The sequence below is a fragment of the Chlorocebus sabaeus genome, chromosome X, assembly GCF_047675955.1.
Source record: "Chlorocebus sabaeus isolate Y175 chromosome X, mChlSab1.0.hap1, whole genome shotgun sequence".
NCBI lineage: Eukaryota > Metazoa > Chordata > Mammalia > Primates > Cercopithecidae > Chlorocebus > Chlorocebus sabaeus.
The window spans coordinates 118,050,054-118,122,142 of record NC_132933.1 but is presented as its reverse complement, the minus strand read 5'-3'; the positions used below and the strand labels follow the sequence as shown (position 1 = coordinate 118,122,142).

At 37.6% G+C, this 72,089-nt stretch overlaps 1 protein-coding gene and 1 long non-coding RNA gene across 2 annotated transcripts; one reads left to right on the top strand and one right to left on the bottom strand.

The window, feature by feature from the left end:
- Positions 1-37,382: 37,382 nt before the first annotated feature.
- TMEM47 (transmembrane protein 47) lies at positions 37,383-67,983 on the bottom strand. Its single transcript, XM_007991391.3, has 3 exons — positions 67,485-67,983; positions 49,869-50,009; positions 37,383-40,784 (listed from the first exon to the last, which is right to left on the bottom strand). Exons 1-3 carry the CDS (start codon positions 67,708-67,710, stop codon positions 40,606-40,608), a joined length of 546 nt encoding a protein of 181 aa, XP_007989582.1. The 5' UTR covers positions 67,711-67,983; the 3' UTR covers positions 37,383-40,605.
- LOC140710897 (uncharacterized) lies at positions 66,409-67,649 on the top strand. The gene is made up of 3 exons (XR_012092050.1): positions 66,409-66,574; positions 66,747-66,944; positions 67,541-67,649. It is a non-coding gene; the product is annotated as an uncharacterized lncRNA (long non-coding RNA).
- Positions 67,984-72,089: the final 4,106 nt, after the last annotated feature.

Sequence of the window (72,089 nt, the reverse complement as noted above, 5' to 3'; positions counted from 1 at the left end):
AGGATGATGCTAGCCTTATAAAATGAGTTGGGCAGGAGTCCCTCCTCCCTCAGTTTTTTGGAATACTTTCAATAAGAATGGTACTGCCTCATCTTTGTACATCTAGGAGAATTTGGCTGTGAATCCATCTGGTCCAGGGCTTTTCTTGATTGGTAGGCTACTTATTGTTGTTTCAATTTTGGAGCTTGTTTTTGTTCGGTTCAGGGATTCAATTTCTTCCTGATTCAGTCTTTGTATATTGCATGTTTTCAAGAATTTATCGATTTCTTCTAGATTTTCTAGTTTGTGTGCATAAAGGTGTTTATAATAGTCTCTGATGGTTATTTATAGTTCGGTGGGGTCAGTGGTGGGGTCAATATCCACTTTGTCATTTCTATTTGTGATTATTTTGACCTTCTATTTTTTCTTCTTTATTAGTCCAGCTAATAGTCTATCTATCTTATTAGTTTTTCAAAACACCAGGTCCTGGCTTTGTTAATTTTTTGAATGGCTTCTCATTTCTCAGTCTCCTTCTGTTCAGCTCTGATTTCAATTGTTTCTTGTCTTCTGTTAGGTATGGGGTTGCTTTTCTTTTGCTTCTCTTGTTCTTTTAGTTGTGATGTTCGGTTGTTAATTTGAGATCTTTCTCACTTTTTGATATGTGCATTTCCCTCTTAACACTGCTTTAGCTGTGTCCCAGAGATTGTCCTATGTTATACCATTGTTCTCAATAGTTTCAAAAAACTTCTTGATTTCTGCCTTAGTTTCATTATTTACCCCCAAAGTCATTCAGGAGCAGGTCATTTAATTTCCATATAATTATATGATTTTGAGTGATTTTCTTAGTCTTGAATTCCATTTTTATTGCACTGTTGTCCTAGAGAGTGATTGCTATGATTTTTCTTTTGCATTTGCTGAGGATTGTTTTATGTCTGACTGTGTGGTTGATTTTAGAGTATGTGCCATGTAGCAATGAAAAGAATGTATATTCTGTTGTTTTTGGCTGGAGAGTTCCATAGATGTCTATCAGGTACATTTGGCCCAGTGTTGAGTTCGGTTCCTGAATACCTTGGTTAATTTTCTGCCTCGATGATCTATCTAATGCTGTCAGTGGAGTGTTGAAGTCTCCCAGTATTATTGTGTGGGAGTCTAAGTCTCTTTGAAGGTCTCTAGGCACTTGCTTTATGAATCTGGGTGCTCCTGTGTTGAGTGAATATATATTTAGAATGGTTAGGTCTTCTTGTCGAATTGAACCTTTTACCATTATGTAATGCCCTTCTTTGTCTTCTTTGATCTGTTTTGGTTTAAAGTCTGCTTTGTATAAAATTAGTATTGCAACTCCTACCTTTTCTCTGTTTTTCCATTTTCTTGGTAGAATTGTCTCCATCTCTTTATTTTGAGCCTACGGGTGTCACTGCATGTGAGATGGGTCTCTTGAAGACAGCATGCCTGTAGGTCTTCCTGTTTATCCACTTTGCTACTCTGTGCTTTTTAAATGAGAGCATTTAGCCCATTTACATTCAAGGTTACTATTGATATTTGTGCATTTGATCATATCATCATGTTGTTAGCTGTTTATTATTCTGACTTGTTTGTATGATTACTTCATAGTGTTACTGGTCTGTGTACTTAAGTGTATTTTTGTAGTGGCTGGTAATAGTCTTTCCTTCTCATATTTACTGCTTTTTTCAGGAGCTCTTTTAAGGTATGTCTGGTGGTCATGAATTCCCCCAACATTTGCATCTCTGAAAAGGATCTTATTTCTCCTTCCCTTATGAAGCTAAGTTTGGCTGGATATGAAATTTCTGGTTGGAATCTTTTCTTTAAGAATGTTGACTATAGGCCCCCAATCTCTTCTGACTTGTATGTTTTCTGCTGAGAGGTCCACTGTTAGTCTCATGGGCTCCCCTTTGAAGGAGACCTGTCCTTTCTCTCTAGCTTCCTTTAACATTTTTTTCTTTCATTTTGACCTTGAAGAATCTGATGATTATGTGTCTTGGGGATGAGATTCTTGTGAAGTATTTTGCAGGGGTTTTCTGCATTTCCTGAATTTGAATGTTGGCCTCTCTGGCTAGATTGGAGAAAATCTCATGGATGATATCCTTAAATATGTTTTCCAAGTTTCTTCCATTTGTCCTATCTCTTTCAAGGGTGCCAATAAGTCATAGATTTGGTCTCTTTACATAATTCCATGTCTCTCATATATATTCTTCATTCATTTTCATTCTTTTTTCTCTATTCTTGTCTAATGATTTTATTTCAGAAAGCCAGTCTTCAAGCTCTGAAATTCTCTCCTCAGCTTGGTATATTCTGCTGTTAATACTTGTGACTGCATTAGGAAATGCATTTAGAGAGTTATTCAGCGCTATCAGGCCAGTTACATTGTTTTCTATATGGATATTTTGTCTGTCAGGCCCTGTATCATTTTATTTTCAGTCCTGTCTTTCATAAATTGGATTGCAATGTTCTCCAGTGCAGAAGCTGTGATGCAGGAGGAACCTGGGGGCTGCACTGCAAACAGGTATGGTCAGGTTGGGGCCCCAGGAGAGGCCAGCTGACAAAGGTGTGCTCAGGTTAGACTAGCCCTGTCTTGTGCAAGACTGTCCTGAAGAGTTCAGCTCTGACAGTTCCCTTAGGGTGAAATTATCCTATGGGTGCAAGTTGAGCTAGGGGAATGTGTATCCCTGGCCATGCTCTACTGGAGACTCTCCTGCACTAAACTCTCCAGGCTCCAAACTGGCTGGAGTTATGCCCCTACCACTTCTCTAAGCAGCTTTCCCTGCCAACTCAAGTTGTGGTGGTCAAGGAGTCTCCTCCTGCTGGGATATCAGAGACCCATGGTGAGAACAGGTTCCTCCTTGCCTGTTCAATTAATTCCTTCCCTGAGAGTCCCTGGAGGCCAGGAATGAGTCCCAGTATACCGTTGCCCCATGCAGTGTTCCCAGCTTCCACCTCACTCAGCCAAGCATCTGCTCTCCATGTGCTCTCAATGCCTTTCCTGTGAAGATCTACTAGGAGTGTGCCAGTGTTCCCAATGTCCCAGTCCCTAGGTGGGAGATGTTCCTCTTGGCTGCATCTAGTCCACCATCTTGGAAAGGGACCCTAATAAATGCTTTATTTGGCAATTTCATTGTTGTGTGAACATCACAGAGTATACTCACACAAACCTATATTGTATTGCCTACTGTATACCTATGATATATGGTATAGCTTATTGTTCCTAAAATATAAACCTATGTAGCATATTACTATACTAAATACTATAGGCAATTGTAACCCAATTGTAAGTATTTGTGTATCTAAACATAGAAAAGGTATAGTAAAAATATGATAGTATAATCTTTTCAGACCACCATCATATATGCTGTTAGTATCTGAAATTTCATTATGTGATGCATGATTATATTTTACTGTAGGACTTTTGATGTATGTAGAAGCTAAATGCATGACAACATAGCACACAATATAAGAAGGAAAGGAGAATTACAATTTTGTTAATGCTTTGAATTTTATACAAAGTTATATAATATTAATTCTAAGTAGATTGTGAAAAGGTAGGGATACAAATTATAATAAAAAGTAATGAAATAAGGATTAATAGGTATGAATAAAAATCCAGCAGAGGATAAAAAATAATAGACTAAAATATTAAAATAACACCAAGAAGCAGTAAATAAGGACAAAAGAAATGAACAATGTATGGGACAAGTAGAAAACAAATAGCTTAGAAGGAAGACAAATAAATCATATCAAAAATGTGTCAATTCAGCCAGGCGCAGTGGCTCACCCCTGTAATTCCATTTTGGGAGGCCAAGGCGAGTGGATCACCTGAGGTCAGAAGTTCGAGACCAGCTTGACCGACGTGGAGAAACCCCATCTCTACTAAAAATACAAAATTAGCCAGGCGTGGTGACGCATGCCCATAACCCCAGCTACTCCGGAAGCTGAGGCAGGAGAATCGCTTGAACCCAGGAGGCAGAGGTTGTTGTGAGCCGAGATCATGCCATTGCACTCCAGCCTGGGCAACAAGAGTGACATTCCATCTCAAAAAATAACAATATTAATAATAATAATAAAAATTTAAAAAGGGTCAATTCACTAGGAAGACATAACAATGCTCAAAGTGAATGAACCAAATAACAGAGTTACGAAACAGATGAAGTGGAAATTGACAGAACTAAAGTAAGAAACACAGAAAGCCATAGTCATTGTTGGTGAGTGCATTACCTGCTTCAGTAACTGATACGAGGTCAGGAGATCAAGACCATCCCGTCTCTACCAAAAATACAAAAAAAATTAGCCAGGCGTGGTGGTGGGCGCCTGTAGTCCCAGCTACTCCGGAGGCTGAGGCAGGAGAATGACATGAACCCGGGAGGCAGAGCTTGCAGTGAGCCGAGATCGTGCCACTGCACTCCAGCCTGGGCAATGGAGCGAGACTCCGGCTCAAAAAACAAACAAACAAAAACAAGTAGACAAAAGATCATAAGGCTGTAAAATCTTTCAAAAACAATGTTAACTTACTCAACCTGATTGACATTTATAGATCACATCAATTGCTGAACACATTGTTTTTCATGTGCACATGGGATTTCCGTCAAGAATGACAATTGCTGGGTAATAAAATATGCATTGATACATTTGAAAAGACTAAACACTTATGGCATATGTTCTTTGAACATAACAAAATAAAGTTGAAAATGGATAATAAGAAAATATTTAGAAAACACCCTAAGCTTTGGAAATTAACCAACTTTTATAAATAACTCATGGGTCAAAGAATGCATCACAAAGGAAACTAAAAAAGACATCAGGTCGGGCGCGGTGGCTCACGCCTGTAATCCCAGCACTTTGGGAGGCCGAGGTGGGCAGATCACGAGGTCAGGAGATGGAGACCATCCTGGCTAACACGGTGAAACCCCGTCTCTACTAAAAATACAAAAAATTAGCCGGGCGTGGTGGTGCGCACCTGTAGTCCCAGCTACTCGGAGGCTGAGAGCTTGCAGTGAGCCGAGATCCGGCCACTGCACTCCAGCCTGGGCGACAAAGCGAGACTCCATCTCAAAAAAAAAAAAAAAAAAATTGAATTCAAATGAAAGCACAGAGTGTCAAAATTTGTGGAATGCTACTAAAGTAATACTTAGAGGAAAATGTATACCTTTGCCTGCATATTGTATAAAATAAATAAGATTTTAAATCAATGATTAAATCACTTTTCCCATTTTAAAGGCTTTACACTACCTAATTTCAATCTTTCTATAACGCTACAGTAATTGAGATGTTGTGGTTTTATAAATGGATATGCAAATACCTCAAAAAAACAGAATATAGCATCCAGAAAAATGTTCACACTTACACAATCAATTTTTAAGAAAGAGCTTAATGCCATCCAAAGAAAAAGGTAAGTTGAACAAATAGGGCTGGAGCAGCTTAATAAACATAGGAAAAAATCAGCCTTGTTCCCTTTTTAACCAGTGCACAAAAATTAATTTGAGATGGATGAAGACCTTAATGTAAAAGCTAAAACTGCAAAAGTTTTTAAAAGAAAACATTACAGAATATTTTAGGGAACACAGAGTCTGCACAGATTTCTTAGAGAGGTCATCACAAAAATTTATTAACCATAAAGAAAAATGATAAATTGGACTTCATCAAAATAAAAGTCTGCTTTTCAATACTCATCTTTATGAAAATAAAAATGCTAACCACAGAGAGAGTGAAAATTTTAGCAACACACATGTCTGATAAAGAACTTGTGTCTAGAATATATAAGTATCTCTCAAAATGACTAATAAAAAATGAACAAAATACTTGAACAAATACTATATAAAAGAATATTTGTGAATAGCCAATCAGTATATGTAAAGATTTGCATGTTATTAGTCATCAAGAAATGGAAACTAAAACTGCAGTGATACAAACACTTCAGAAAACTGGTTGACAATATTTTAAACAGTTAAACACATATCACTCATATTACTCTATGATTCTACTTCTTGGTATTTATTTAAACAAAAAAAATTGATCACACAGACTTGTAAGTGAATGATTGTAGAAGTTTTATTCAAAATAGTCAAAATGGGAAATAATTTTAAAGTCTTTCAGCAAGATGGTACATAAACTGTGATATATTCAGGTAGTGAAATAATATTTAGCAATGAAAATGAACTACTGATACACAAACCAACGTGTATGAATCTCATAGAAATAATGTTGACATTACCTGGTGTAGAATAATCCCACTCCTCTGTATTTGTCATCCCCTAAAGGAGATGTGATAATTTGCAAATCTGGCTGTTTCTAGAGGAAATACACAAAACACTACATTTTTATGATTCTATTTAGATGAAGTTCTAGAACATGCAAATCTAACCGATGGCAATAGAAATCAGAGCAGTGATTTCTTATCTAGGGGAATATGATTAGAAAAAGGAAGCACCAGGGTCTTTTGACCTTATCTTGAGTGGATATAAATTACATGTGTGTATATTATATGTGAATGTTTTTATTACATGTGTGTATATAAAATCTCATGGAATTGTGATACAAGCAGGAGACAGGAAAATACTGGGTAGAATAAGGCAATTCCCTGGCAAAGGCCCCACCCTCAAGCCTGGAAATCCACGGATATAAATGGGAACAGGCATTCCTGTTTTCACACACAAGAGTTGCCTTTTGGCCCACCACATCTCCCTATCCTGTACCAATATAAACCCCAAACTCCAGGCTCCACAAGCAGATGAGCAGATGAGCAAATGCACAGAAGAGCAGAAGAGGAGAGACGAGAAGGGGCGTATGAACATTGAGAGGAGTTCAGCTGAGGATGATCAGAGAGGAGATTGGCCGCTGAGCAGGAAAGAGGAAGATCATCTTTTCACTCCATCCCCCTTCCAGCTCCCCATCCTTCCCACTGAGAGCCACTTCCACCACTCAATAAAACCCCCACATTCACCACTCTTCAAGTCCATGTGTAACCTGATTTTTTCTGAATGTCGGACGAGAACTTGGGATACAGAAATCTGTCACGCTGGCCCACTGCCCTTGCAAAAAGGCAGAGGGTCCACTCAGCTGTTCAACACTTAAGCCGTCTGTGGAAGGTAAAGCTAAAAGAGCCCAGTGTAATACAACCCACTTGGGCTTTAGGAGTCTCAGACATCCACCCCTAGATGCTACAGTTGGGCGAGAGCCCAAAAAAGGGCTCACCCCAGCTCTTGCACCTGTCCCTCTGCATGCTTCCCCTCCTGTAAGGGGTTTGAGTGCCGGACATACAAGCCACACCCCTGTCACATGTCCTGCAAGGAAGGTCAGGGAACTCTCCCATTTCAATTATACACTTACAATCTGTTCATTTCACTGTATGTAAATTTAACCTTAATAATATTTTTAAATTTCAAGTTAATTTGTTGAGAAAATATATGTAGACTGATTAATACAGGGGGACATTTGCCCGACATACAAGAATTCCTTTTCTTTTTTGATCTAGTTTGGTTTACTTGCAAAAATTTTACATGTAGTTTTGAAACCTAAATTAAAATAGCCCTCTGTTCTGTGGCTCTGTTCTTAAAAGTCATTCAGCGTCACTGAAACACATATATTGATTTGACAGTCAATATTAGCTTTTAAGTATAATGGATACATACCATGTAACTTCTATTATTCCTGTATATCTAAGTGATCATTTATGTGTGAGAAGGTTATTTAATTTCTTCTACTCAGGGATTTAAAAAATAGACCAGGAAGATTATTGAATAAATGCTCAAGATGCCTTGTAATCAGCAGTGCTGGATAAAACACAGAAAAAAAAAAAAATCCTTTAACTACATTAGTGGTTTGGATAAAATGAATTCAAACCTACTTTTACATTACTTAGAGTAGAATTATTCCACTCCCATGCATTTGCCATCCCCTAAAGGAGATGTGATTATTTGCAAATGTGACTGTTTTTAGAGGAAATATCAACTATCCACAACTATCTGCAGCACTTAAGTTCAGCAGACCTAAAGACACTGGACCCAAAATATTACTAGGCATGACATCAGAAATTTACCATGACAGGTTGCTGAAAATTTAAAAGGGAATACACTTTTTTTTTTTTGTCCTGACTAGAATGCCAGCATTCATCTGTACTAGCTAATCTCAACGAGAAAAGTTATGGGGGAACTTAGACGTCTGCAGCTTTCAGAAATTGGTTCATCTATCTGTTTCCAGGATAAGTGAATGACTTATCAGTGAATCAGCATGTCTCTGGTGTTTGAAGGTGTATTGCACAGATTAAAACAGGGGTTTATTTATTTCTGGAGCTAGGAAACAAATCCAATTAAACAATTCGAAAAGATTTTTATTTCTGAAAGTTATGAAAAATGTCTTTAATATAAAAATCGAGTGTCTGCATTTTATGAACCACCCTGTACTTAGACTCCAATGTATTTTCAGTACTTGCCTTTTCACATATTAAATGGCTATTAAATGCCCATGTGTTGTAAATTACATTTCAGAAGATATTAGAATAGGAAATAAAAATGAAAAAAAAAAAAGCTGAAGCTACACTTTCTCTTTCCTAACAGAACCTCAATTTTGTTTGGGTATGTACTCCATCTCCAGCTCCACATGGAATGGCTATTTGCTGATGGAATCAAAGTACAGCATTTCTCTTGGCTATTCTTGTCCAGGTAAGTCATGTAATCTAAGTTACACTAATCAGAGTTAATTATATTCATCTTTTGGAGAGAAGTTATTCTGTTTTGTTTCAATGAATAAATAAAAAAGTCAGCACTCCCAGGCCAGGCACTGTGGCTCATGTCTGTAACACCAAGTACTTTGGGAGGCTGAGGCAGGTAGATCATGAGGTCAGGAGTTTGAGACCAGCCTGGCCAACATGGTGAAACCCCATCTCTACTAAAAATACAAAAATTAGCTAATTAGCTGAGTGTGGTGGCATGTGCCTGTAATCCCAGCTACTTGGGAGGCTGAGGCACGAGAATCGCTTGAACCCAGGAGGTGGAGTTTGCAGTGAGCTGAGATTGTACCACTGCACTCCAGCCTGGTGACAGAGCGAGACTCCGTCCCAAAAAAAAAAAAAAAAAAAAAAAAAAAAAGTAAGCACTCCCAGTTGCCATAGGCATGCTCCTGAAAATAAGTTGATATTTAGGAGAGCAAAGTAAAGAGATGCATATTTTATTGAATCATTGAAACACTGGTGTTTCTATGTTTGAAACCTGCCCTACCTCTAATCTTCATGGTATGCAAAGAAATGCATTTCCTTGTGGTTTATGGAATTTGATTCAGTCTTTCTTATCTTTCTAAAAAAATTTTATGTAATTTTATATATTTTAAGTTTATTTATTTATTTATTTTAAAGACAGAGTCATGCCCCATCACCTAGGCTCGGGTGCAGTGGCTCATTCATGGTTCACTATAGCCTCAAACTCTTGGACTCAGGCAATCCTCCTGCCTCAGCCTCCCAAAGTGCTGGGATTACAGGCGTGAGCATCTGCACCTGGCTAGTTTTTCTTATCAAAAATATTCTTCTAAACATCGCGAAAGTACCTCGTTATATATACTTGGGCCTTGCTTCACAGTAAAATATTTTGCTCTTGGTCTGAGTTTTAGGCTAACATACTCATAGTTTATGGATCTTGTCTACATTGCAAGCAATAGAGAAAATTTGAATGTATTTTAGTTCATACAGTGTAATCCAGTTCTGAAGGGGTTACCAAACTATCTTCAAGAATACAGATAGGAGCACAAGTCGACCGGTCAGTGTCACCAAAATTCTCAAAATTATAAAAAAAGTCAGGTGTGAAATAAAGCCTCAGAACCAAAATCTCCCAAACACAGTGTCAAATAATCATGAATTGAACTTAAGAAAATTGGACTAAAGTATAGCAATTTTGGAAGAATACAGATTCAAAAAGAAGTAATTTCTATTTTATCTGCTCTCTGATTATTGAATGATAATAGGTGCCAACGGTCTTGTTGAAGTTTTCTGTTAGAGAATTGTGGTTCAATTTCATTCCAGAGCATGAGATAGTGGTAAAAAAATAGAGAGGAGATTATCCTAAGTGTGAGAAGCAGAAAAAAGATGACCTGTGCTTACGTTCCATTAATACAGAAATCATTTTACAATGCAGGCTTAACTTTCACAAGTTAGGAAAATGAAAATCAATTATTGTTGAGTAGTAAAGGACTTAGACTACCCTGAGATGATCAGAAGAAAAGTAGGTGGGAGAGAAAAAATATCCTGAAAAAAAAAAAAATCCACAATCAGTGACCATTGTGGCAGAATTTCAGGATCATTATAAAAACCATGAGAAATACACCCTGAAAGAAGTTGAAGCTACAGCAAAGCCTTGCTTTATCTGCAAAGCCGGAAGGAGCATGTGTATGTGAGTTAATTGCAGGTCAGAATTATAGAATTAAAAAAAATAAAACCATATCACTGCTTTCTTTTTTAAATCTTTGATTTTAAGTTCAGGGGTACATGTGCAGTTCTGTTAGATAGGTAAACTCATGTCATGGGGTTTCTTGTACTGATTATTTCATCACCCGGGTATTAAGCCAAGTATTCACTGGTTATTTTTTTCTGGTCTTTCGCCTCCTCCCACACCTCCACTCTCCAGTACACCCCAGTGTCTGTTGTTCCCCTCTGTGTGTTCTCATCATTTAGCTCTCACTTAAAAGTAATTTAAGGCCAGGCTTGGTGGCTCACGCCTTTAATCCCAACACTTTGGGAGGTCCAGGTGGGTGGATCACGAGGTCAGGAGTTCGAGATCAGCCTAATCAACATGGTGAAACCCTGTCTCTACTAAAAATACAAAAATTAGCTGGGTGTGGTAGCATGTGCCTGTAATCCCAGCTACTCAGGACGCTGAGGCAGGAGAATCATTTGAATCCAGGAGGCAGAGGTTGCAGTGAGCTGAGATCACACCACTACACTCCAGCCTGGGTGACAGAGCGAGGCTCTGTCTCAAAAAAAAGTAATTCAAAAAAAATAAGAATGAGTTCACAGGTAGATTCCCTTAAAAAATAATTGTGATAAATATAAAATTGGGGTATCTGTTACTCACATGGAATTATCTAAAATGCTCATATGTCCATGAAAACAATCCTATTAGATGAGTTAAATATTGCCATGTAAATATGGCTGCATTTAGAATTATCTTCTATGAAGATAGGAGATGATATGCAAAGAGGTATGTATTTTGCTTGCCAAGTAACTGTTTGGGAAATATTCCCCCTTAATCTCAGTCCCTCTGGAACTTTCATCCCTCACCTTCATGTTCTGTTCAACCAAATAATCTCAAGTTCCTGTCTGTATTGATTGGTTCAGGTTTGTCACATGATCTAAGCCCAACCAACAAGATTAGTCTTTGGGTCTATAACCAAAACTATCCAGAAAGTAGTGTCTCTTGCCTTGGGAGATTACGTGCATTCAGGACCATGCAAACCTGGAACGTTAAGGCTAACTTTGCCATCACGTAGAGAAAAATTCCCTGACATGTATTTGTATCAGAAGCCAACTCTACATCCCAAAGTGTCCATTATATTGTATATCACCACACTTCTTAAGAAATCTTGTTGAATTGTGTTTCTGTCATTTGCCATCCAAAAAGTCCTGACTAATACACTTGGATAATAACCTCCTTATCTAAATATTTACATATACTAAACTAGGAGTGTCCACTTGAACACAAGCTGATGTAAAACCACATCACTCTAAAGAAAAAAAACAATTAATTTAATATCAAACTGTATATAAACAGAAAAGCACATATAATTTCGTGAAAGTCAGGAAAAAAGTCCAAGTGTGAATACAAAAAAGAGAAAAAAAGCAGTTTGACTTTTTAATAAAATTATTCTAAGTAAAAGAATCCATATGATCATTGATTAAAGAGTTTCTAATAGAACTAAAAACTTTCTACATTCTGAAGTTTATAATATGAGAGCACTCAACCTCCACCTAGCTTAACCTTTGATACAGATGCTGAAAAGACTGTTTGATGAATAAATTAATGTATGAATGAATGTGGGTACACACACATATGAATGAAGACAATTGCAGGTTTCATGTGAACACCAGATCTATCCATGACTTTTCTGAGCGTATTACCAGATTGTGCCTGAATGGAATAACATGCTAAAACCTGTTGTTATATATATTGTTCTTTGTTACGCGTAACAAAGCTCAATGTGTTGTCACCTGTCCTCTAATCCCCATTAGCTTGTCTTTTCTAGCAGAATAAAATAGCCAAATTCCAGTGCCTTCACTGACATCTTGAGCTGGATAAAGACTATAAGGTTTTCCAAATAATTTATGTAGATGCACTCTCAAGAAAGTGAAACATAACTCTTTACTCTTTAATGTGGGAACGAGTACAATGGAGAAATCTGGCAAACACTACATCAGCTCAATGATAAATTTTAACATCAACAATTGTATTAGTCAGTATTCTCTAGAGGGACAGACTCTCTCTGTGTGTGTGTGTGTGTGTGTGTGTGTGTATTCTATTATGTATATACATATCCTATTATGTATATATATCCCATTATATACATATATATCCTTTTATGTATATACACACATATATATCCTATTATTTGTATATATCCTATTATGTACATATATATCCTATTGTATACATATATATTCTTTTATGTATATATATACACACACATATATATTCTTTTATGTATATATATACACACACACATATATCCTATGATGTGTGTGTGTGTGTGTGTGTGTATATATGGGAGTTTATTAAGTATTAACTTACCTGATCACAAGGTCCCACAATACGCTGTCTGCAAGCTTGAGGAGCAAGAAGACCCAGTCCAAGTCTCAAAACCAAAGAACTTGGGTCTGATGTTCAAGGGCAGGAAGCATCCAGTATGGGACAAAGATGTAGGCTGGGAGGCTAGGCCAGTCTCACATCTTCACGTTTTTCTGCCTACTTTATATTCACTGGCAGCTTATTAGATGGTGCCCACCAAATTAAGGGTGGGTCTGCTTTCCCCAGCCCACTGACTCAAATGTTAATCTCCTTTGGCAACACTTTCACAGACACACCCAAGATCAATATTTTGCATCCTTCAATCCAATCAAGTTGACACTCAGTATTAACCATCACAACAATGATAAGCCATGGGATTGCATGTGCCATGGATATGATGCAATCACAATGGCACTTGACTTCTGTGATCTTCCTCCTAAAAGCCATAGCACCTGTCTAATCATAAGAAAAACACCAAACTCCATTTGAGTGAAATTCCACGAAATATCTGATCAGTAGTCTTCAAAATTGTCAAGGTCCTTGAAAACAAGTTGTGTATGAGAAATTGTCATAGCCAGGAGAAGCCTAAGGAGACATGACAAGTACATATAATGTGGTGTCCTGAATAAGAAAGATCCTGGAACAGAAAAAGGTCATTAGAAAAAAAAAATACACAAACAAACACAAAACAAAGTAACAAACAAACAAAAACTACGGAAATCTGAATAAAGTCTGGATATTAGTTAATAGGAATATGTCAATATTCATTCACCAATGGTGACAAATATTCTACACTAATGTAAGATATTAACAATAGGGGAAGTTGAGTGTGGGGTGTACTGAAACTCTACTATCTTTGAAATTTATTTGCTAATCTAAACCTATTCTAAAATTAAATTTTTATTTTACAAAAGATGAACATAGTATAAAAAAGAGGGAAGTGAAACGTAGAGGTAATAAATGAAAAGAAATAGAACAAGTGCACTGACACCCCACAAGAATGTTAAGTACAACAAAATGTGTGCTAAGTCATGCTTTTATTTAAAAAATAATTCCTAAGGTTTGCATCTAGTGAGTTTAAATAATACAAATCACACTCCTTTTTTATTACTTAACCTCTAAATCATGTCTTTGTTTATCATCAGCTATTTTCTTAACTTCTTTGGTCACATCTATGTCCCTCTCGTACCTGAATTCTTAAAAACCTTGACAGGCCTACCTAAGGATTCCTCTGTTCTCTTCTGCCTTCCAGTCCTTTTATTTCCACTATTTTATATTGTTTTATTTTAACGCTCTCATAGCACAATGATCTGTCCTCATCCTTTCTGCGTTTAATATTATTTGTCTTCACCTACTGTCTTGTCTCCAATCCAGAAATAACCAACCATGGTCCTGCAGATCAATTCTGTCATAAGATTTGGTCCACATCGTGCTTTATAATGAATAAAATTTAATAGTCAATTTGAAGTAACAGACTACGAATACATGTAGCAACATGGATGAATCTGAAAAACATTATATTGAGCAAAAGAAACCAAAACCAAATTGGATGTGTAATTGCAATTTATATGAAGCTCTAGAACAGGCCAATCTAAGCTGTGGTTCTAGAAATTAAGAGTGGTGACTTCTGGAGGTGGGGCATTGACTGTAATGGGGCAAAAAGGAACATTTGTGGGTACTGGAAATATTTCATAACTCATTTGGGGTAAACGTCACATGGATATATACATTTAATACAATTTATTCAACTGTATATTTAATACCTGTCTGATTTATTTTATGTAAATTATACCTAAAATGTGTAGAAATGATGACTCAAAGATCAAAAGTTAATGAAGGTTGTTTTAAATTAATGTTTAAGTAATTTTTTAAATGACTATCAGCATCTTCAAATCAAAAATATGTTTCCTTTTTATAGAAAATGAGAAGACCTGGAAAAACTGAACCCATATTCCCACATAAGCCTAGCATTTGGGTTATGGCCAAATAAATTCTCACCATCTCAGTTGGACATATACATCACTACTCTGCTATATGTGTCTTGCACTCAACCAGTTTCATTAATGTATGTCATCTCTGCAAGCACTTGGGTCTTTGAGTTCATGACTGGTCATTCCCTTTCATTCATTTAGGGCTTTTTATTTGTTTGATCCTTTGGTCCAAATTCTAGTTGTTACTCCCAGTGTGACTACGTTCCTTATATTTGGGCAAGTGGGGTCATCCTAACATTACACATGCATATCAACAGGATATCCGCAGTCTTATTGAAATGACAGATCCAAAAGTTTAGCTTATACAATAGGCAGTGGACCAAAGAAGAAAAACAATTACCACTGATCCAGAGAGCCTGGAAGTAGACTTTTTTTTTTTTTTTGAAACAGAGTCTCACTCTTTTGCCTAGGCTGGAGTTGGAGTGCAGTGGCATGATCTCGGCTCACTGCAACTTCCACCTTCCAGGTTCAAGCAATTCTCCTGCCTCAGCCTCCCGAGCAGCTTGGACTACAGGCACATGCCACCACACCTGGTTAATTTTTTATATTTTTAGTAGAAGTGGGTTTTCACCATGTTAGCCAGGATGGTCTCGATCTCCTGACCTTATGATCTGCCTGCCTCAGTCTCACAAAGTGCTGGGATTACAGGTGCAAGCCACTGTGCCCAGCTGGAATTAGACACTTTTTTAAAGTCACAAAGATGGAATACAAATAATTAAAAATGCAGAATGCATATGCATAGTGGAGATACTACTTTATGAACAATTAACCTTTCCTGTTTTTTTTTTTCTGGGCTTCAATTTATAAAGGTATCATGTCCTAAAACCTTTATCATTAGAATCTCTGAGTGAATTTCATTCCACAGTGATTTGATTTTTTCCAAAGGTCTTGCAATTAAGCACAGAGGTTGTCAGTAATTTTATTAATGGGATTTCCTCCTAGTTTAAAGCTATTCCAATCTTAAGGCTGCCTGAACACTATATAGATAACAAAAATATTTTAAAAGATTCCTTCATGGAAAAGTGATTAAAATAGTTTAGATCAAAATATACTTCACCTTCCATCAGAGACTAGATATTAGATATATCCATTTAGAAGCAGAATTGTTTGGCTTACAGTCACCTGATGACTGATATATGAAAATCAGGTGTTTGGCTTAGCAAGGGAATTTCACTTGGGAGACTATATTCCTCTAATTTTTATTAAGTATCATATCCAGTGAAAATAGAAACATTGTAATTATGTGATCATCCAGTTTCCTTATAAAAACACTATGTTTCAGACAGTATCAAGAGGACATGATAACCAATCTGCAGGACATAGGAGCATAGCCTACTAGTAGAATGTTTTTAAAACCCATTGTCAACAAAATTTACTAGACATGGCAAAAGAGGGGGATAAAGAAGAAAAGAAACAATCACAACCAAAAAGGTCTGCTGGCAAACACTTTTAGATTGCCATTTGAATAGACATTTTCTTACAATTAGAAAGAAATGAATTTAAGTAAGCACGTCATTTCTTTCCCTGTAGACATCTCCATTGATTCATTTCTCGGGTTTACTAGCCAACAGCATTTCAATTGCATTGTGCACTGTAGCATCTACAGTGCAAAATATGATAATTTGTGTTATGAATGATAAAAGAAAAACTTTGGAAGAATTGAATTTATTTAATTAAATTTATTTATTTGTTTTTGAGACAGAGTCTCACTTTGTCACCTAGGCTCAAGTGCAGTGGCATGATCTTGGCTCACTGCAACCTCCACCTCCCAGGTTCAAGTGATCTTTTTGACTCACCCTCCCAAGTAGCTGGGATTACAGGTGTGTACCACCACGCCCAGCTAGTTTTTGTATTTTTAGTAAAGACCTGGTTTCACCATGTTGGCTAGGCTGGTCTCAAACTCCTGACCTCAGGTGATCTGCCCACCTCAGCCTCCCAAAGTGGTGGGATTACAGGCATGAGCCACTGTGCCCGGCCAACTGAATTAAATTTTAAGGAGTTTAATTGAGCGATGAAAAATTCAGGAATCAAGCAGTCTCCAGAATCACAGCAGATTCCCAGAGATGGCAGCACAGCCACTAGGTGGAAGAAGATGTATAGACAAAAAAAGGGAAATAATGCACAGAAATTGAAAGTGAGATACAGAATAGCTGGATTGGTTACAGCTTGGCATTTGCCTTATTTGAACACAGTTTGAACATCAGCAGTGTATGAATGGTTGAAGTATGGCCACTGGGATTGGCCAAGACTTAGCTATTGTTACAGGTGCATACTCCTAAGTTAAGTTTTTGATCTTGTCTATGTCAATGAAAAGTGTCCAACTCTATGTTGGAAGTAAATGCTTGGTGCCGCAAAGTGAAAATAGCACTCAGGCAAAAGTTTTCTCAGCAAGGCAATTTACTTCTATAGAAGGGTGCATCTTATGATGGAGCAATGGTGAGAGCACACTGGACAAGGGAGGGAAAGGGGATCTTATTCCTAATGCAGTCCCTACTGCTGTATCTTTCCTCTACTGGCTAGGGTTGGACCACACAGTCTAAGCTAATTCCAACTGGCTATTTTAAAGAGAGTGAGGGTATGAGCTGGAGTGACAGAGTGAGTAGTTTGGCAGGAAGGACAGTTACAGAGCAGGTGACTAAGGATTTCTAAGGACAGAGCAGGTGACTAAGGATGACTAAGGGCAGAGTAGGTGATAGGGGCTAGAAGGGAGTTGTTTACTGAAACTAGGGGCAAGGAGGCATAAAGAATGAGGATGTTAAACTTTAAAATGGAGAACAAAGAACAGGGAAGCTGAACATACTAACATATTGGTTCTTTGAAGAGGAACTCAGAACTCATTTTGTTTAAGAATTTTTCCCCTCTAGGATTTCAAAGGGAGTTAACAGGCTAAAACCTTGGAGAGAAATTTTACTGTATCCTACAGTCTAAAATATTTGAAGATATTTATTCTGAGCCAAATAGGAGTGACCACAGCCCATGTCACAGCCCTCAGGAGCTCCTGAGAACATGTGCCCAAAGTGGTCAGGGCGCAGCTTGGTTTTATACATTTTAGAGAAGCATGAGATATCAATTAAACACATTTAAGAAATATATTGGTTTGGTCCAGAAAGGCAGGCCAACTCAAAGCGGGGGCTTCCCATCTGTAGGTAAGCTTAAACATTTTCTGGTTGACAATTGGTTGAGTTTGTCTAAAGACCTGGGATCCATAGAAAGAAAAGGTTCAGGTTAAGATAAGAGATTGTGGAGACAAGGTTCTTCTGAAGTCTTATAGTGGCTGCCCTTGGAGACAATAAATGACAAATGTTTCCTATTCAGATCTTTAAAAGGTGCTAGACTCTTAGTTAATCTCTTTAGGATTGGGAGGGGCTGGAAGAAAAAGATCTAGCTATGTTAATAGAGATTCTTTATAGATGTAAATTTTCCCCTACAAAGGTCAGCTTTTCAGGGCCATTTCAAGATATGGCAAATAAACATGTTTGGGAGGTAAAATATTTTTACTTTCTTCTTTGTCACATAATGTTATGCCAGAGTCAGATTGGAAAGTAAGTCATGATACATAAGGTTCAATAAAACCCATCTGATGAGAATTTATGGTTTGTAGGGCATGACTCTCCAGACCCCTTAGATGGGAATTTGGGCAAGATAAAGAAATCAGAGCTTAGTTCTCCAGTCCTATTAAGCCAGGTTGCAGTTTGTCCACAAGGACTCAAATATAGAGGTATGGAGTCCTTCTCAGGTCATATCTAGTTTGCTTTAACACTAAATTAGGAAGAAAAATACAAATCGAATTAAGCTGCAGTTCTGCCTTTCACAGTAGTAGAAAACAGTAGAACATCAGGTTTGAAATGTGAGATTTGATTTTGGTCAAGTATTCTAAGGCCAAAGAGAAGCAAGTAGCTAACAATGATATAATTTTCTGAGACACATTTGGAAGTTTCAGAAAAGCTATAAAGATTGATTCATCTAGGGGAAATGAAATAGGGTGAGGATGGAAAAAAGAGAGATTTTAATTGTGTATTGGTGTTTACAAATGTTGACCCAGATTTAGAACTTTGAAAAACAGAGTTAAATTATACCAGGCCAATCTCCTGAATGGCTCTGAGCAGTGAGGTACTTGAGAAGTTGCAGAACAATGTTTCCCAAGCATTCATGGTCTTTCCTACCAAACTAGGTCAGTGTTGTTTGGATATGAAGTTTATTTTTTCATAGACATTAAAAATCCTAAAGTAATCTTTAATTTCTCTCTCCATTAAATTGTAACGGAAGAAATAAATTTAAAGTTCTAAATTTCCCAGATTATTATCTAACTTTCTGAATTTGATAGAATACAGTTAAATATATTTTAACTCTAATTTAATGAAAGATCATGATTTGAAACCCCCAAATAATAAGCATCTACTATGCTTTGCGCTTTGCATTAATTATCTGAATTAATCCTTACTATGTCTCCATAAGATTTACTTGTATTATAATTCCCATTTTACAAATGAGGAAATTGAGATTTTAATTTGTTCAAAGTCACTATGCTAGCAAGTGGATGATTCAGGACTCAAATTCTGATCTGTCTTCTAAACATTTTAAAACATATGTTGTAACACAAACTGGGATACTCATAAACCATTTTTTAAAAAATTAAATAAATGATACTGGAACAAATTAGAGTAGAAAATATTAGGCAACAACACAGGTTCGTGAACTTTTCTTTGAGATGTGTGTGTATGTGCACAGTAATGTGCATGAGTTAGAATAAAATCATGTTTCTGGCTGCACCACAGTAAAAAAATTGAAAAATACTGCCATCTACACCTTGAATCAAAATGATCTGTGGCAATTATAATATGCAAAAAAAGAAAAAGAAGATTCAGATTTAGAAGCTGTATGGGCTATTTTTTTATTTTCTCCTTCACTAGATAGATAAGCAGATATCTCTCAGATGGTTCTCTGGATTTTGCAACTCAGAATTTGATCAACAACTCTGTGGTGCTTAAGCATCTACGATATCTCATTTGATGCCAAACAGCACTGTGAGTTAGGGCTCATGCAAACATGAGAGACGAGGACACAACTCAAATACCTTTTTGAAATATCACCCAACTAGTACAGGACAGAAGTAGGAAACAAATATGGATCCAATGATGCCGACCACTTCTCCTCACTCTCCTCACCTGCATATGGGAAATACTCCATCTACACACAACTTTTAAATTTAGAGCAGAAAACAGGATGGTTATGAAGTGTGAGTCCTTACATCACGAGTGTAGATACGTTGCTATGGCTTTTTGTACGAGTACTAAAGGTATTTCCTTCTTTTTTTTTTTTTTTTTTTTTTTGCTTGAGACAAAGTCTTGCTCTATCACCCAGGCTGGAGTGCAGTGGCACGATCTCGGCTCACTGCAACCTCCACCTCCCAGGTTCAAGTGATTCTCCTGCCGCAGCCTTCCGAGTAGCTGGGATTACAAGTGCCCGCCACCATGCCCAGCTCATTTTTGTAGTTTTAGTAGAGACAGGGTTTCCCCATGTTGTCCAGGCTGGTCTCGAACTCCTCACTTCAGGTGATCTGCCCTCCTCGGTCTCCCAAAGTGCTGGGATTACAGGTGTGAGCCACTGTGCCTGGACAGGTATTCCTTCTTGATTTGACAGCATCAGGAAAATAAATCCAAAGAGTCATTCAGTTTAGAGAACAATAAGTAACACAGAGTCTTGCAGTCTGGAAATTACCAGTTTGTCAGGAATGAAGAATCCTTTGATGTTGCTGACCTTTGGGGTAACAGGAAGTGGGAAATTAAATTGGGACTATTTTAAGTAAGATGCTAATTGATAGGCCAGGAAACTTAATTTAGCGACAATATATTTTATGAGGAGGTCCAATAGCTTATTGCTCTTTACAAATCTCTTATTCCAAATTATATAAAATGTTATTTATAATTGGAATAATAAGTTGATTCTGATGGTCACTAATCAATGCACTCAGTAGAGGCCATCTGATAGATAGCAGACAGGACAACTCTAGAAATATTTTGATACATTGTTTAGTGCTAAATATATTATAGGCACATATGTAAAAATAACCTACCTGTAATTTATCTGTTCACCTAGCTCAAACATAATTAGATATACAAATAAGAAATAAACGTGATAAAATACAACCACCACGTTTAGGAAAATACAAGTGAGATAAGAATGAAATACTGTATTTTGAACACTGTTTTTGGGAATGTGTTTCCAATATGTTTCCAACTATTATGGAAAATAGTGTAGAGGTTCCTCAAGAAACTAAAAATAGAATTACCATATGTTACAGCAATTCCATTTCTGGGTGTTTAACTGAAAGATCTGAAATCAGTATGTCAAAGAGATGTCAGTACTCCCATGTTCACTGTAGCACTATCCACAAGAGCCAGGTTATGGAATCAAATTAAGCGTCCATCAGTAGATGAGTGGATAAAGAAAATGTGATGTATATACACCATGGAATACTATTTAGCCCTAAAAAAGAATGAATTCTGTCATTTGCAACAACATGGATGGAATTAGAGAACATTATACTAAATGAAATAAGCTAGGCACGTAAAGACAAATACCACATTTTCTTACTTATATGTGGAATCTAAAGCAATTGAACTCACAGAAGCAGCAAGTACAGTGGTGGTTACCAGAGGTTGGAGGATGGGGAGAATAGGGAGAGTCAAAGAGTACAAAGCTTCAGTTTGGAGGAATAAGCTTGATTTTTTAAAATCAATTTCACAACGTGGTGAATATAGGTAACAATTGAGTTCTGCACATTTTAATATAACTAACAGAGTATGTTTCTAATGTTCCCATCCCAAAAAATGTTATTTAATGTGATGAATATTAATTTGATTCAGGTTTCCTCATTGTATTGAAAGGTTATGACACCAATTTTTTTTTAATTTATTTATTATTATTAAACTTTAAGTTGTAGGGTACATGTGTACAACGTGCAGGTTTGCTACATATGTATACTTGTGCCATGTTGGTGTGCTGCACCCATCAACTCGTCATTTACATCAGGTATAACTCCCAATGCAATCCCTCCCCCCTCCCCCCTCCCCATGATAGGCCCCGGTGAGTGATGTTCCCCTTCCCGAGTCCAAGTGATCTCATTGTTCAGTTCCCGCCTATGAGTGAGAACATGCGGTGTTTGGTTTTCTGTTCTTGTGATAGTTTGCTGAGAATGATGGTTTCCAGCTGCATCCATGTCCCTACAAAGGACACAAACTCATCCTTTTTTATGGCTGCATAGTATTCCATGGTGTATATGTGCCACATTTTCTTAATCCAATCTGTCACTGATGGACATTTGGGTTGATTCCAAGTCTTTGCTATTGTGAATAGTGCTGCAATAAACATATGTGTGCATGTGTATGACACCAATTTTAACCTCATAAATGTGTATGACTATAATTGGACAATATATAATAAAAAAATTTTTTTGAAGAATAAAAAACATATTTAGCCATAACTCACAAATTCTCAAGTGCTTTTGAGATGGCTTTTCTGAAAGTACTAATATAGTATTTAGCTACTACCAGCTTCATTTCCATTTCTAGGAGCAAGTAACCAGGAGATGGAATGCTACAGTGTTATTGTTGGCAAAAGTCCAGGTCTTTCAGTTGTCAGTACTCCCTGGCAATGCATGAGTTTTATGACATTAAAGAGTTAGGAAAGTATGTCTTTGTGTTATACATAAAGTGATGTCACAAAATTATTTACCTATCATGAAGCATCTCAAAATATAGCTGTAATATAAGGTAAGACAACTGGATTTAGAATCAGAAGACTACAGTCAAAAAGTTAAAATGTAGTAGCTGGGTAACGTTGAAAATTACTTAGGCTTCAGTTTCTTTACCTGAAAATGATAGATGATAATTCCTTTTTACAACATGTTGTAATATTTGAGATTGAATTATATAAAATTGCTGATATTTAGTCATGTTTATGTATAAAAATGATAATTTCACTTAGATCAACCTCATAGTAATAGCTACACACTTACTAAATCTTTCTTTGTTATAGGTGCTTTGCTATAGTTTACATGTTGTAGTAGATTACAATGATGATATATTAGTCCGTTTTTACACTGCTGTAAAGAATTTCCTTGAGAATGGGTAATTTATAAAGGAAAGAGTTTTAATTGACACAGTTTTACATGGCTGTGGAGGTCTCAGGAAACTTACAATCGTCATGGAAGGGGAAGCAGGCACATCTTACATGGTGGCAAGAGAGAGACAGAGAAAAAGTGAGGGAGGAAAAGCCTCTTATAAAATCATTAGATCTCATGAGAACACACTCACTATGACATAGAACAGCATGGGGGAAACCAACCACATGATCCAATCACCTCCCACCATGCTCCTCCCTCAACATCTGAGAATTACAATTTGAGACGAGATTTGGGTGGAGACACAGAGCCAAACAGTATCATTCCGTCCCTGGTCCCTCCAAAATCTCATGTCCCTTTCACATTTCAAAACCAATCATGCTTTCCCAACAGTGTCCCAAAGTCTTAACTTATTCCAGCATTAACTCAAAAGTCCAAGTTCAAGGTCTCATCTGAGACAAGGAAAGTCCCTTCCACTTAAAAGCCCATAAAATCAAAAGCAAGTTATTTACTTCCAAGATACAATGGGGGTACGTGCATTGGATAAATGTTCCCATTCCAAATGGGAGTAATTGGCTAAAACAAAGGGGCTATAGACTCCGTGCAAGTCCAAAACCTAGCGGGACAGTCATTAACTCTTAAAGATCCAAAATAATCTCTGACACCATGTCTCATACTCAGGTCACACTGATGCAAGGGGTGGGCTCCTAAGGACTTGGGCAGCTCTGTCCCTGTGGCTTTTCAGGGTACAGCCATTGTGGCTGCTTTCACAGGCTGGCATTGAGTGCCTGCAGCTTTTCCAGGTGTATGGTGCAAATTGTCAGGAGATCTACCATTCTGGATTCTGGAGGATGGTGGCCCTCCTTTACAGCTCCACTAGGTAGTGCCCCAGTGGGGACTCTGTGTAGGGGCTCCACCCCAACATTTCCCTTCTGCACTGCCCTAGCAGAGGTTCCCCATGAGGGCTCTGCCCTTGCAGCAGACTTCTCCCTGGACATCCAGGCATTTTTATATATTCTCTGAAATCTAGGCAGATATTCCCAAACTTCAATTCTTGACTTCTATGCACCTGAAGGCCCAACACCACGTGAAAGCTGTGAAGGCTTGGGGTTTGCATCCTCTGAAGCAATGCCCCAAGCTGTACCTTGGCCTCTTTCAGCCACAGCTGGAGCTGTAGTAGCTAGGATGCAGAGCACCAAGTTCGTAGGTTGCACACAGCAGTGGGGCCCTAGGACAAGGCCAGGAAAACATTTTTCCCTCCTTGGCTTTGAGGCTTGTGATGGGAAGGGCTGCCATGAAGGTCTCTGACATGCCTGGAGACATTTCCCCCATTGTCTTGGTTATTAACATTCAGCTCCTTGTTACTCATACAAATTTCTGCAGCAGGCTTGAATTCCTCCCCCAGAAAATGGGGTTTTCTTTTCTACCATATTTTCTGGCTGCAAATTTTCCAAACTTATGCTCTGCTTCCCTTTTAAACATAAGTTTTAATTTCAGACCATCTCTCTCAAGTTCAAATTTCCACAGATCTCTAGGGCAGGGGAAAAATGCCACCAGTCTCTTTGCTAAAGCATAGCAAGAGTGACCTTTGCTGCAATTCCCAAAGAGTTCCTCATGTCCATCTGAGACTACCTCAGCCTGTACTTTATTGTCCATATCATTAACAACATTTTGGTCAAAAGTATTCAACAAGTCTCTAGGAAGTTCCAAACTTTCCTACATCTTCCTGTCTTCTTCTGAGACTTCCGAACTCTTCCAACCTCTGCCAATTACCCAGTTCCAAAGTCGCTTCCACATTTTCAGTTTATCATCACAGCAGTATCCCACTCTACTGGTACCAATTCTCTGTATTAGTACATTTTCACACTGCTATAAGGAACTTCCCTGAGACTGGGTAATTTATAAAGAAAGAGGTTCAATTCACCCACAGTTCCACGTGGCTGGGGATGCCTCAGGAAACTCAGTCATGGTGAAAGAGGAAGCAGGCACATCTTATATGATGGCAGGTGAGAAAGAGAGAGAGAAAGAGCAAGAGAGAGAGAGACAGAGAGACAGAGAGAGAAAGCGAAGGTGGAAATGACCCTTATTAAACCATTAGATCTTCTGAGAACTCACTCACTATCATGAGAATAGCATGGGGGAAACTGCCCCCATGATCCAATCACCTCCCACCCTCCCTCAACGCCTGGAGATTACAATTTGAGATGATATTTGGGTGGGGACACAAAGCCAAAGCATATCAGATGGCTTCAATTTGTATCCCTCCCTGTATTTGTGTATTTTGCAATTAACATTTTCAGTGTCCTCTCAACATGAGTGGACTGACTTAACCTGTCCCTTCAATCTTGGCTCAACAACTTGATTTCTTTTGGTCAATGGCATATTAGCATGTTTGAACAAGCAGAGGCTTGAAATGAACTCATGCAATGGGATTATCTCTCTTTTGTCATTAGAATATGTCTAGGATAGACTGCTGGAGAATGAACACATATAGAAGAGAGCCGAAGACACTATGTCATCTTAACCTAGGCTATCTTAGATTAATGGATATCTAGCCAGTCTGCAGACTTGTTGATGAGGCCAAGCATGATTAGCATAGCGAGCTTCTAGCCAACCACAGATATAGTTGTAGACCACTGAGGATTTATTTTGCTATACACATTATTATGAAAGTAAGTAACAGATACAAATTATTATCTCATTTCATCTACCCAATGCATCTGTAGGCAGCAATGTTATCATCATTGTACAAAAGAAGACACTGAGACCCAGAGAAAAGTTCAGTAAACCACCCTGGGTCACATTACCAGACAGTAAATGACAGAGGCAGGGGTGAAATTAGGGAGTCTAGCTCCAGAGGCCATATTCTAACCAGCACACTGCATAGCTTTGTTCTCGTGAAGATGAAATGAGATTATTTTTTGAAAGTACTTTGTCAATGTTAAAGCACACTAAAAATATAAGGCATCATTATAAGGCTGCAACTCCTTTTCAAAGATGTAAAATTCCAGCTAAGTTTCTTCTTTATCTCATAAAAAAATAAACCCCAGGCAAGCACTAGATGATTTAAAATGCACTGTTCTTTGATATGCCAGTTACACAGAAAAAACTGATAAATGGTGAAATTTAACATGCCACCTTCCTTCCAAATCAATGATAGACCACTGCCATTTGCTAGGCAAATACCAAGTAAACAGAAAAATAAAGCCACGGTTTTCTTGGCAAGTGTCATTAAAAATAGATTAAGTTTACAGTAAATGTAATCTGTGATATAGATCATATAGACAAAAAAAAAACAGGGGGGAAATGAAGGCATTAATAAGATATTTCTTAATTTTATGAAGCGTTACACACATCAGGCCACTGAACCAAAATAACCTCAGGGAATAGTAATGAAACAAGGCACTTATTCCTCAGCCTAGAGGAAGCATGCAAATACAAATGATGCAAAACAAAAAGCTGATTATGCCTTGAAATTGGAATAAACATAAAAAGAAAAGTCTGGAGATGCTAATAGGCATTAAGTTTACGAGCTGTGACTTTATTTACATGGAATATTCTCTTTGGGCATGAATTTTTAAAATTCCATTTGATTTTTCATGTTTCCTGTATTGAAATCTCCCAGAGTTATTATTTTTTGGAAAGAAATAAGAATAGAATTCTGCACTGAGTGAAATGAGTAATCAGGAACATGACTGGTGAAGTATGGGATCTAAGCTGAGTAGGGCATGACTAGAAGAGGAACTTTTTGATCTGCAAGGTTTTTGTGTGCAGTATTCTTTTATATATAAAAAATGAAAACACAGAAATTGCCATTTTTAAAAGGGAGAAATAAAACGAATAGACTTAAAAGAAGAAGAGAGAAGATAAAACAAAAAAGAACCCAAAAGAAATGTATTCCACAGAATAGGAAAAGAAAATTCTGCTTTGGAAAGGGTAACTGAGACTTAAATGATTTATACACAACCTGTTGTTTCATAAATGTTTCCAAAAAACCTTGGGTTTGATTTAACTGGTTCTTATTTTATATCATCTGCTTCTCTGGTAATTGTCACCTATTTTTTTCTGTTCTTTAAATAAAAAGGAAATTTAAGGGGAAGAGAGAAAGAGAGCAGAAGAGCTTTGCTTTGGAGTATCTTTACATTCTTTAATATTCAGCTTTGAGCACAAAGCATTCACTCATTCACTCATTCACATATTCATCAACTTAACAAATATCTACTGAGTGAAAGGTTTATTTCTCATTGGCGGTTGGCATATACAAGCTCTACTTAGGGAAAACTTACCCTGCTAGATTAGATTTAGATAGCACTTTTCTTTTCTGACTTACCACACTTTGGTAATAGTCCATCACCTTTTTCAAGTGAAATTCAGTGACACTTAGTCTCCTCATACTCTACTTGGTCAGCTGGTGTAACTTTGTTTTACTCCTGCTGAATTTTACCTAGCCATCATTGCTTTATTGTCATCCTGTCAATACTTTTTAATACTGAGGCTATAATCCTATAATCCTATTTAAAAATTATTATTTTTTTTTTATTATACTTTATGTTCTAGGGTACATGTGCACAACATGCAGGTTTGTTACATATGTATACATGTGCCATGTTGGTGTGCTGCATGCATTAACTCATCATTTACATTAGGTATATCTCCTAATGCTAAGTCATTGAACAAATTTTCAACAGGCCAGATGACTAAAATATAAAAAACAAAAGAAACCAGAAAAATTGGCACTCTATTATATAGCTAGTGAGCAGGCAAATTGGTACTACCACTTTGGAAAACTGCTTGGATACATGCAAAGCCGAACATGTAAATTTCCTATTACACATCAATTTTATTTCAAGTTTTAAATATGCAAAAGAACTGTATCTACAGTTTTATCAAGGGACCTGTTCAAGAATAATTGTAGCATCAATATTTGTAATAGTCCAAACTGAGAGCAACCTGTATGTCTAACCATAGTAGGATGGATAAATAGTGGCATCTACATATAATGGAAAACTGTACATCAATGAGAATGACCAAACTACAGCTATATGCAATGACAAAGGTAAAGATCAAGAACATAATGTTGAGCAAAACAAGACAGGCATAAAATGAATACTCCATGAGTCCATTTTCCTAAGTTCAAAAGACCGACTAAATAAAACTGATGTATAGAAATGAAGAGTTACATGCTCAAGCTATTTTTAAAAGGTGAACAAGGAAATGATTATCTCTGGGATGAGCAAAATGGAACTACAGTGATGATATGAGCATGAGAGATCTCTAAGCTGCTGGCAATTTCTGTTTCTTGATCTTCATTATGGTTAAATGAATGTTCATTTTGTGATAAATCACTGAGCTCTACATATGTATTTGCACACTTTTGTGTTTGTGTTTTATTTTACAACAATAAGATTTAAGAAAACACTAATCAGAACATCATGTAAGGAAGGACCCCTTCAAGATTATCTTCCAGCTCATCTCCAGTCCTGAACCTAAGCTGCGATTAAACAGCATCATTGTTTTTAAATGGTTGCTTTTATAAAGAGCAAATGTTTCAAATATACTGCTTAAAGTCTTATCTGTTTTTTTTTTTTTTTTTTTTTTTTACCATTATTATTTTTTTAAATACATGACATATTAGCTTGGAAATGCTAGTCTGGAAACATTTCTCAGAAGATACATAGATAAGTCTCCTAAAATAAAAGACATTAAAAAATACGGACTAAGATATGTGAGACAATTGACTTCTTTTTTTTTTTTTTCCGAGGCAATTTCACTCTGGTTGCCCAGGCTGGAGTACAATGGCACGATCTTGGCTCACGGCAACCTCCGCCTCCTGGGTTCAGGTGATTCTCCTGCCTCAGCCTCCCAAGTAGCTGGGATTACAGGCATGCATCACCACATCTGGCTAATTTTTGCATTTTTAGTAGAGATGGGGTTTCACCATGTTGGTCAGGCTGGTCTCGATCTCTTGACCTCAGGTGATCCACAGGCATTGGCCTCCCAAAGTGCTGGGATTACAGACGTGAGCCACTAAGCCCGGCCAATGTACTTAAATCTCAGATATTTTAATCCTAAGAGGTAACCATGAAGTGAAAGTCCTTTACTTAAAAATAAGTAATAACTATATTTTATCAATTCTAAAACATATTTTTACATACTGAAATCAAAGTGCATCTTATAATTAATAGTATGCTTAATTTCTGTCAGCCTAGATTGAAGTCAAGGTCTTTCAGAGAGAATTTTCACTTGCTTTGGCCAGCCAACTTCAGGTACTAGCCACCTGAGACCACTTTAAATTAAATTCTCTGTGTGAGGTGTTTTGGGTCACACTGGTAATGTGAATTCAGACCTCAAACCTGCCTAAATACTAACTAGTGGTTAAAATTTTCCACCCTATGCCAAGGTTGAGATATGAAAGTTCCCTTGTTATTTCTTTCTCTGTGGCCACACTATTGGGTCATGGAGTCTTATAATGAAGGTATAGCCTTTGGTGTCCCCATTTTATTTAGGGAATTCCTGTTTGATTGCCTCTCCACAAAATCCTGGTTGCATTTTTTCTTTCTTATTGGTACATAATATCTTACAATCACTGGTGCCTTAGTTCATACAAAATACAGGTTACAGGTAATTAGAGATTTGGTTTTGTTTCCAAAGGAAAATATTTAGCCCAGAATTGGATAGGAAGACTCAGATTGATGTTTACATGTATCATTTTGCTTCAGCACACATTAAATTTGGTCAAAATCTTGCTACATACTCTATATTGTTAGTAAAAGCATCAGGTTGCAATAAGATTAGTGAACTTACTTTGAGAACTGTAAGTAATACCACAATATAAGGAAGAATTGTTTCTATGTGCATACTGCATTCCCAACTTGAATTCTAAGACCCTAGAAGTCTAAGATTATATTTTTAGTAATGTTCTGCTGCCTTGTATAGTATTGGGCCCATATTAAAGATGCAATAAAACTTGTTGAATGGTTGGAGAGCTGAAAAATGAACATATGAAATGAAATACAGTTGTAAGAAACACAAAAACTTCTGTAAATTTGTGTGGGGGTGTGTGTGTGTGTACAACCGAACGCAAAGAAAAGGTCAATATCAGGACACAAGAGAAAAGACAGCTTCTGAGTCGATCTTCATTGTGAAAACGTTTTGGCCTTGCCAGGATTTGATATTATGGAAGAGTGCTTGGGAGGAGATTGGAAATCCTATCTACAATGCTTGCTCCAACAGATTCAATTCACAGCCTTAGCAGGTAATAAAAGAAGCCTCTGGACCATGTAAGAGATTGCTCTGGCATAGCTAGGTGCATTGGCCATTTTATGTATTAATGCCAATCTCAGATAAATCACTTTTCTGGTCTGCTGTGGAAGGAAAGAGGATATTTCTTTCAGTAAGCGAATGGAGGATTACTGACTTGCTGACCTTTCCTGACTGTGATAAAAGATGACTTCTTTCCTTTCAGCAATACTTCAAAAATGGAAATTGCTCTTTTAAACGTACGATGTAAGAATGAAGTAGGGAACCAGCTATTATTCCATAAATAGATGGTGGCAGAGGGCATCCCTTGGGAAAGGGAGAGTTCTCATTAGGCCTATTTTTCTGAGAGCTGTCAGTATGCATGTATTTGCATTTAAAGATTGTGGAGAAAGCAGGAAGCAAGTCTTGACCGGATATATTTTTAAGACTCTATTCTTATTCCTGCTACACTTAAATATAGTGTGTAAAATACAGCACTCTTAAATGCCTTATGCTATGTTTGTTATGTGGATTCATATGTCATTTTCCTGATGAAGGAGTCAGGAATGCAAAATTATTTTGCCCCACATTGTTAGATCCAAATAAGAATGGAAAATAACAAGGCACGTATTTTCTTTTGACCCAGGAAATGTGACAGTTTCCTAGTATTTCAAAAACAAATAGCTTTTGCTACGCAGGCCATAGGAAAAAGGAATGGGCTAAAGGGTTAGAATTTTCATTATGTATGTCCAAGAGTCTTTTGAAGGCTTGAGAAATGTAAACAAATGAGAAAATTATAATGTAGACTACGTAGTAATATCAAATACTGACAGAACTAAAATGGCCTGTCGGAAGTCCCACCATATTGCTCAAGTCTTTTCCTGTCAATCAAGTCTTATAGGGCTCTTCTTTCTGTGGCAAAAGTTGTCAAAATCATTCCTTTGTCTTGTGTTCTGAGTGTATGTGGATTCGCTACCAAACTTGAAGATATTGTTTACAACAAAGTAGGGATGGTGTATTATACCAGTGGACACTTTCGATGATGAATCAATTTGTCTTAAGGGCCTAAGGCTATCTTCTGTCATACAGAATCAGAAAAATATCCATCAAAGCTTGATTGTCAATCAATCAATAGAACTTTCTTTTTGGAATTAAAACTTCCCAAAGTGGAGGGGAAAAAAAAAAACAAACAAACTTTTCAAAGTGGATGCTTTTCTTTGGCCCTGGAAAAAAGCTGTGGAAATGACAGATAATTTGATTGCCTATAATACACTGTGATTACAGTTATTAAAATCATTCCACCACATCATTTAAACACCTAATTTCTTTTTTTGTTTCTTTGCCAAAAAAAAAAAAAAAACCTTTCCTTTTTTTGTAGATGTTTATGTCATAGGAAGCAGTCCTTTATTTGAAGGTTTTTATCTATGTTGTAGGTGCACTTGAGATTGAAATACATACAAGTCATAATCTTTTCACACACACACACACACACACACACACACAAAGAATAAGCAGATTTGCCTTTAGGAAACCTGATAGCAAGAAAGTGGGATTTTACTTCCCTTCTTTTATTTAACCCCAGGCTGAATTGGGAACACAAATGTAGAGACTAGGTCCTGACCTTGGGTTCACCTGTCCATACTTGTGTATAATCATTTTTTCATACACATAGTCACTATGTTAGCCAAGGGATGATCTAACAATAGTTGTAACTGTTAGGCTGACTTGCTTAAGCAGTCATGTAGGTCCAGTCACCAGAGACTTGGATGAGTACAATCTTTGTCCATAGTCAATTAACATGTCTGCTTCCACAAGCTTGGTTCTACCTGGACTTGATTCACCTGAGCTCAAAGTGACACTAGAGTGAAGACAGTAGAAACCCCAGTTGGTAGTTATTTGTGTGATATATTACTGTAAAATCCTCAAGAGTAGCCATAAGCACAAAGAAGCAGTCAACTAAACTAGCATTACTGGAGAATGATGCTCTCTTATAGGCCGATGCAGAATGTTGATGTATCCTAAAGATAAGATGGAGAAGAAACTACCATGAGTGATTTCAGAGATTCCAGGACAGCTTTCATGTTATCTGAGAATGATTGATTTTCTCCCCTTAGCACATGACTTTGATCCAGAGAAAAATAAACACAAAAATGGAGAATTAATACTACAATGTTTTTTACTTAGTTATATTCTACTGTAAGACAATTGGAACTAATTTTTGATGGGGGCAATAGAGAGTGTTTGGCACTCCCGGGTGGGATGGGAAGTTTGTAAACAAATCTTTGTGTACTTTTCAACTCTTGTTTGGAGAGTTAGCACAATATGAATATTGAACCATTTAAAACAAGGATCTTCGTCAAGATTTTCTTGCATCCAACTAAACCTGGTTTAATCAAAACGGGAAATTATTGGAAGAACACAGGAGTATTTTATGGACTATAAGGCAACTTGACCTCACTAAGAACTGAGACCACCCACTCTTGTTCTCTCTGTATCCTACAGGATTCTCTCTTGACTACTTCTCTGTGCATATCTATTTCATTTCTTTATTCTTCCCAGTTTGTTTTCTTTGCATCTCTGCATACCCCAAAGCCTATAGTTTATGCATTTTATTACTAGCTACATGTAGAGACCAATTCCAAATTAATAGGCAAGAGAAACAGAGTGGCTAAAGGCAGGAACTATCTCTGTCTAATCGTCTTTGACCAGGGGTGTAGGGTCATGTGGTACAAATGTGGCTACCTGCCAAATCTTCTGTTTGTCTCTAAGAAACCATTATGGGTGGAGCATAAACTCCAAAGTTAATCAATTCCATCAACCAGTCAGATTTCTACTCTTTTTTTTTTTTTTTTGAGACAGAGTTTCACTCTTGTCGCCCAGGCTGGAGTGCAATGGCACATTCTTGGCTCACTGCAACCTCCGCCTCCCAGGTTCAAGTGATTCTCCTGCCTCAGCCTCCTGAGTGGCTGGGATTACAGGCACCCACCACCACGTCTGGCTAATGTTTTGTATTTTTAGTAGAGACGGGGGGGTTTTACCACAGAGTTTCACCATGTGGGCCAGGCTGGTCTTGAACTCCTGACCTCAGGTAATCCACCAACCTCGGCCAGATTTCTACTTTTTCTCATACCTGCACGCTCTTATAACATACAATCATGACTAAATGGCAGCACTTGGAAGATCCAAATCTTTGACTTCCTTTTCCTATTAAATAACTTCCCCCAATCCTTCCTCTTTGTATTCCTTAAGTTATAAACAATTTTAAAAGTGCTCTCATTTCAAAATAGATACCACACAAACCATTCAAAGTACATAAATGTATGCAATTTATATATATTTATACTTATAAATAAAAACCAGCCCAACTTCAGGAAAATAGCATATTACAAGTGATTTCTCCATCCAAACAGCACAATAGTCAAACAAGCCTAACTGAAGCCAAACAGCACTTTTGGTTTGAATGAGCATAAGAGGGCTTAATTGTTGTCTCATCTTTTAGAGCATTTCTGATTCAAAGATGTCATGCAATCACTGGTAGCAGTAGTTTGCTGTATTTTGGCTCATACTTGTAACATCCTCAAAGCTCAAATGCCTGACTAAATATGTACTAATGTTTATTGACTGTCTGAGACAGACAGGGAAAACTTATTTTTACTCAAGCCTGAACAATGGGGGAAAGTAACTCAAAATATTCCATGTCTTACAAGTTGGCTGGAAAGATAAGTGCTAAATACTGAAGTTTGTACAGAGAAATATACTGAGCAATGAATTTTGCAAAATTCCTCTTCATTATGAAGCAGTGAAAAATGCTAATGTCTTCAAAGAATATAATTGGAAATTTTTAATGAAACAGTATGTCCCTATAAGGATTTCTATATTGTCAAATTTATGCCAGTGTGTTCCAATGGGAAATGGCATTTGTACCTTGTGGTCAAATGAGAAACATACTTTTCATGATTATAAGTGTTAAATGTTTTATCACAACTTATTTTGCTGCCTTCACACAAACCATGTGCCTCAAAGAATTAACACAACCATCATAGCTAGATAGTGTTTAAGAAATCACCTAAAAGTTAAACATAGGAAAACTTGTGCTTGATGTCAGAAGTTGTCACACCACTGAGCACTGATATAGACAAAGAAGGACCTACTCTCCAAACATGCTTTGATGCAGGAGAAGTTTGCCCGGGAGAGGTTACCAGGCATGACAGTATTATCTGCCTTTTTGTTAACATACAGTATCAAAGACTAGCAAAGTAGTCATTCTTCTCCATTTAACCCTTAACAATATAACCTTCCATTCATAAGAATCTTAGGAGAAATGCTTCCTGCTCAGGTTTAAAACAATTCCTTCAATGTCTTCGTTAACTATATTTTAATTTAAAAATTAAATAGAATGTAGGGATGATTTTCATTTATTTTACCTTTATGATGACAAATTCAAAGCAAGCTGAGGGGTAGCCTATGGTACCATCATTTCATATATGTAGTATTTTAGGCTTAATTCCATGACTGACTGCTCTTACCTAGTGTAAGAATGCCTTCAGGTCATCATAGATATAGCTTCATACATGCAAATGTAGCATATATAGAATTATTTTTTAGATACAATTTTCTTCATTAATCCTTGTTACGTGTAAACATTGAAGTATTCAAGGTTTCTGGTGGTTCGATGGCATGATTTTCCAGTACTTGTTCCAAGTTTCTTTTATAACCATTATTTCTATGAAGTCATTCAACTTGGAAATAATTGCTTGCCAAAACTGCGTTTCTCTGGTGAACCACTCAACACAGCTTTAGTTTTACAAAGAACACCATTCTTTGTGTGCTGTTAATCTTGGCTTAGAAACACCACATATTTTCCTTCCCAACTGAACAGTTCAGCTCCTGTTCTTTTAGTTATACTTTGGAACCATTAGAGTTACTTGTAGAATAAAAATGTGAGTCACCTAGCTGATGACTCCTTGAAAAAAGATTTTCCACGTATGTGTACATATATTATATATATGTATAGGGACACTCTGCCCAGGACATCATTCAGTAGTTGTTAGAAATGTGAGGACTTCTCACAGTCCCCAAGCCTGCCTTGTATAGGAAACACTGTTGACATTTTATTACATGGAGTTTTATTATGTAGTCTGATTTTAACTTACTGGGATTAAGGTGCTATGGTACCACGACCAAACACTTGACATAGAAGTTAAAAAGTCAAATAAATTAGTGTTTCCTGTGAAAATACTCGTAAGCACTTAATTCTAATTTCTGGGTTTTTTTTTTTTTTTTTTGAAATGGTGTCTTGCTCTGTCACCCAGGCTGGAGTGTAGCAGCACGATCTCGGGGTCACCGCAACTTCCACCTCCCAGGTTCAAGCGATTCTCCTGCCTTGGCCTCCTGAGTACAGGCGTGGGCAACCACGCCCGGCTAATTTTTTGTATTTTTAGTAGAGATGGGGTTTCACCATGTTGGTCAGGGTGGTCTCGAACTCCTCACCTTGTGATCCGCCGGCCTTGGCCTCCCAGAGTGCTGGGATTTCAGACACAAGCCACCGCGCCTGGCCTAATTTGTGTTCTTTTAATCTTAGTTAACATCACACTTCTGAAAAGCTATAAACAGAAAATAATAGCATGAAAATTTGATAATTTCGGTATTCAGTGGTTTAGTCTACAGAATACAAAACAATTTCACTATCAATTTACTTCCTAACCAAAATGACTTAAAACCCATCAAAATGGAACAGTGTTGACATAGCATGTGCCTGATTTCATAATTCAAACTGCAACAGCCCATATGGCCATTATGGAAAAGTAAATTGAAATTGCTTTTCTGTTTTATGTTCACAGTGAAAGCTCTGAAGGCAAAGGATTTTTTTCTTGTCAAATTCCAGTGAAACTATGTCTCCATGTCTTCCAAATTCAGAGAGACTGGGTCATGGATAATTACTAGGCAAGCCATGTTTGTAAAGGTGATTTACTCAAGAGTATGCTGTATAAAAATGAAAGCACTTAAACTGAAAATACATCAAATGAATGCTGCTACTCCATCAAAGTAGAGTAAGGCCACTGAAAAGGAAAATTTCTAAACTGACAGAAAATCTGTGAAAAGGTTAGAAGTTATAACTTAAGTATGGATACATCTGAAAATTTGATATTAAATATATCATAGGCTTACAGGGAATTTGTAGTTATTTTCTTCTTAGCAAAACAAATATACTGTGATCCTTGCAAAATGTGATGGTTCCTATGAGACATGAAAAAACGTCTTGATGACAAATATATATTTTATATTCAAACTGATTTTATCAACACAAACAAGTTTGCTCAACTGTGGTTCTATTTATAGCTTCAAGAAAAATTGTTGGGCCAGGTACAGTGGTGCACGCCTGTAATCTCAGCACTTTGAGAGGCCAAGGCAGCAGACGGCACTAGCTGAAAAGTTTAAGACCAGCCTGGGCAACATGGCAAAACTCCATCTCTACAAATACAAAAAATTAGCCGGGCATGGTACCACATGCCTGTGGTCCTGGTTACTTGTAAGGCTGAGGTGGGAGGATAGCTTGAACCTGGGAGGCAGAGGTTGCAGTGGGCTGAGATTGCGCCACTGCACTCCAGCCTGGGTGGTGACAGAATGAGACCCCTTCTCAAAAAAAAAAAAAAAAAAAAAAAAAAAAGAAAAAGAAAAAAATATTGGCATACATGCAAGTGAATTTTATTGAATGTCTACTTTAAATTGCTTTCCATATATACTCACCATTTATATACATCAAAGGGTGATGAGTTTTGACTTTATCAGTTTCTTCACACATGCACATTGGACACACACATGCTCATGCACACATACACACTGAATTTTTAGTCTTTCTAAGAAAGAGATAATACAGACAAGCCTGCTTTAACACTCTGCAAACATTGAAAATTACACAAAGAACAAAATACCATATCAAACCCTCTAATTATTTCCAATTGTGTGATTAGAGTCGGAATAATGGAAGCCAACACTACATCTCCTTTGTGTACATTTTAAAACAGAAGGTAAAAAAGATAGTATTTTTAAAAATAGTATTCCTTTATCACTGATCGCACAAAGGCTGTGGAGAATAGAAGGATCTTGGGAGATAATCTGTAATAAAAAATTTAAAAATGTTTTCAAGTAAAATCAGCATGTCATATTAAGATGTTTTCTAAATAATATATATTTTGAAGGAGAAAATGTAATGAATAGATGTAATTTAGAAGCGTTGTCTAAAGAGTTTACGCAACAGAGAAGACACAAAGTCAAACCACATCCGTGAAATCACTTTTATTTTAATTTTTTTCCACATAGATAACTTCATGTCAACTACAAAAATCATGAAATGAAGAACTGATTGTGAAACTGCAAACTCAAAATCACTGGAGTGATAAACAGGTTTTCCCCCAGATGACTTAAAAAAAAGTAACCAGGATACCATGAATTCATGTTTAAGTAGTAAATATGTCATATATTTAAAAATAATAAATATAGAATAGCAGTACAGAAACTAATAGCATAAACAGCATGAAGTACATTTTATTTTTTAAGACAGATGAAATTTCTAGGCACAGTTTTAGGCATTAAAGAGGACACAGAGGCATAGGTTAGAGTGCGCTGCTCTGTACAAAAATACAGTCTGAATAAATTACATTGCTAGCCATACAATTAGACGTCACTTACCAGTCAGTTCATTGCATGTTTAATAATATACAGGTACATGCTAATCCATATATATCATTTATATTCAAACACATAAGTCTCTCTATATTTATGTCTTTAAAATTTACATGTTGAACTTACAAAAAGCTAAATAATTGTGCAAGAAATTGGAATAACTAGCCCTGCTGAGTATTTTATGCTATATGTGTGAGTATATATGTGTGTGTATACCTCTATAGATATAGCTCTATATCCATAGATAGCTAACAATGGGTTTGTGGCTAACAATTCTGCTTAAGAACACATCAAACAAACCTAAAGCTGCAAAGACATAATGTTAATGTAGGTGAAAATTTCACTTGTGTTTATTCTGATAGACAAAATTGTAATTCAGATGAGAAGCAACAATTTTCATGTTGTACTGAGATTGTTAGTAATGAAACACTTCCAAATATCAGTGATGGTAGAAATATAGCATAGGGCTCTTTGCTGGGAAGGGAAAAAAGTCACATAAGAAATCTAGTTTTCAGTAAACTGCAAATATGTGTGCCTCAACCTATAACATATCCTGTCACTTTGAGCTTGTCATATTGACAGAGAATGAAAACTTGATAAGACTCGAGATGTGATACTGGTTTAACAGGACACTGCATCCTCTACTAGGACCAAGAGAAGTGACTCATTGGTGTCAGCACCAAACTACTATTCTTTCATTATTCAGGAATAAAGAGATCTCAGAACAAAGAATGTTTAATTGCTGAAATCCCTATCCAAATATTGTATTTCTCATGCTGCTCTGACAATACGCAATTAACTGCAAGACAGTCTGCCCCACATTTTACTATTTCTCAAAAACTTGCTTCAAAAGACTCTATAATATTATCTTTCTGGAAAATTTCCACTCATAATTTCTAATGATTCTTTACAGAATCGTATATTTTTATAAAGGTTTCTGTCTATGATGTATTTATTCACTTTTGTCTATCATTGCTAAAGTAAGACTAAACCTGGTACTTCATATTTGTGACTTTATAGAAAAGTCATAAGTGTGTTTTTTAGCATTTGGATAATAAAGTAGGTTTTTTTTTTTTTTTGGCTGTTGTTTTTGGCAACTATTCTTAAGACTAGCTGAAAGTAGAACTGTGCTTTGGGAGGTAACACAAATTATTAAATACTATCGATGTGGTCCTGGTCTTAACAGATTTTGCAATATAGTAACACATAGCTACTTTTTAAGTAATTTTTCTAATGCTTCTTTCTGCAAGAGGGCCAAAACCAGAACATACTGTTTTAGTGTCTTTGTTAACAAAAATAATTATTTATAACTTTTATATTAGAACTGTATATTTGATATAAAAATATGTTTATAATTAAGCTATCCAAATTTGTATATGAAACAGAATTAACACAAGTTTGCAGCATGAGATTAGTTGCAAACTTATTCCCTATTATTAATACTTCCTTCCATTGAACAGTCAGTCAGTAATTCCCTTAACATAAATCCACCCTAAATGTGTGCACAAATCGGTTAGCCCATTAGTTAACTTCAGAGGACCAGGTGATAACCAGATGAATTCTACTCCCCTACCGAGACATTTAGATATTTATATAAATCTATCGCTATTCCTTTTTTAAAAAAATGAAGACATTTAAAATACTTGCAAAAAATAGCAGCCTTCTATTTTAATGAATTTTACACAAAATGATCATCCTAATTGCTATTCTCTTTTCAACTACAGTGCTTACAGAGAATCATTAATTTTCAGATTAACACCATTTCAATTTTTATTCAGGCAACTCTATTAACACTTTCCAGTGAAACAGTAAAGAACATAGAGCAAAAGCTTTAAGGTACCATACTTTTGTATGGTAAGTATGAACAATCTAAGCCTCTTAACAATGCGTACAAGGTTAGTGTTCAAACCACTTCACTAGAGTAAATATTAATTTTATGTGTAATAGGCAAATGTATGTGGAGGGTTAAGGAACAACTAATTACCATTTATACTAATGGTTCACCTTCTATGAAAACATGGAAGCTTGTTACATATGCACACTTGTTTGCTGCAATGTTTGGCAAATGATTTAAAGGGTACAAAAGCAACTCATGCAGATTTCTTTCTGTTTGCCCCAGGAAAAACAGAGATCCTCAATTCTTCCCCAGTCTAGATAGGGCTGAGGCACCAATTTCTAACCACATAATGAGAAGCACATGTCTCCAAGTCTTGACTCACCTCCCAGGGAGATGCTGATTGCCAAAGCATAACCTCCCATTAAAAAGAGTATTCTTGAAGGTGGAATGTGTACCATTAACCAGTTACATTCACAACTCCCATTAGATGCTGAAGGGCAGTTCATTTTTCAAGGGCTCATTCAAGTAAACAACCAACAGCCAATGTAGACATTGGGTAGGATAAGCAGGCAGTAAGGGCTCTAACAGTGGAATCCTTGTCAGCGCAAAGGAACTTCTAAATGTTGCTTATGCCAACTGCTCCCCTGCAGGCAATAGGAGATTGAGGCAAATCTCATTCCAACTAGTTTCTCACAATGGTTGCTGTCATATAGACCCTTCATTTGTCAAGAAAAACGATATGAACATATTGGAAGTTTGCAGCATTTGCCTATGTCTAATCAGCTCTCTTAATTTGTGCAGATTTCTAAAATGGATGTAAAAGCTGGTTATGATGTTGACAGCCAAAAGGCAAAAAAGATTAAATCAACTGAGCAAACTGCTTGATGCTCCACAAGTGTTTTAGAAAATAGTAAGTTAGAAAAGATGCAGACGTAATCCTTTTGTTGGATGGTGGTGGTGGTTTTTACTTTGAGACTATTGGTTCTAGTAGTAGTCTTCATAGTTCTTAGGGTTCAGGCAATAAAGGATGGCACCCCCAAACGAAAATATAGTTGCACCCCAGGCCAGGCCATAACCCCAGTTGAACTCATGGTAAATTTTCAAGCTCACAGTTTCAATGAACTTGATTGGGTAAAGGACCAGGCTGCAAACCTGTAAAACAACTGAAAGCAAAGCAAAGCAAAATTAGAAAATGTTATTTATAGCAAATAAAATAATATAAATATATAACTGCATATGTATGAGAGTAACTTTGCAATCAAATATACATAAAGGCCAGAAATTTTAAAGATTGCTTGTTCTAGATGGTATACTTTAAAATACTAACAATGTTTTTGTTTAAATACCTTTTCCCACTATATAAGAATTATCCTATTAATTAGTAAATCATTATTAGTATTGATGAAATAATTCGTGCAATATAATAATTTATATGAGCATACAAAGTAGTGATTTTCACCTTACAAATATAATTATCATTATTATTATGCCAAGTAGTACTAGTTAAACTAAATTGTGCCACTACTAAAACGTGTAAGTAGCTCCTCAAGAATAGCGACCCCAGCCAGGCACAGTGGCTCATGCCTGTAATCCCAGCACTTTGGAAGGCCCAGGTGGGCAGATCATGAGGTCAGGAGTTTGAGACCAGCCTGCCCAACATGGTGAAACACCATCTCTACTAAAAATACAAACATTAGCCCGGTGTGGTGGCGTGCACCTGTAATCCCAGCTACTCAGGAGGCTAAGGCAGGAAAATCACTTGAACCCAGGAGGGGGAGGTTGCAGTGAGCTGAGATCACGCCACTGCACTCCAGCCTGGGCGACAGAGTGAGACTTCGTCTCAAAAAAAAAAAAAAAAAAAAAGAATAGTGACCCCAATGCCACCTGAAACTCTTGTTATTTATATATGCTATTAAGGAATTAGGAAATTCAAATTAATTTCTATTGATGCAACTGGTCAACCTGTGAGTAATAATGTGCTTTTGATGTTGTTGCCGCTTTGCAATACTAACTCATACCAATATGCCAGAAAGCCCTACCATGATGTCTTTGCTTACATTACTCTGATCCAAAGCTCCTTTCATTACTTTCTTCTCATCCAGTCTATGCCTCTTGTCTTTAAAAAGTGGCTTAAAAGTTATCAACAGATGATATTTTCGTATCTATTTTCCACCTACTTTCAAAAAAGAATTAAGTCTCTAAAGGCAAGAGAGATAATGGCACAGGAAAACCTAGGCTAATTATGGCTACTATAACAGAGGTCAAAAGGTAGCTCTTAGTCCCTGGTGAGATCCTAGTTCTGTCAGGGCTAAAGGGGAAATATGATTAGTCATCCCGAATAAAATAAACCAAAATAATCAGGAAGGGCAAGTTTATTTTGTTTTAGTTTTGTTTTGTGTTGTTTTTACTATCTAAAATAAAATGAAATTTATCTTGTAGATATGCACAAGAGACAATGTCTTCCACTTAAAAGTCTTAGCTTCCTATTAGATCAATTATTATATAATTTTATTTTAATCAGTTGAACTACAATTAGTTCACTACAGCTTCATTCTCTACCATAGGACAGCTTCCATCCTCAAGAAACAGACAATCTTTTCCCTAAAAAATACGGAGTACAGTTATATTTAAGAGGGGTTGGCAAACTACCAAATCTGGTCTGCTTTTTTGTTTTTGAAAAAGTTTTATTGGAACACAGCCACACTCATTCATGTATGTATTTTCTATGCAACAATGGCAGAGTTGAGAAACTGCAAAAGAAACCACACAGCTCACAAAGCCAAAAGTATTTACTTTCTTGCCCTTAACAAAAAAAGTTTGCTAAGCCCTGATATATGAAACGATTTTATGGGGTAAAATAATTTTTGTTTAATTCATCTTAAAAGAACAAAAATGTGAATAATTAAAGAAAAGGAGGGAACAAACTGACATAGTAAAACTATGTACATAAATATTTTTGATATAGCTTATATTTTTAAAAAAGAACATTAGGATGGATAGTGTGTTTAATTAAAATGGAATTTTATGTTTTAAAATGTACTCTCATCTATTTTTAGCACATGTAAAAGATTATTACCAGTATGATGAAGCTTCCTAGAAAGTCTACATAAATAGTCATTTTTCTCTCCCATAAAACTGGTGAAATACAACAAATTCATGAGGAAATGATTCCTCAAAATTTCTTTCTATAAGGCTCTGGCTAGGTGTCAAAGGACCTACCTGGAACAAGATATAAAAATACCCAACATTTCTGCTGTGTAGCCCAACACTGCTCTGGGTCAGCACTTTGCCTACCATTACTACTGAGAGTGGATACATAAGTAAGTTTGTGTAAGAGGATACACTACTGATATCCAAAACAGAAATCAGACTTTCTCAGAAAAAGTTTTGGTTGTTGTTAGGACTCAGCTGATGGCATATTATGTGACCCACACTTCATCTATTTCCAGCTGGTAAGTGCTAAAATGTGCATTAATTTTAAAAAAGCCCAGTTGGCTCTGTGCCTTTGTGAGGAAAAGGGAGCTTTCATGTTTTAAATGTCGTAAGACCAACAAGAAGTCAATTACTATCAACTATGACTACAGAAAAAAAAATTCCAAAGTTGCCAAGTACATTTGGAAAAAAAAAAAAAAAAAGGCACTTCTCCTTAGGTTTCTATACTCCGGTCACTTGTCAAATACGCACTGATCCTATCAGGATATGACTGAAACAAGGATGTGAGTTAGGTATAGTAATTCATTCACTCATTCAATAAATGCATCCATTCAATAAATATCTGAATGTTTCTAAAGTGATACGGTTTAAGGCATTACTGGTATCAAAAGAGACAAAGCTGCTACTCTCATGGGTAGTCAGCCCGTTAGTAAACAAATATAGAATATAATGTCACATATTGCTAAGAGACAAGAAATGCAAGAAAGCAGACAGGACACAGGGATGAGGGCTGCTCTTTGAGATCAATCGTGAGAGAAGGCTGCTCTGAGGAGGAGATACTGAGCACAGATCTGAATGAATTGGGGGTGCAGAACAACATAGTGGGGACCGAGCATTCCGAAGTGAAAGGCACAGGCACTGCAAAACTCCCGACACAGGAGCACATCTGGTGCATTGGAACAGAAGTCAGAAGGCTGTGATTGCAGTACAGAGAGCAGGGAGGGAGAAGCATGAGATAGGATGGAAGAGACAGCAGGGGCCCTTCGTGGTTCACGGACAGCCTGTGAACCATAGCTAGGGTCTAGATTTTATTCTAAGTGTGACAGGCAGCTGGCAGAAGAGTTTGAGCAGAGAATAATGAATCTGAATTACTCTAAAATAATTACACTGCTTCTTTTGTGAACTGACTAGTCCCCGGGTGAGGTGTTTACCTAGGCTGCTTTTAATATTCATTTCAACGTGTTTTATTTAGCAAATATTTGGCCTCCATGGTATAATATAATGATATAATTTCCCTCTAGTGGAAAAATGGAAATACAACTCCATTAGGCTCCACTGGCATAGTCTCCTGAACAGCTTTCTTAGACTTTTATTGTGTTGGAGCTCAATAAAAATTACTGTAAAACACTTCGTGCGTCTGAATTATTCGACTCCCTTTGGAATCACAGAGAAAAATGAATGTAATAGCAAAACTGAGAAAATATAATTCTGCATTTGTAAATAATTTTCTCCATGTAATAAAATTCACAGATGTAGGTAAAAATGCCTTCTTGCCTTTCACAGATTCTGTAGAGGGAAGAAAAAAAAAACATAAAGAGTTCAGAAGTCAAGAAAATACCATTATACTATATTTCCATTTTACTACCAATCAATGAAACAAAATAGGCATTGGATATGGTATTCTCTATGCTCTACCTCAAAGATAACGTACGTATAGTTCTGGAACATTTTAGAATCTTAAGAGATTTGGGGTTCATTTTATGCCCCCTGCACTTTTTTGAAAACAGGCAATGAAACTATTAACCATGAAATTGTGTGGACCAGAGGCATGACGGGAATACCTACTCATTCTTGTGTTTTATTCTAGTTTTAAGGGGATATTTTTCAGTGTTTTCAATATTAAAATACTCAAAGCATTGATATTGAAATATTCATTATTTTCTTCTAAGGAGGATATTTCAATATTTTGACAAACACATATTGGGTGCCTACTGTGTGCTAGATGAAGGGGATAAGATAGATAAGACATGGCCCTCGCCCTTTGATAGATTCATACTCTGATAGTGCAGACAGGCACACAAGTAATTACAAATCAATGCATTCAACAGCAATAGTAGAGGCATGTTTACTTATAATACGTTCAACACACATTTACTGAGCTCGAACATTGTGCCAAGTACTGATTCAGCTTACAGAAAGCAAGGAGGGCTTCAGAGGGACATCATTTGAATTGCTTCTTAAAGGATGGATGAAAGCTGGTCAGAAGAGGCAGCGGAAAGAAAAGACCTCTAGGAAGATGAAGCAGATTTTATAGCACTTATAGGTATAAGAGAGTATGGCTAGAAGCAATTCGCATGGGTAAAATGAAGGGCGCATGCACAAGGCTGTTTAGTTCATACTATAATAGCATAGTGTTTCATAAAGTAATAAACTTTCGTTTCTCTAGGGAGACCATCTGAGAGGTTATTGTAATCGTATATGCGGTTGGTGTCCTATCCATATATTTTTATTCTCACCACTTCAGCACATGCTAGCCTGACTTCCAATTGCCAGCACCTGCATTTCTTTGCCTGAGTTTCCTCTGGCCACTAAAGCTACTTAAGCTGCCTATGGGGCAGGCCAGGTCCAGAAAATTAACACTGCTCTCCCTTGATCATAACCGACATTTCTCAACCAATGACTCTCCAAATTTGCTGTGTTAATTCCCCAGCTCTGTAGTCCTCCGAATGAGATAATTCTCGAGGTGTGTGTTCTACATAGGTTTTCAAAGTTTCCCCAAGAAGACTAAGCTCCAGCTGCTTCAAGTGACAACTGGCTTGATAATGTAACCTTTTAATGGCTGCTTTCCCATCCCTGTCTCATTTTCCATATACCTTATCATATCCCTTCTTTTACCTTGAAAATAAAGTATATGCACTTGATTTCTTGTCTCGGGGTTTGCTTCTGAGGAAATCAAAGGGACAAGTGACAAGACCAGATGTTTATTTCACAAGGAGACCTCATGTGTTGTATCCAAGACAGATTACATGGGGAAGAGACTACAGAAGGACAGGCCCCTAGGAGGTCATTCAGTTTGTGGGGACCTGTGGGCAGTGATGACTAAAGTGTCATCAGTGGGAAAGAAAAGCCAGGGAATCTAAAGAAAGACTAAAAGAACTGAAAAACTAGATTCTCAAGAAGCAAAAAAAAGGAGTCACATGAACATCTTAAAACAGTCAAATATTGCCATAGAAAAACAAAGTAAGGGAAGACCAAATTTGGGGACTGAGACGTTCCATTTAGGGAAAAATTGTGGCCTCGACTAAGGAAATAATGATGGTGTATGAAAAAAAAAAAAAAAAGGTATAAAATTAGGAGATAATTTAAAGGCAAAGGTTGATAGGCCCCACCAGCCAGGTTGGTCCCTAAATATAAAATTGACATAAAAGAAATAATAATTTGGAGAATAAAAAGCATTTGCCAGTGAAAAGTTAATATGAAGGTATCAATTTATTTTCTTTTTAAAATTCAATTCGTAACTACTAATGGTAGCAGTATGAAATTAATTATTGGGTTGTGATACTGTAAATTGTTCTAGCCAAAGTGTAGTTTGATAACGGTACAGGGAAATTAACATGGAATCTAAATATTATGAATAGAAGAACTCCCTTTCAGTTTGAAATCTAAACTGAATACTGATTTTTCTACCCAAATCTAGACTTGAAATGGCTCCACAGTATCTTACTGTGACTTATAGGATGGTGATGAGGGCTGTAAAACACAAGTCTCTAATCAGAGATAGCTCAGAGATGGAAGTCAGTTGCAGGTCCCTGAAAAAAAAAAAAATCACCTTTCTATATAAACAATCCTTGTAGGAGGCTTTCTGCAGATATAACATAAAGGAATCATCCTTAATAACATAATAAATATTCTGTATGTAAAATCAAATTATAAAAGAGAATTTTCTGCAATTTGTATTAAAGGTCTTAGGAAGAAAGAAAACACTCATCCTACATTCCTGTGGGACATACAAAAGACCTGCGGAAAGTTCGAAACCAGACAATGAAAGAAGAGAACCTGGAAAGAGGCAGTCCCTCTAATTTCACCAAGTCTTTAGTGAGAACTGGATGCCAGTTATCAGAAGCACATCATATATTACCTATCACTGTCAGTTACACAAAAAGAAATATGCTGTAGTCAACTGTACTGGAAATGTGCATAGCTTTCATTATGTGCTGTGGTTTAGCCATGCTGCACTGATCAGTTTGTGGTCTTTGTGACATCTCAAGGTACTGAATTCCTTCAGCTGTTGCTCCCAAGAAATGGAGTAACTGGAGTTACACGATGGACTCCAACCGTAGTGCACAGTTGGTAACTGAATTCAAAATCAAGGCTGATTCTGCACTGATTTTTCCTATATGTGATATGTACTGAAGTAAAGATAACTGGGGAATCCTCATTCGGGCTTTCAAGTCAGATAGGTATCCTGAATTTAAACGCTAGATGTACAACTTACTAGTTAAAATAACCCTGGGAAATTACTTAGTTTTTCTGAACCTGTTTCTTCATTGAAAATATGGAGAAAATAAATAGCTAACTTTAAGACTGTTATATCCGAGACAGTGTATGTTAAGTGTCTAGCACTGTGACGCATGACAGGTGCTTAATTAATCATTCTTATCAGCATTATTATTATTAAAATATCTAATTCTGAAGTCTAGATTTCTAGGACTGGTGAGAAAGAAGGCTGTGGAAAAAAGGACAGTATTTTAGATGGGCTACAGCAATGGCTAGCTCTTAGCTCTTCTAGCAACTATTCAAGAAGGTAATAAGGCCACCCTAAATAAAAGACCTCAGAGAAAAAAAAAGAAGACAAAATCTTTAAAATCTGTTTGGCTATCTTTATGAGACTTAATTATCAGTTTTCAGTAAAAACCCTTAGAGTGGCCAGGCACTGTGGCTCACACCTGTAATCCCAGTACTTTGGAAGGCCGAGGAGGGTGGATCATGAGGTCAGGAGATCAAGACCATCCTGGCTAACATGGTGAAACCCTGTCTCTACTAACAGTACAAAAAAATTAGCCGGACATGGTGGCGGGTGCCTGTAGTCCCAGCTACTTGGGAGGCTAAGGCAGGAGAATGACGTGAACCCGGGAGGCGGAGCTTGCAGTGAGCCGAGATCTCCCAACCGCACTCCAGCCTGGGCGACAGAGTGAGACTCCATCCCAAAAAATGAACAAACAAACAAAAAAACCCCTAGAGTATATTTTATACCACCAAGATTGTCTACTTGTATGGTGTAGGAGCCCAACATATTAAATAAGTAAAAACATAAATATATGAAAAAACATCCTTTTGATAATTATTACTTTTTTGAGCTCTTTTGGTCTTAGCTTTGTAGTCATGTGAAACTAGCTGTTTCCTAAGACCCCAAAAGAGAAATGGCTTAAATAAAAAAACCTGAATTACAGTTACTTATTTGTTTACATGTCTGTTTTACCCCATCAGATTATGAGCTACGTTCCTTAGTCATTTTTATATCATTCATTCAAAAACTATTTATTGAGTGTATATGAGTACCAGGCATAGCACACAGTACTAAATCAAGTAAGTGTGAAGTCTCAGACAGAGAGGTTTCCAAGCGGTAGTAGCAATGTGTCTGTTTTGATTTTATGTACTGCACGTGTCTCGGCAGAAAAAAAGACTTTTTATTTTATTTTTTTCCTTGAGATACAGTCTTACTCTGTTGCCCAGGCTGGAATGCAATAGTGTGCTGTCGGCTCACTGTAGCCTCGAGCTCCCAGACTCCAGTGATTCTCCCATCTCAGCATCCTGAATAACTGGGACTAAGACTTCAAAGCTTTTTACTTTATTAGTGAGTATCTGTGGTGATACTGTGGCCAGTTTTATAGGTGTCTGACACTGTGTTTAGCCTGTAATAGGCACCTAAGAAATAGTTGCATAAATAAGTGAGGGAGTCAGTGGTTTATGAACCACTAGATTAAGATTCAGAAGCCTCCCAGGCCCAGGTCTGCCAGTAGCTACTAGGCAATCTTGAGCAAGTCACTTAAAGATTTGAATCAGATGTACTTCTGGATTCCTTCAGCCCTTTGGACCTTCGTTTTTATGACACCCCCAATTCTGACCGGCCTTTATGGGTGTAAGAAAATGAACACAAACAGTAGGGGGCAGCAGAACACTTCTGTTTTGTATTTTTAGCTCAAACTACCCTTTAAATCCTGAGAAATTTAATCTATTCCAATCTTGAAACAGCTTTTAAAAATCCATCTAACAGCCTAGATGGTTTTGTCAGTGTCTTCATTATTGACAGTCACAGAAGCTTATTTTGCAGTCTTCAAATCAGATATGACTGACAGGGTAAATTGAAGGCACCATAGAATGTTGCAGTTTGAGTCAAAAAGAACAATATATTCAAAGGTATTTTTATAAATGAAAATTAAAGCTCACATCAAATCATGTATTGAATCATGTATTGGGCTTTTAGTCTGCAAGCCCCTTTTCTAAACAGTCCCCTCTCTTTTCATTTCATTGGTTGATACTTTAATCCAAGCTTTGCTTCATAGAATGATGGTTGATAAATTAATTAACATACAATTGACTTCACATAATTGACTTGTCTAATGGTTGGAGTTATACATCACACATTTTCAGGATAACTATGTTTATTTTCAAAGAGATATACATCTTTAAGGGTACACATTTTGGAATTTGTTTCCAGTTCCTTATCAGAAAAAATAATGCTGCCTTAAGATCACCAGGGAAGCGGTAAAAAAGGGGAAAAAAACTGGATGTAAAAAAAGACTATTAGTAAATACACCTGCTGCAATTCCTAAGGTAATAGCCCTGTCAGGCAGTATTATTTATTCATGCTTTAGTTAGAGGTTTAGAAACTGCCATTGTGCTCTGTGAAATGCTTAACACACTGAAAACTTATAATTTGATAAAGCTTTAGCCAAGTTACCTTAAAAATATAGTAAATGCCTCTCAATTTTTATGTAATACAGCAAACACATACCTCTTCTGCATAAGAAAGGAGGATGGTAGAAAGGTTCATGAAACTTTAATGCTCATTTAAAAGTAATAAATCTGTTTACCTGCTGCAAAAAGCATGACCGCAACAGGTCTATAGAAACGCCTTCGAGATCCCACGCAGATAGAAATCAAACCCACCAGGAATGCAATGAGAATGATGGCAGCACCGCCCAGGAGTAAAGCCAGAGTAGCAATCTGCCAATCTGGAAAGAAAAAAGAAATTGTTTTTGAGTGGTAAGTCCTCAAAGAATCAACATAACTATGTTCAGCAGCCTTCACCTTGCAGTGGCTCAACAGATGTGATTTTACTGCATGCTAAGCATCCTTTGGTGTTTCAAATGTTTTGCAACAAAAATGAATAGGAAATGTACTTATTCAGAAAAGTCTCCTATGCTAAGCTCAGCAGAGTTTGTAGACCAGGGGTTTGCTAGGATTTTCTTCCAAGGACTCTATTACTCATTCATGTTAAATCAAGTGTCCCCTCCGTGACCTATTTTCAATATTATTATGATTTGAATTTTTATTGAGCAATAAAGTTCACAAATCGTAAGTATAGAAAGTAGAGAAGTAGATGAATTTTTATAGATATTTATATACCATCCAGATTAAAATACAGGACATTTCTATCACCCAGATTGTTTTCTTGCGCCCCTTCCCAGTCAATAATGACCCTCCCACCTGGGCTACTGAGGACATCCGTCACCACAGATTGAGTTTTGTCTATTCTTAAACTTCATATACATGGTATAAACTATTTTGCGTCTGGTGTTTAAGTTTCTCATATTCATCCATGTTGTTGCATGTGACGGTAGTATATTCTTTTTTTATTGCTATTTCTTAGAAAGCCTTCCTTAACCATATAAAAATCTCCAAAGTTTTTATCTGTCTCTCCTCCACTCCCTCTAAAACAACTCCCCATCAAATTAGCATCAGGAATATTGCTTGTTTTTTCCACTTCTTTTTTATTTGATTCTAGTCTCACTGTTGTATTTACCACCACGGGTGTGGGTTCTAAAATTAAGTATTCCCAGGGAGCCAGAATGGACTCTGAATGGCTGCTCAGCCCCTTCATTCATACATGGAAACAGTAAGCATATACTGATCACTTGTTATGTGCAGGCCTCTGTTCTCACACTCTTAGTGACACATAAACCTTGTTGAAATGCACTCATTTCTTATAAAACAAAAATGTAGAAATAATGTGATGAAAAACTGGCTCATTTTCCATTCATAAGAATGGTAAAATATTCTCTCAAAAGAGACAAAGTGAATCTATGAAAGTACTACACAGGTTGGAAAACATCATATAAAACTATACTATGGAAAGCAGCAGTTGTTTAAAAGCCCCAAGTGCCTCTTCTGGCCCTCAGTTTAATGTAAGTGCAGGAAATGCAAATGGATTTTAATCTATCATTAAATTGCAATGGATTCTATCCTAAGTCCAGAAGTCATGGTATTTTGATGCTTCCCTCTGAAATTATCCCCCCAGAAAGCTTCCAAAATACACTCTTGTTATGGTAGGATAAACGATGAGCAGAGGAATTGCCAATACCCTAAGATTTTCTTTTATTTATATTTGTATATCCCTGCCTCAAGCGTCCTCTTCCACATCCTCTCCTCCTACGAAATTGTGGATGCTTCACAGGCTCTCAGCTAGAACTTGCACTGCAATCAAGAAACAAACAGGGGGAAAATAGAACAAATCCAAACTTCTTAAAATATAAAGATGAATCACAACAAAGTGGAGAGCATCTTTTTAATGCCATCTATTTGTAACAAAGCGATACAACTTCAAACAAAAGTATATCTGGCTTTTAACTAGAAGTTAAAAGGATAGCCATACTGGGCTTTTTTTATTCCATAACAGTGTGTAGCTTTGAATTAAAAAGCCAAAAAAAAAAAAAATAGTCCTTACATTTGAAGTCTCTAAATTTCTTGGGAAAAGTTTATATAAGTGAACAATTATATTGCACTTTGGCATGATGGAAATTCTTCTAAAAACAGGTGTGTAAATTGAAATTTCTGAATTAAAAAAGTCAAAGTTTAATTATATAAAAGTGTACAATGAAAAAAATAAAATCCATCCATCCATCCATCCATCCATCCATCCATCCATCCATCTATCCAGTTCCTGGAGAGTTTAAGAAAGCCTATGCCAAATATGTTCTAGTTGGTCTATTTTTTTATAGAATGATTATTACTGTTAGCAACTTGTCCTAAATTATTTTACATAAGTAAAAACTTTAAAGCAGTGGCTTCATTTAAATCAAAATGTGACTAAATATCTACCCATATAAAATATCTTAAAAATGAAATATCTTAAAATAAAATATCTTAAAATGAAAGCACAACGGATCGCTTTTTCCTGATAAGCTCTTTCACATAGCTCAATGCGAAAAAAAATGTCACACATTTGACTGTTCACTTTCAGCCATAATTCAAATAGGAATTAATTTTGATCACTTTTCTCTATTTTAAACATCCTCAAAAAAATAGCTAAAATACACATGTTGTTTTGCATTTTATAAAGATAGACTAAGGTAGAAAATGATAAGCAAACTTTCCATATAAAGGGCCAGATGAGAAATATTTTTGGATTTATGATTTATGGTCTCTGTTGTACCCACTCAACTCTGCACGATAGTGTGAAAGCAGCCATAGACAATGTGTAAACAAGCTGGCTGTGCCCCAATAAAACTTATTTATTTATGTTTTTGAGACAGAGTCTCACTCTGTCACCCAGGCTGGAGTGCAGTGGCACGATCTCGGCTCACTGCAACCTCCGTCTCCTGGGTTCAAGTGATTCTCATGCCTCAGCCTCCCAAGTAGCAGGGATTACAGGCATGCACCACCACGCCCAGCTAATTTTTGTATTTTTAGTAGAGACCGGGTTCGCCATGTTGGTCAGGCTGGTCTCAAACTCCTGACTTCAAGTGATCCACCCGCCTTGGCCTCCCAAAGTGCTGGGATTATAGGCGTGAGCCACTGAGCCCAGCACCAATAAAACTTAATCTGCAAAAACAGGTGGTAGGTTGTTTTGGACTCCGTGGCTGAGCTGCTGTTTGCTAACCACTATGCTTTATATAGTATTTCAAATGTTGAACGTTTTTCTAGGTAAAGATCTCTTAAACTACAAAACACACAATGAAGTTAATTTAATAAATGAATAATACAGGAGTGCAAAGTGATGTTTAACCAATATAGCGACAGAAAATTCCAAAAAATTCCTAATCGCATTTTTTACATTTCCTCAATATAGTAATTCTTCATTTCATTTGGAAAATGAGTAAAATGCTATAGTAGAAAGCACCAGGAGAATAAAAATTAGTAAAAGGGACTAGAACCTAATTAGAAAAAGAACCTCCTATAGCATAGGAGATACTTCTAAAATGTAGATAAACGTAACCAGTTCTGGATTTTCTTCTACATGTCCTATGTTTATTTTCAGCACTGAGGTTGTAGCTAATGACAAAGTTACCCTAGATGTAAAGTCAACAAGGAGAAGCATCAGCATTACCACTGTTGTGATATTTCTACCTTTCCTTTGGTTCACAACCACAGACATGCCTGCTCAAACAGAAAAGTCATTTTATTTTCCAAAAGAAACTAGAAATGGGCCATGACTGCCACTGTTCTGGCCAAAACCTGGGGCTTAGACTGGATTATTGAGACTGTATCCCTGGCGAATGGTGCCAAATTTTAGAATTGTTGTCATTATATCCATTTGGAATGATTCACTCAGGCCAGTTGCCCAGAACCAAAACTTTAAATTGCTGATCAGTTTAACCTCAATCAGGAAGCTGAAAAAGTGGTTCGGTATGGCTATCATAGTCAAGGAGGTCCGAGGTACATTTCAAGGTTCAGTGTGGGTACTTTGGAGCTGCAAACAGGGCCTGTGGCGTCATATCTCTTTCAGTAAACAACTAGAATCCATTGTCCAAATAATAGCGCCAGCCTAAGAGGTGAACTAAAATCAGGGACTGTGTAAATCAGCCAGTTACCATTTCCCTCTCTCTTACTGAACAAGACTAAAATATGGGGAGTGAAAAAAAAAAGCGAAAAATATTTTATAGACACCTACTAATGGCCATTCAAATAATAGGCTGGGCTTTATATTGACACAGTTGGACAGATATTTACTTACCATCCGAAGTCCAATACTAGATTTAGCAAGAATATATACATAAGACTTGGACAATTTTACAGTCATATTGTGTAAGTGACCAGAAAACTTGTTCTACCCTGCCTTTTCCACTAAAAGATTTGCATGCCACAAATACTTGCTAACCTACACTCAGTGTTTGCAAAACAAATTAAAATTTCACAAAATTCTCTGTTTCCAGCACCATTTATTCAAAAAAGTCATGCATTTTAAGTTTTCACAATCAGTTAATTTCTGTATCAATCTTAGTTGTCCAATTATAGCCTTCACGGTATTTGGTCAGATGAGGTGTTAAGAGTCTGTAAAGATTTATTACTCCGCATTAGTTTTCTACCTTTCTATAAATAATATACCAATACTATAGTGGAACAGTAAACATAAACCAGACCTGCAGAACATCAATGACCATGGTGCTGTTTTACAAATTGCAGTGCTCTGCACAATTAAAACGAGCCATTGTTCAATGTCAGGCCAGCTGATTGGAAATCTGAGTTTGATTTCTGAGCCCACAGAGAACAGGTGAAATCAGTTTTGAGGAAATAACATACATCCTTGGTTGATAAATTGGTGAGGGCTCGAATGGGCCGGGAGGCATGTTTTGGATCTGAAGACCAAACCTGAAATCAGGCTGCCATGTTACGTGTCAGGTTCTCTCAAGAGAATTTTGGCAAAATTGACACAGTGACACACTGGGAGCATTCAAACTGCACCCAAAGAAGTGGAAGCTCAAAATAAGTGTATCCTTCTCTACTCGTGTTTTCTATAACAGAAAAAAAAAAAGTAAAATGAAAAAAAAAAAAAAAACTCCAGGAAAATATATACGCATAATAGTATATTCCTCTGGCAGTTACAGGATAAAAATCAGGCAGTCCCTATATACTACACCATCGAGTTCAACATTAAGATGCAACTCAGGAACTGATTTCAAGTCCTCTTTCAAGGTATTTTTATTAGGCGGCATCAGAGTTTCCAATGTCTATAAATGGTTTAGTATTCTGCAGAATTGTGCTGACTTACTTTAGCAGTGTAACATATGAGACTGGTCTGAAATCGCCACTACGTTATGAAAATTCTATGGACCACGTTATAATTGTCCAATTGGAGAACTGTCATTCCCTTGGGGAATTCATGATCAAAAGTCACTTCCAATTTTCAGAAAAGACAAAATTTTAACGAGGATACGTTTTCCGTATTTTCGAGCCAAGGGCAATGCACAAAACCAGTTCCTAAAGCTTTCTGCCTCCATTCACCTCATTTGGAAAAATTTCACTAGTCAAACACTCGCTAATTTATTTACCTCTGTAGCTATTGGTTATATGCTGAGATTCATTCTACTATATGTAAATCCCTGAGCACACAATGGCTATTTCCTTTAGAAAATTAGATATAATTAAAAAGCAATGGAAAAATATGTTTTAAACCTTAGAAACAGAAGTCCTACTGTTTAGGTGGGTAGTATTTCCCTCAATGTATTCTGTTGTTTTTATAGATGATTCTCCCTTTTCTATAATTCTCATCACAAATTAAAACAGATTTTTAAATCACGTTCTCATTTGTCAGACTGGCACTTGTATTTTCATTTTTGAATGCCTCCAAAAGGAAATTATATTATCCAAAATGATATCTATAACTGTAATAAAATAGTTTGCTAGACAAGTTAGAACAGTGATTTTTCCCTATCATCTTGAATTACAAGTTATATACAAATTCTCCCTAATTCACCCACACAGACTGGATTATTTTCGCTCATTCCCATCAAACATTCAGCTTTTCTAAATACTTGTATTCATTTGTAGGACATATTTATAGCAAAACATTTAAATTATATTGTTGAGAACTTAGTTAAGTTAGTATTGCTAATCCCATTCTATCATCAGAAACTGGAAATAGCGGGATGGTTTAGTACTAAAGGCAAAAAAAAAAAAAAGCTCAGATACAGAAGAATATTTCAAACTCACATTCCCTAAATTATCCATCTATTCACCAAAGACTATGTCTTTTTCCCAACTAGCTCACTTTGTCAGAAATTATGGCATTTAATTATTTTCACCAAATGTAACTAAAGAATTTTTCTTAATATTAATGCTACATATTTCTGAGTTTGGATAGGAAGGCTGTATCCTCACATACAAAGAATGGAATGCTATTTTGTGTAGAAATATAAACTTAGCCTAACTACTTCTAAAGGTATCAAATGATCTACTTAACTTTTAAAAGTTAGTCTGCATGTGACTAATGAAGTGGAAAACTGAAACCGTTACTGAGGCAGTTTAAATCTTGGTTTATTGGCTAAGTTGCATTCTGACCTAAATTTGTTGATACTGCATTAATTTTCCCCCACTCTGTGATGTAGACACAAAGAAAGGCAGCCAAGTGAATTCTGATTCTAATTTCAATAATTAAAATGACCACTTCTTTTATTAAAACAACTGATATCAAAACTATAATTTTTCTTGGGCAAAGAAATATTTCTTTGTATATGAGGATACAGCCTTTCTATCCAATATAAGGCAAGTAACTATTTGTATTTTATACATTTACAATATAAATACTATGTGTGTTGTGACACACAAAGCAAAATAGATGTTTGCAAAAGCAACTATGTTAGGTATCCATAGTAGTAATCAGGCTGGCAACAATTTGATTTCGAATACTACCCTTTAGGCCCATTCACAGATACAGACTGCCTCCAAAGTATGGTGCTAACCTGATTTTAAACTACAGACATAAATGACCCCAGGTAACCATCCAAACAGATGATGCAATTACCCTAATGACCGAAATGCATGTTCATTTTGCCAAATTTTGGAAAATCCCAGTTGTCCAAAATGCCAGACGGGTTACTAGTGTTTAACAATGACAATTTCATTCAAGATCTTGGAGCTGTTTTATGTTGATGTTAGAAAAAAAAAAAATACACATACTTTTTATTTTTAACAAATAAAGGAACATTTTAGCTGCTTCATAGAATTCTATCTTAGACAATTCAGTGGAAATGTAATTAATAATCTAAACACAGTAACATATGGTGTTTTTTCCTCAAATAAAACCATTTGAATACAGTATTTAGCAAAGAGCTTTGCTGTGAAGGCAAGTTCCAGTATGTGGACAAAAAGAAAGACATTATCAGCTCTAATGACTGCTGTTTCTTACCATACACCATCTTTGAAAGCTTTCATTAGCATTTGATGGTAACTAGTGTTATCTAACAGGTGCTGGTATTTTTCAATAATAATTTCTAATCGTGGTATTTTTACCAAGTTGTGATGACTTTGGTGTTTTGAACATTGTTCTTTTTTCACTCTTTGAATAAAAACCGAATTAGGTTACAACTAGGAAAACTTGATTATTTTGAAAAGCACAAAGAAAACCTACTACTCCAGGATTAGGAGTGGGTGAAACTTCCTCTAAGCAACTAAAGTTTCTGTGATGGGTTTAGGGGAGCTAAGAATAATCAAAGAGTAGAATGAAGAAAGCCAGACAGCCAGCCACGATGAGTATTAAGATATCCCTTTAGTAAATACAGAGGAATAAAACTGGCAAAGCTAGTACTCCCACCAGTTCCTTCTTAATGCCCCGCTGCAGAAATAGAACCTTTGTTTCCTCCTTCACAGCACTTTGCACATTTATTTAATTATTAATAATTTGTTTAAAACACACCATTTGTTTCACTCATCATTTTATTCTCACTACCTTCCACAAGGCCTGGAACACAGACTAACTGGCTGACTTTGTATCAGAATAATGTCTACCCCCTGCTAGAAAATCAATGACTATGTTTCAATGAAGTTAACTCATTGAGTACAAGTGAGAAGATGGGAAAATAGAGGGAAGCACTCGAATGTACCTCCCTTTAAGTTACCCAGAGGAGCTAAGAATAGATTCTAGGCTTCATTCACAGAGCATCATGGCAGCATTCTGGTGAATATTTGGTTTAGGGACCTTAAATATGATGGCAATAAAATCTTCTTTGATGAAAATTTGAGTTATTTTGTGTCTGTCCCTTTTTATGTACAGAGAATAAGTAATTCAGGGGTCTCAACTTCTATTTTTTTAACATTGTTTTGCCTAATAAACATACATTTTGAACAGAAAGCATAAATATTTGTGATCTTTTGAAACACGGCTCATTAAAATATCATTTTAAACCTCGTAACAGTCAATAAGCTGATAGAGACAAAGGTAATATAGATATTTTTTCCCGGTTCTTTGGAAGAGCATGGATGTTTCGTTATACATTTTTAAGTGAGAGTCCTTGGTGTTCATGATTAGAATAGAAAATTGATGATCTACAAGTGTCCCCAAATCACACATAAACCTAGGAGTAAAAATGTTAAGGAAAGGTGTCTTTGTCTAATTTTCAAGGGAGGTGAACCAATAGTTTGAAAAGATTAGTAAAATTTAACTGTCAGTGCCTTTAATGTGAGAGGTTGCAATTCTGCTGAAAGAACATTCAATCTTTTTTGATAAATTAATACATATTTTTAATAAAGCCAGAATGCAATTAAGTTATTGAATGAAAAATTAATATTCATTTAATCAACTTAAGAAACTTAACATAGCTGACTTCCACATAATTTTGGGAACTCTTATTCAATTTAAAATTAAGCTATTGTTAGCCAAGCCGAGAGCCAAATCAGGAAGGGAATCCCATTTGCAGTTGCCACAAAAAAATAAAAATAAAATAAAATATCTAGGAATGCAGCTAACCAGGGGGGAGAAATATCTATAGGGATAATTATAAAACACTGCTCAAATAAAGCACAGAAGACACAAACAAATGGAAAAACATTCCATGCTCATGGATAGGAAGAATCAATAGCATTAACATGGCCATACTGCCCAAAGGAATCTACAGATTCAATGCTATTACTATCAAATTACCTATGGCATTCTTCACAGAACTAGAAAACCTATTTTCAAATTCATATGGAACCAAAAAAAGAGCCCAAATAGCAAAGGCAATCCTATACAAAAAGAACAAAGTCGGTGGCATCACATTACCTGACTTCAAACTATACAACAGGGCTACAGTAACTAAAACAGCATGGTACTAGTAGTACAAAAACAGGCATATAGACCAATGGAACAGAATAGAGAGCCCAGAAATAAGGCTGCACACCTACAACCATGTGAACTTTGACAAAATTGACAAAAACAAGCAATGGAGAAAAGACTCCCTATTCAACAAATGATACTGGGATAACTCGCTAGGCATATACAGAAGATTGACCCCTTTCTTACACCACATACAAAATCAATTCAAGGTGGGTTAAAGATTTAAATGTAAAACCCAAAACCATAAACTATAAACTATGCTGTCAAACCTAGAAGACAAGGTAGGCAATACCATCCTGGACACAGGAATGGACAGAGATTTCATAACAAAGACACCAAAAGCAATTGCAACAAAAGCAATAATTGAAAAATTGGATCAATTAAAGTTAAGAGTTTCTGCAGAGCAAAAGCAACTATCAACAGAGTACACAACCTACAGAATGGGATAAAATATTTGCAAGCTATACATCTGACAAAGGTCTAATAGCCAGCATCTGTAAAGAACTTAAACGAATTTACAAGAGAAAAATAAACAACCCCATTAAGAATGGGCAAATGACATGAACAGACGCTTTTCAAAAGAAGACATCCATGTGTCCAATAGGCATATGAATAAAAAGCTCAACATCACTGATATTAGAGAAATGCAAATCAAAACCACAATGAGATACCATCTCACCCCATGGAGAATGGCTTCTATTAAAAAGTCAAAAAACTAACAGATGCTGGTAAGGTTTTGGATAAAAGGGAACACTTATACACAGTTAGTGGGAATGTATGTTAGTTTAACCATTGTAGAAAGCAGTATGGCGATTTCTCAAAGACCTAAAACAAGAACTACCATTCAACCCAGCAATCCCATTGCTGGGTATATGCCCAAAAGAACAGAAATTGTTCTACCATAAAGACACATGCAGGAGAATGTTCTCTGCAGCACAACTCACAATAGCAGACTTGGAATCAATTTAAATGTCAATCAATGACAGATGGGGTGAAGAAAGTGTGGTACATATACACCATGGAATACTATGCAGCCAGAAAACAAAAACAAAAACAAAAAACAAGGTCATGCATATTGTGAGAACATGGAAGGAGCTGTAGGCTATTATCCTTAGCACACTAACGCAGGAACAGAAAACCAAATACAGCATGTTCTCAGTTATCAGTGGGAGTTAAATCATGAGAACTCATGAACACAAAGAAGGGAATAACAGACACTGCGGTCAACTTGAGGGTTGAGGGTGGGAGGAGGGAGAGCATCAGGAAAAATAATAACTATTGGGTAATAGGCTTAATACCTGTACAAGAAACGCCAGTGACATGAGTTTACCTACATAACAAACCTGCACATGTCCCCTGAACCTAAAATAAAAGTTAAAACAAATTAAGCTTTTTCAAATTGTTTTGAGATGGAGTCTTGCTCTGCTGCCCAGGCTGGAGTGCAGTGGCACGATCTTGGCTCACTGCAACCTCTGCCTTCCAGGTTCAAATTATTTTCCTGCCTCAGCCTCCTGAGTAGCTGGTACTACGGGTGCCCGCAACCACGCCCAGTCAATTTTTTGTTTTTTTAGTGGAGACAGAGTTTCAACATGTTGGTCAGGCTGGTCTCGAACTCCTGACCTCGTGATTCACCCACCTCGGCCTCCCAAAGTGCTGGGATTACAGGCGTGAGCCACCGTGCCCAGCCAAGCCGTTGTTTTAACGTACCCCATCATGGAGAAACTTAAAGTAGAGGTGTTTATTTTTAAGCACTAGTCATGGTTAAAATGTAAATTTGATGGTAATAAACATCTGAAATGTACTTATCAACACAAATAATTCTATTTTCAGACTTTAATTCTATGTGAATTCAAATCATGGATGATAATCTTACAAAAAGTGGGCAGCTATTTCACATGCAGTCCTTCACCTCTTCATCCAAACTGCCATACATGACATCATTCAACAATCCTTCAAACACCAAGTGGCAGTTACCTACAATATTACAGAACATTTTAAAAACCAACCCTCCAAAAATACTATGGCAAAATGTATCCTCTCTACTGAGTCTTTAACATTGTATCCTTCCTCATTTTCCTTAATCATGTAATAAATGTGATTAGACTGGGTTATGTTAAAAATCTTGTCTATTTTAAACATGTTACAACTCTGTGATTCAATACATGGGCAGTAGTCAAGAGAAGAGTTATGTTATTAAAACAAAGGAAAAGGAAACAAACAAAAAATAACTCTAACTCCAACACTTCTCTGGCATTATAAAACTTGGCTCCTGTCTGGAACCTGAATGTTTTAGTGTTCATGTACCAAGCATATCATCAGATGCATTCACAACTTTCTAAAAAAAGAGTACAATCTTATCATACAACATAAAGTAGCAAATTACAGTCCCGATTCATAATCAGTTTGAGCCTTAGTTGTGTGAGACTAAACCAAAGATTCTGGAAGGTTTTATATGTATCTGTCTGTTTGTGGAAAAGTTAGGTTCTTGAGTTCGTTCCCTCTCCTATCCAAAGTACAAGTAACCGGTCATGAAAGCCATACGCTGGCTGAGGGAAGTTTCTGTCCCAGTCAGACATTATTTATATAATCAATTCAAAGTTCTTAAGTACAGAAGCTACAAAGCACAGACAAGCTGGTTGGCTATTTGTTGTTGTTGTTCTTCAAAGGCAATAAAGAATGCAGATTTGCATTTAGACTCAGCGTCAGACTGTGTGCTCCAAACATAGCCCAACAGCAACTCCTATCCCACATTCTCTTCTACAATGTGACCTTGCCACTGCTCCATCAAAAGGTGGCATTCAATTGTCCTTCCCTTAAATCCAAGCTGGCCATATGGCTCCTTTGTAACCAACTGAATGTGGTAGAAGAGATGTGTGATTTCTCAGCCTAGTTCGGAGAGCCTGGCTCTCTTATGACTCTTGCCCTGCGGGACTCACTCCATTTGTAAGAATTCCAACTCTCCTAAGACCACAATGCTAGAAAGGCCACCTGTAGGCATTCCAGGGAGAGTCACAGCTTTGCTCAGTATCTCACGGCTTTCCCTACCAAGGTGACAAACCTGTGAGTGAAATCATTTGGAAAATGACCCTATAGTTCCAGACGTTCCGCTTCCTAGCCATTCAAGCTATCTTCAGCAAGGGCTCCAGACATCCATCCTCATTATGTCCTATCTGAATTCCTGACCCACAGAATTCATGAGTATAATAAAATGGCTATTTTATACGACTAACTTTTGTTGTGGTTAGTTTCCCGGCATTAGCAACTGGAATACTCTTGGTAAGAATCTGTCTTTACCACCAGTTAATTGAGACCCTGGTAATCTTAACAAAAATCCAAAGTTTCCTCAATAATATATACGGATAACTTTAGCTACCTTGCAAGTTTATTGTGACATTGGGGATAACTGAGGTGTCTGGCCTGTAATAGTACTGAATAAAAGGATAATAGATTTGTGATCAACCAAGAGCATTGTTACATGCTAGGTAATGTATATCAAAATTTAAATTTAAAATTAACAAGGTACTTCATTATGCAATGCATTATGCAATGCAGGGACTTTACTCCTTAAAGGGGAAAAATCTTCAATTATTGAAAAAAGTATCACTGGGTTTTACTGAATATATAACCAGGAAGAAACATAACACTAACAAACAGACACTTTCCTATATTTAATCTTTATGATAAACCAGACATTAAGTTGTATGAGGTCACATGATTGGTAAGTGGCCAAGTTCAGGTCAGTTAGAATCCAATGTCTCGTGAATTCTCCAAAATACTACTCTACTGTGACACAGAATTACATTATAATTTAGCATAGCTCACATGGAAGTTTGTTGTGGTATTTATTTATTTATTCAGTTAGTTATTTGGGGGTAGCCCTCAGAACCAGAAGAGGTTCAGGGAGCTCCCTGCTGTGGTATTTAGGTTAGGTATTCCAGAGACATATTTTGAAGCATCTATATCCCTTTCACTAACATGTCTAGTAGCACTGACTATACCTATGGTCTCTGTAAGCGGTCTTACTATTAAACAAAAACTTGCAGGAAATTTCCTGAAATGTATTCCCGACAGCAGGTGAAATCTATTGCTTGAGATATGCTTTTGTTTGTTTTTGTTTGGTTTTGAAATGTTTTATTAAAGGCCAGGCTTTTCCCACCCCCATCAAATCCCTTAGCTGCCAAGACTCATCTAAGTGGCTCCCTGGGGATTATAATCCTTCTAAGAATGTGAGCAAAAGAGAAATTATATCTGTTCACAAATTAAAATGTCCTTTGTAAAAGTAAATCTAAGGAACTTGAAAATCTAAAAGACATTAACAGAAAGCCATCAGGAAAATCTTGAAATAAGTTATACTTGGTTTTCTCTGGCTTATCAGTGGAGAAAGTTTTGGTGCTCTCTGGTACTCCTAACTGTCCACCCGTCTATGCTGTCTAGGTTAAAGAAAACTGCATTTATTCTTCTTATGCTCTTTTCAAGGAAGTTAGAAGTGGGTATAACGATGGTGACTTCCAGGCTTGCTGGGCTATTTGTAAAAATGCATCAATACCAACACATTTCAAGCAACAAGCTGAACCTTCCCTGGAGCAAATCACATTGTGAGGTTTCCTAATGAAACTGTGTTTTTGAATTAAGGAATAAATGCAAAATATGAACAGACGAAACATGTTTGAACTCAGAATCACTATATCTCAGATTTGCTAAGATTTGCAAGTGGTTAGGCAGTTCCATGTATCTTTAACACCTAAGATAGGCTTTCTTATAAATTCCTTTTAAAGTAGCTTTTTATATTGAAGTTAAAAAAAGATCTACATATAAAGCACCCTAAAAAGAATTTCTTGTCAATTAGAAATAATAATATTCACTTGTGATTAGCATACGGTATACTGCCATTTCAAAACTACCAGTGACTCATGTTACAAATGCAGCTATTTTTAGGATAGTATGTGAATGATGTTAACAATATCCCTTGAAAAAGGTACTATTTGATCAAGTATTTTGTGGATGAAAAAACAGAAAAAATGAATTTGTCATATCCCTAAATTACTGTTAGTAAAAGTGTTCACTTGGCCATCTGTATGTCCTTGCTTTTTGCTTAGTCAACAAATTACAGACACCAAAAAGCAATATGCTTTATATGAAATAGCTATGTATTTACACATTTTAAAGAAGAAATGTAAAGTCTCCTTAGACGTTATACAGCACATTTGATATCAAATTTAGGGCATCAGCATTCTGTATACATTTGTGCCTATCCTATTTACACTAAGGATTCTTGTAATTGCTGTGAAACCCTAGCAACTATGTCCTAGAAATAAAGTTAGCAAACTAAATGTGACTAAGCAGAAGTGTAAAATATTACTATAATTTGTGTAAGATTTAAGGTTTATTAAAAGGTTCCCCAAAACCAGTACTGGGGAAAACTATCCTAAGAAAGAATTCTGTGGCCAGCAGCCATGTGAGTACTGCGTATTCTAAACTTCCTAACAAGCACACTTTATTATTTTTTTTCTTTCCACCATTAATCACAGTCAATTAGCCGCTTTCTCATATGTCTTTTTGGAACACTTAGAACTTAAGATGAGTGCCTCAACTGTCCTCCATACATTGAATTGGGACAGCAGAGAAAAGCATTACGGCTGACTGACAACCGGATTACTGGTTCGTACTAGAAGAGCTGACGCAACCTTCAATACACCAGAACACAAGAAGCATGGTTCTACTTTTGCTTAAAATCATAAAACAGGTTATAAACAGCAAACGATGCACATTTGGTACCAAAATTAAAATGCAAGTTTAAAAATAATGGCTTAGGGGAAAGTTTCAGTGGAAACTGGGTCTAAGTAGGGCATACTATTGAGTAGAAACATTCCTGAAATGCTCCTTCAGTAAATACAGGCCTGCCTTTTCACAGCAGTTTTAATTCTAATTAAGACAAACATTTTAAATTAAGCCTTAAATATCCTGGTGAAGGCTCTTCAGTAAAATTGTCCTTGGTGGTTCCTCCCAAGGTAATTTATTTTGAAAGACAGAGATGTGGATCTCTTAAAATCTTCACAGAAGACGTTTCCCTCCCTGTTTTCTGCTACTCCACACAGCAAACAGAATGAAAAAAGCTGCTTGCCCTTTGGAACAGACAAGAAAAGCACTGCTGGTTTTGATTCGGGCATTCCCCTTCCTTTCAAAACACTGGTGGAGAGAAACTTCAAGTTCACACAACATAAGAAAGCACATGTTGTAAAGTGGGGACACAGAGCAATATTCCATATCTTGCTTCCTTTCCTCCACCCCCACCCTGCGTCCCACCATCACCGTGGAGAGCAAAAAATGAACTGCTATTATATACACAGAAAGTCAAGAACTTGTTCCAGAAAACCTCTAACAAAACCATCTCTACTTTTTACCCATTTGCTTATGAATTCTACTTTATCTGGGCTGAAAACTATTTTTTAAGGCAAGATAAGATGAAAGCTGGTTTTCAGAAACACAAATAGAAATATACACTGGGCTATGACTTTCAGCAAGGGGGTAGAATAAACGGGGAAAAATCCCAAACTGGGCCTGCCTTTGATTTTTACTTTGCAGAGTGATATTACCGCTATGTTTGCATTAGGCTTGTGTCTCCATACTTCCTTGACTAGAGAGGAAAAAAGCTGAGATAAATGGGTATGGAGGCAATTAAGAAAAGGTTAGCAAACACTGTATGTTGCTCTACAAACTCGAGCTGGCTTCTCCCCATTCCCTACATTCCTGGCCAAGAAAAATGGATAGTGGCCTAAAAAGCAAATGTGAGTTGAAACTGGTTTCTCTAACCTATCTGAAAAGTCTTTATGCAATCAGGGGGCTATTATTTCAGGAGACAGAGAGAAAGGGGCAAAACATTCACGTTGCTAAGGAGACGTGCAGAAGCTGTCATTCCTACATAAATTTTATTATTGAAGAGGGGAAAGGAGATATTTTCGCCAAAGTTTATTTGGATCCCCTGGTTACCGAAGAAAGAAATTGTGCCGATTTATTTTATCTTTAGTTGTAAACAGCCAACCCTGAAAGAATTGAAGGACCTAAATGTTGACCTCCTGCTGCCAACCAGTTCCCTCCACAGTGAATTAACCAACAAAGAGGAAACCCTTCAATGGGAATTTTGAGGTAGTATCAAAGAAAAAGCCTTTTTTAAACACAAAATTAAATTTACAGAAGAAACTTAATCAAATGAACTAATCTGTGTTATAACAGGAAACCAAAGACAAAGGAAAATCAGATTTTTGTGGCTTTTTGTGCTATTTCAACTTTGTTACAACTTGAAACGTTTCCAGGAAAGCTTTATAAATAGTCCCGAGAAGACATGAAACTGGAAGGAATGTAATGAGTTTCTCAGGTGTCTATGTGTGTGTGTGGGGGTGTGTGTGAGTGTGTGTGTGTGTGTGAGAGAGAGAGAGACAGAGAGAGAGAGAGAGAGAGAGAGAGAGAAAACCGCCGGCAGGTCCTCTCCCTTTATTCCCCTTTCTCTGCGCTGACACCAGCAGTTGAAGAATCAAAATTAGAAAGGAAGGGGTTTGTAGCAAGAAATCATAAGTTGACAGATTTCTGCTAAGGGCATAACTGGGGGGCCAGGGAAGGCAACTGGAGGGTCAGGGAGGGCGTAAAGCAGTAAAGCCCCCTGGGACTGGTAACCTCAGTAGCTACCTTATTCTCCACTTACCACCCCCATCTTATCCATTTGCAGCTTTCAGCGCTGGCGGAATAAAGCACAACTTTCTAGGCATCTGTGAGTAGCTCATGGAGAAAAGAAAGGTCTGGAGGAGAGAAGAGTTACTCAGAGTGGCAGAGAAAGAAAGGCAACTCGCAGTCAACGGCGGCGTCACCAAAAAAGGAAAGGAAAATAAGCCTGTCCCTCTCCCAACTCTTCATATCCATCAAAAACGTAAGGAAATAAAATCCAAACGGAAATACATTGGTGAAAACGCAGATAAGGGGGAGTGAAACCGGCAGAAATGTGAACACTAGGCAAATTCGTCCTCGAGAGAGGAGGGAAAAAAGAGTGGGGAAGACCGAACAGAGAACCCCCGCAGCATCTCGGTGGAGTTGGGGAGTTTTTGCCTGCTTCTTTTTTAACGGGGGTGTGGAAGGCGTCGCATTTTTTACACAGCCACATGGCTCTCGCCTCAAATGATAACAAATACCCAAAATAGCGTACGTGTTACTCCAGAACAGGAGGAATGGCCACGGGGGAGGGAGAGGGCGTGGGCTGTCGCTTTAGGTTTGGCGACCAGGGATGTGGAGGGAAGAGGGGTGGAGGCCAGGAAGGTGGCTGGAGCCCCAGGATCCGAGAAGGGCCTGGACGGGGTGGGACGGGCCAGGGCAGGGGACACGGGGAGGTGGGGACAGGTGGTGACTGTCCTGGCAGTGGGACGCGAGGCAGTCCGGGGCGGGAGGCAGGGGTCGCGGCGCGCCGGGCCCTCACCGCTGCTGAGCGTGGACTCGCAGTGCCAGATGTCCAAGCTGGCGGGTTTCCGGCAGGACTCCCACAACGACAGGTAGTACTGGTGGTCAGCCGTGACCCAGGCCGGGCTCAGCACAGCCCCCAGGTCCAGACACAGCGCCAGAAAGATGCACACCAGCCCGACCAGCTTCAAGGGGGTCAGCACCGACACGCGCACCTCCTCCATGCCGCTGCCCGCCGAAGCCATTCCTGGGAGCCGCTGTCTACTGCCCCGCCGCAGGCGAGGACGCCAGGCGGGTCCGGAGAGCCGGGAGCCGGACCTCTCAAGGGGGGAAGCCGCCGAGCCGCCACGCGCGGGGACTAGCTCCCTCGGGGCTCTGCGCGCCCCCTGCCGCGCGGCCAAGGTGGGTCTGCGGAGGCGGCCGGCCGGGTGGGGGTCGTCGGCAGCCGCAGCGACGTCTATTCCACCCCGGACCTTCGCTGCCGGCCCCGCGCCGCGCTCTGCCCGCGCTCGCGCCCGCTCCGCCCGGCTCGGCCGGGCTCGCTCCGCCCCGGCCCCTCCCCGGGCTGCGGGAGGCGGTGCCGAACGGGGAGGGGCGGAGGGCCAGCACTTGGTGGCTTAGGCTCCAGTTCCCAGTGCCGGAGGCTCGCGCCTGTCCCGCCCCTACCCCGCCTCTGGCCCGCGGGCGGAGCCCGGTGCCAGCCCGCGCCCCCGAGCGCGCGGCAGTTCCTTGAAGCAGCCCCGCGCCCCGCCCGGCCCTCGCCCGGCCCTGGCCCGGCCCCCAGCCTCACTGACTCCAGGTCGCCGGGCTCTCCCCCTTCGCCCAGTCACGTGGGTTTCCTTTTCTTAGGGAGCAAGAGTGGGCCGTTTTCTAGAAGGCGCCAGAAGTGGATTCCTAGGTTTCCTAAGCTGTGCTTCTTGGAGCAAGGACAGGTCCTCTGTCTCAGTGATGTAACACGCCCCTCCCCGGCCAATTTCACGTCCTGAGAGATTTGGAGGAAGGAGAAGAAAAGTGACTAAATGCATTTCGCCCTCTTTTCAAAACCAGAACGGGCCCAGGAGTCCCCTGGTTTTACCTATTTCCGCACTTCTCCGCTAGCCTGCTGCCACTTCTGTTCTCCGGGCTCGCCTGCTTTTGCGCACCCCCCCCCCCCCCCACCCCACCGCCTTGAAGGGCATTTGCTCTGAAAACGCAAGCGCTAAAAAGGAAACGAGAGCTACTGCAAAATATGAAGTAAATCTTATTTGCGTCTCCACTGCTCTGCCCTTTGGGTGTTGGCTAAAACCTTTATTAATTCCGCTTTGCATTATGCCAAGCTGGATCTAATTCCCCTCCTGGGTATTAAGATGTCCTTGTCCTTAGCAAGATCTAGCCCAGGACCTGCAATAGGAAAAGTGATGTGTATATTTCCTGAATGGGAAACTAAGCAATCTACAAATACTTATTGAACATCTAAGGTCTAAGGATTCAGCACAATAGGACATCGTCCTGTTCTTAAGCAGATGCACCATATTTTCCCCCTATATGTGAGAACTAAACACCTCTTGAAATTGAAATTCTGTTAATTGCCTGGTTCAGTATGTGATTTGTGGGTTATCTGTCTTTTGTAGCTCTTTGACTCATCTCCATCTTTTCTATAAAAGAAATAATTTACTGAATAGATGAGTGAGGAGGGCGATGTTTCCAGATCTTTAGTCATCCCCAAAATTTGGTGAGACTCCCAAGACAGTGGTTAAGAGCCGAAGAATGCAAGAAACACGTTCTCTCTTTTATGAAACACAATCCTCAGTGTTGCAAGATTTCATACTTTTGGTTGATAAAAATTATTTTCCCCCAACCACATCTCTCCATACGTTGAACACATGTTGACTGCAGCAACACTTTAGGTGTAAGAAACAATCGAGTTAGTGTCAAATGAAAACGAACCTAATATAAAATAAAAACGCCCGAGCTTTTCTTATATTTACAATTTCGGGAACTTTTCTCCCACCTCTCAATCATTACCATGATAATTATTGCAGGACCCTTAACAAAGAATGCCTAGAGCATCCAGACCTCACTAACCTCCAAATCCCAAAGGGCTTCTTGGTTTCTCAACTAGAAAGAAGCCTAAGTGCATCTTCTCCTTAAAAACTTAGGGAACACTGAAAAATTTACAAACCGGGACAATTAATAGGTGACCAGGATTGTGTGACTGTTCTTTTATCTAGATTTATAATGTGTATTCAAAAGTAATAAGAAAATGTCTTGAGTATGTTTTCAAAGATATAAAGAAATCTTTATTTTGTCTCCAGCTTCTATCATCTTCTCTTTAATAAGCTTATTTTCCAATCAGCCAATAGTTTTCTTTATTCTCTTCAATGTAGGCTTTCTTTCCCCTCTACCCCTACTCCAACCCCCACCTCCACCCACATTTTTGCTTAATTTTTTCTGGCTTGTTCTCAACTGCTTACTTGAGTTACTCCATCCTTCTTTATGCTGCCTAAAAAATTGTCTCTATGCTGTCTCCAAATTTAGAAAAGTAAACCATTTTTAACAAAAAGTCAAATTCTCCTAAAAACTCTATTCCTCTATTAATAATTTATAGAATTTTGCACAACATAAGGCCCATCAACCACCCCGAATCCTCAATTTCAAAATACAATAAACTCTCAGAAGTATTTTTTTTTCTTTTCATGTATTTGTAGCAAACTCAAGGGCACAGGGACACTTCCTCTCCACCTGCTGAAGGTTCACTGAAAATGAACTGAGAAAAGGCAGATTATTTGGAGGAAAAAATGCATATAAAACTTATTTTATGTGCAGAGGGGAAAAAAAATCACAGGAGTGTGATTACCCAATAACCCATTGAGGTCCAGATGCTTATATACCCTTCTTCATAGAAAGAGAGATGGGAGTGTAGGAGTAAATGATTGCCCAGGGAAACTGGGCTCAAAGAACAATGGCCTGAAACAAAGTTTTTCTGAGTTCTGGGGAAAGTGGTGGTAAGGTGAGGGGCAGAATGTCACTGTGAACAAAGGTTGTCTAGTAATGCAGATTGGACCTCCCAGGTAATTTCTGAACTACCCTGGAAATAATAGATGAAAAGGCAGTCCTGACATGGTGAGAACTCCCAGTCTCTTCTGGGTGGTTAATCTTTCCTGGTTATTTGATGAGATTCCAAGGGAAGGGATCTTAAGATAATTGCATTTTTTTGAAAAGGAGTTTTCTTAGTTAGATAAGGAAATTCCAGAGGGAATTCCTCCTGGTGCTTCAGGAAACAATGAGAGTCAGAGAGACAGAGAGGCAGGGAAAAGTCAGAGAGAGACCTTGAGGCTGATTCTTGAATTCAGCATGTCAAAGCACCATATTTGGGGGTTTTGTTTTATCATCCAAAAGACCACCAGGATGGCTAAATAGTAGAAAGAAGAGCTTTATTGTCGATATTAGTTTTCAAACTGGGAAGAGAAGGTCTCTGGCAGGAGCCGAAGGTGCTCCCTCTTTGAATAGGGGAAGGACAGGTTGGGTTTTATACCTCAGGCGGTCCATATTACAAAATATAATCATACATATTCAGCAAGTTTGGAAGAAAAGCTATACATACTTTTCAGAGGAAAAGAACGCATGCCCAATGGGTAAACGTATATGTAACATCCCATGTTCACTTTGGGACAGGGTCTTAGCACTCAAATGAGGTGGAATTTGGCTCTTTACATCAAAAGGTGAACTGCATGACACAAAGACAGTTTCTGTGCAGCCTCTATAAGCTGGCTGAAATTTGCTTAAGGTCTGTAATTGCTTATCAGAAGAGAATGTTTATAAGGCCCATATTATGTCCAGTCAGAGTTGCAGTGGTCTCTGTTGTAAATTAGTTAGTAGGAATCTGATAAATCCTATTGTTTGGAAGTTCAGAGCAGTAGGAATCTGTAAATCTGCCATGCTAGCTAGGCCCTGAACCCTAGACCCATAAGTCATTTTGTTTCCTTAACCATAGGTTCATATTAGCTAATATAGGGGCATCTGTTTCTCAGATTAGAGCTTTATGATCCCCAGCAGTGGGAAAACATATTTCAAACTGATGTGAGGCTATCTGTGGTTTCAATTTATCCCGTTTAGTGTGAAGAAATATGTAGGCAGAGATCCTGTTGTAAAATTTACAGTGTATGCATCATAGTATTCTTCAAATATCTGAAAAGTCATGATTTGCCCAACATAGCTGGCCCCAAAAGTTTCATATGAAAGACAGTAGACTTGGCCGGGAGTGGTGGCTCATGCTTGTAATCCCAGCACTTTGGGAGGATGAGGCAGGTGGATCAATTGAGGTCAGGAGTTTGAGACCAGACTGGCCAACAGGGCGAAACCCCGTCTCTACTAAAAATACAAAAATTAGCCGGGCGTGGTCGTGCATGCCTATAATCCCAGCTACTGGGGAGGCTGATGCAGGAGAATCGCGTGAACTCAGGAGGCAGAGGTGGCGATGAGCCAAGATTGCACCATTGCACTCTGGCCTGGGCAACAGAGCAAGGCTCTGTCTAAAAAAAAAGAAAAAAAAAAAAAGATGATAAACTTGTATTTATCCTAAAGATGGGAAGAGTAGAATGGGAGATTCCAAACATTGAATGAAAACCTACCCTCAGAAAAGTAT

Excerpts from the sequence above, each read along its gene's own strand:
- TMEM47 (XM_007991391.3), bottom strand. The coding sequence starts at position 67,710 with ATGGCTTCGGCGGGCAGCGGCATGGAGGAGGTGCGCGTGTCGGTGCTG. Across the intron at positions 50,010-67,484 it reads CGAGTCCACGCTCAGCAGCG|ATTGGCAGATTGCTACTCTG; the intron begins GTGAGGGCCCGG and ends TTTTCTTTCCAG. Across the intron at positions 40,785-49,868 it reads GGTCATGCTTTTTGCAGCAG|TTGTTTTACAGGTTTGCAGC; the intron begins GTAAACAGATTT and ends CTTTGCTTTCAG.